The 72,089-nt window shown below is 45.6% G+C and overlaps 2 pseudogenes; both read left to right on the top strand.

The window, feature by feature from the left end:
• Window positions 1–16,642: 16,642 nt before the first annotated feature.
• On the top strand, window positions 16,643–28,565 carry LOC121837348 (annotated as a pseudogene).
• Window positions 28,566–33,288: 4,723 nt separating this feature from the next.
• LOC121837349 lies at window positions 33,289–47,076 on the top strand (annotated as a pseudogene).
• Window positions 47,077–72,089: the final 25,013 nt, after the last annotated feature.

Consider the following 72,089-nt stretch of genomic DNA (forward strand, 5'->3'; position numbering starts at 1 on the left):
AATATTTTTAGTGAAGAACTCCCGCACTCCGATTTTGGGGCTCCAAGCCCGCGAGCAGATTGGTTTGGTAAACCGAATATCAGGGGTCAGCGACAACACCAACGCAGTCGTTTCTGACTTTCCCGTGGTATTCAATGGCTTAGGCTGCATCAAGAAAACCTACCACATGGTGCTTAAGGAAGGAGCCCAGCCGGTTGCTCAAGCAGCATGGAGGGTTCCTCAAGCGTTGCGAAAACCATTGGAGGCAGAGCTGCAACGTCTGACAGCCGCCGGAATCATCCGGAAAGTTGACAAGCCCACCAACTTGGTAAGCCCTTTGGTGATTGCTCAAAAAAAGACGGGAACATTCGAGTGTGCTTAGACCGTCGTCATATTAATGAATGGGTGAAGCGTGAGCATTATCTGCTTCCGAAACGCGAGGACATTGAGGCAGAACTTTGCGGAGCACAGTGGTTTTCTACCCTAGATGCTAACTCCGGTTTTTATCAGATACCGGTAGACGACGAGACCGCAGACATTTACACGTTCGCCACTCCGTTCGGGTGGTATCAGTACACGGGACTACCTTTTGGAATTGCCTCAGCTCCTGAAGCCTTTCAAAAAACGCTGTCAGAAATACTTGAAGGTTTGCCGGGAGTTCGTGTGTATATAGAAGACGTACTTGTCTGGGGAAGAACCGAGACCGAACATGATGAACGTCTACGGACAGTGTTAAGCCGAGCAACGCGAGAAGGTCTCACACTTAATTTAGAGAAGTGCAAGTTATCCCGCAAAGAAGTCACTTTCCTAGGAGACGTGATAAATCAGAACGGAATCAAACCGAGCCCAAACCTAGTTCAGGGTGTCCACGACTTTCCGACGCCAGATAACAAAAATGATGCGCAGCGTTTGTTGGGATCTATAAACTATTTTGGCAAGTTTATACCTAATTTGTCGTCCAAACAAAACTTATAACGGGACATCATCAAAGATAGAACTGTATTTGAGTAGACTGAGGCGTATCAAACAGAATGGGAGGGCCTGAAGACACTCCTAGTGACCGCTCCATCACTTCCGCTCTTTGACCCTGCGAAACCAGTGAGAGTATCGACAGATGCGTCGCAATACGGATTAGGGGCTGCATTAATGCAACTGCACGAACCTGGGTGGCGGCCAGTGGCGTACGCCTTGCGAGCTCTGTCAGATACAGAAACCAGGTACTCCCAGATTGAAAAGGAGACCCTGGGAGTCACTTACGGGCTCGAGAGGTTTCATGACTAAGAGTACATGAGGAAGGTTTTAGTTGAAACGGATCACAAACCTCTTATCTCCATAGCAAAGAAGTTTGCGGGTGACATGCCCCCACGATTGCAAAGGTTCTTTCTATGACCAATGAAGTACAACTTTGAGTTGAAGTTTATTCCTAGAAAGGATCTAGTCGTTCCTGATGCCCTTTCCAAAGCATTTTCAAAGAGTAAGAGGGAAGAACAATCGGAATCTGACGTTGAGCTACATGCTGGAGGGGTTGAATGTAGTATGGTCAGTCCTAAAACACGGGAACAACTAATAGCTGCGACAGCTAGTGGTGAAACACTTGCCTGGAACATCAGAAACCTATTCAAGGTCTATACAGGGCCTTTGAAGGGAAGTTAACAGTAGAAGAAGGAATTCTTTTCAAGGGCACAAAAGTTGTCATTCCACACAGCATGAGAAAAATAATTCTTGACAGAATTCTCGCTGGTCATCTCGGCATCAACAAGAGTAAGGCCAGAGCAAGAGATCTGGTTTTCTGGCCTGGTATTAATGAAGACATCCAGTCTCTTGTTCAGCGATGTCGGGTTTGTCAGCAGTATGCGTATAGGCTGCCAAGTGTGCCATTCCTTTGTGGGATTTCTCTTGGTGCTACTCGTATCGGAGAATGACACAGCACACCGGTTCAACAACACGTAAACATTTAATGACCGCTATCGCCTGCGCCGCGATCCCAACAGCCCCCGCGCATCCGGTGCGACGGCCTTCTGTCAGCGGCGGAGCGCCGCTCGCGTGGGCAGTTGCCCTTGGCCCACTCGTGGTCAAGATGACCATTTATGATTGTCGGAGGGGCAGCCTGGGCCAACCGCTTGGAATCGCCAGGTTGCCCACACCTTGTGAGGTCAGTTCCTGACCTTCCTTGGAATCGAATAGGCGTTGATGTTTTTGAGCATGCTGGTTCCTCTTACTTCGTAGCCTATGACGCTTTCTCTAAATTTCCGGAAGTCGGAAAATCTTCGAGAGATCACGACAGCGGCTGTGGTGGAGAAGCTTAGCAGCTTATTCTCAAGACATGGAATACCACTGCAACTATGCTCGGATAATGGTTCACATTTTTCCTCACACGAGTTTCGGCAATTCGCTCACAAGTACGACTTCGTACACAGAACATCAAGTCCTCGCTGCCTCGCTCAAATGGGTTCGACGAAAAAGGAGGCCAAATAGTTAAACGAATTTTGAAAAAAAAAAAAAAAAAAAAAAAAAAAAAAAAAACGATTGACGCCAGCGACGATTTTTGGCTTGGACTGTTAAATTACAGATCAACCCCCCTGGACGATGGCCGGAGCCCGAGCCAGCTGCTCATGGGACGGAGATTGCGGACTCCCATTCCCGACTTTCTGCCACGGGCCCCATCACCACTACAGAAGCGCCCTCCTTGCCGCAATCGGGGACCTACACATGGTCCTCTAGCTGAGGGTCAAGTCGTGCGAATCAGGGACAATGGGGTGGAACAGAAAGGCTCAGGTACAACAAGGTGTAGCTCCACGGTCATATACAGTATGCACGGAAGATGGACAAGAAATGAGAAGAAACAGCGTGCACCTCCGTCCCAGCTACGAAGACTTTGTGCTAGATGCAGACCACCCCGAGGCCCGTGCCACAGAACGTGCTTACTCTTCCGGCCCCTCACAGAAAGTGAAGAAACTTATCTTCATGCGGCTGCGCAGAGCAAGTTCGTGGCAGACACGCCCGTGGAGACAGAGCAGCTTTCCACATATCTAGGAACTGCCGCGAAACAAACACGTGCGTGACAACCACCCGCAAGGTTGTGGTACGACGGGTGTTTTCAGCAGCACCCGTAACTTCACTGCTTTCGCCAACCCTCATAAAGAAAGGGAGGTGTAACGGTGCTGCTACTCTGACAACCTGCTGCACCGTGGGCAGCGCCACCGCTGGCCTATTTAGGGGACGCACCATTAAAATTTATCCTCTTTTCTTCAATCGCCACTCTGCGGCTCGTGTCTTTATTCGATATATTAGGGACATCAAAATGTCCCATTCAACGACATAAAATCTCGAGCACACGTCTGTGGTAACGTTATGCCAACATTGAAATAACGTCCCATTTAACGGCCATAAACGTCTAGCATACGTCGAGACTGAACGGGATGTCATTTGATAACGGTCTCGACCTGGGTTACCATGGAACAATGAAGTCTACCGGATCTGGCATCGTTGCTCGAAGGTATGTTCATGAAAGCATGTATATATTCGGACGGAATAGACCATTTGCTAAATCCCCCAAGCGCCCCGGCCCGCACTCCAGGAATCATGGGAACGGTGTTCCATCAGCTCCCTAGTGATCAGTAATTTCGGCCGCTTTCATGGTTACGCAGTTTTGGGGGTATATTGGAGTCACCCTAAACAAGCATCCTATAGTGCCCAAGGACCTGTCATATCACTTTTAAGATTTCCTGTCAATGACAGCGTTTTCGATATCGTGCATGCTATCCGCCCTTCAACCTGGCTCAACTGCAGAAATCTCTAACATTATTACCATTCTCTTGCAGCTTCAAAGACGCTGATATTAAGTTAGAAACGCTAAAAATGCTATAAGCAGCCCCGCTGACTCCCAACTAAATTCTTTTTTTGGTTGCGAATTCTCGGCTTTTTGAGCAATTCCTGCTAAAACAAAAATCACAAGAATAATATTATTGTAAGAGATTTCTGCAGCTCACCCAGGTTGAAAGGTCGATTGCATGCACAGTATCGAAAATGCAGATATTGACGAGAAATTTTAAAAGTGATACGACAGCACCTTCGGCTTTCTTAAGGATACTGAACCAAAGGATTTGGTGCCCATAATAAGTGAAGCACGTTCTTTCCACGAGCCAGCAGCCGCCGGTGTGCGCGAGCACATGCAACAAAAATGACATCAAAGACCTACATTCGCGGTTAAGATGACAGTGAAATGCATGGGCTTCGGGCCGAAGGGTAATGAAGACAGGTTTTTCATCCCTATAAGTGAAAGCTATGGGTTTGTTATACCAATTTATCGCTTACCTTTTACACCAGACACCATTGTGTAGATGAAAAACTTGTCTTCATTCTCCTTTGGCACGAAGCCCATACATTTCACTGTCATCTTAACCGCGGATGGAGGTCTTTGACGTCATTTTTGTTGCGTGTGCTCGCGCACAGCGGCGGCTGCTGGCTCGTGGAAAGAACGTGCTCCACTTATTATGGACACTAAATTCCATGGTTCAGTATCCCTTTAAAGGGGCGGTGCAACGATATTCAATTGGAATGTTTTTCACTTTACATGAGTTTACTGGCACTAGTGGGACTCAATGATACTCGCACGCAACGCCCCTGACCAAGAAACATTTTTGTTGCGCTGTAATTTCGAGGACAAAACCGAGCGTTTTCATTCAATCTCTCCTTCGCAAAACCTGATGACGTAGCTGGGCGGTAGCGGTACCGCCCAGTGACGATATTTGAATGCGACTCATAGATTGGACCCGAGCATTGCGTGGGCACTCGATTTGGGCTCGTGATAATCTATAGCTCGAGAAGCATTCGGGTAGTGTCCTGTGTCCAGTCGCTGCAATGACGAAAACAGCCGAACCATAACAATGTCTGGAACGCAGCACGTGTCCTGTGCATTGCCAATCCCAGCGCATGGCTATGATCAACAGTGGCGGCATATAATCGGCTGCAGATCACGTGGCCGCTTGTTTTTGCTGCGAGTTGAGGGGGTGAAGTTTGCTCGTTTTTCTTTATTTTTTTCTCCGACTTTGATTGCGTGTGGTGAAAAACGAACGGGTATTTTACAGGTCATCAACGCCAGGGATCCGTTCTAAGCGGTATTTGCGCAAAATACAAAAATCGTTGCATCGCTCCTTTAAGGCGCTTGTTCAGGTTATCAAGGTGTTCGCTCAGACATTGTTGGGACGTCTCGCACTCAACGTTCAAAGAACCTCCCGAAACAAAACGTAGAACTGACGTCGAATAATTGCGATGAAGTCAAGGTGTTGCTCAGGACAATGTTGGTACGTCTCGTGCTCCACGTTCAAAGAACTTCCTGGAGAAAACGTTGAACTGACGTATATTAATGCCAATGACGTCAAGGTGTTGCTCAGAGGTTGTTGGGACGTCTCGCGCTCAACGTTCAAAGAACCTCCCAGAAAAGTACGTATAACTGACGTAGAATAATGTCGTTGACGTTAAGGTGTTGCTCAGGACATTGTTGGAACATCTCGTGCTCCACGTTTAAAGAACTTCCAGGAGAAAGTGTAGAACTGACGTCTATTAATGCAAATGATGTCAAGGTGTTGCTCCGACATTGTTGTGACGTCTCGCGCTCAACGTTCGAAGAACCTTCCAAAAAAACGTAGAACTGATGTCGAATAATGCCGATGACGTCAAGTTGTTGTTCAGGACATTGTTGGGACGTCTCGTGCTCCACGTTCAAAGAACTTCTAGAAGAAAACGTAGAACTGACATCTATTAATGTCAATTACGTCAAGGTGTTGTTCAGACATTGTTGTGACGTCTCGCGCTCAACGTTCGAAGAACCTCCCGTAAAAAAAAAGTAGAACTGACATCGAATAATGTCGATGACGTCAAGGTGTCGCTCAGGACACTGTTGGGACGTCTCGTGCTCGACGTTCAAATAACTTCCCGGGGAAAACGTAGAATTGACGTCGATTAATGTTGAAGACGTCAAGGTGTTGCTCAGGACATTGTTGTGACGTCTCGTATTCGATGTTCAAAGAACTTCTTATGTAGGACGTCGAACAGACGTCGATTACTGTTGAATACGTCGAGGTGAAACTTAAGACGTTGTCACTACGTCGCGTGTTTGACGTTGTCGGAACCTCTCATGTGGACGTACCTATGCCGTCGATAAAAGTTTGTTAAGGACTTCGAAGTCGCCCGACGTGTAGGACCTTATTTCGACGTCACCTCGACGTCTTGTGCTGCGTGGGTCAGCAGGGATACACGACCGCACGCCGGTACGATGCTATTCCAGATGGAAATGGGCAGTGGTGGGGATTGAAGCTAGGATCTCTGGGTTATACAACACGAGCTTTCACTCCACAAGCTCCGAGCTGGTGTACTCTAGAGTACCTCTATATGGCAGCGTAGCAGCCAGAGTAGGGACACGTCGCAAAATTATCTGGATGCACGACGTCAAAAGCCCCGATAGTGATATCCAGTTTGGGCCTGGGAGGTTGCCATGATAACCGTGCTGCTAGCGACGCCGTGCGGCATTATGTTTCTAGTTGATATCTCCATTCGTTCATTGAAAAGTGGTAAATGGCGCTTGGCATGACTAGAGTAGCATGGCGGTACGGCACGAGCGTCTAGAGGAACGGTGGCTGTTTCTTCAGTGAAGTGAGACGATTTGCAGCCCGCGGACTGTCGGGCGGCGAGAGCACCGCCGGGATGGCGGCCGCTTCATGGGGCGTACGTACCGTCCTTGTACTTTCGGACTTCTCTCCTATGGGACAAAATCCGACTATGCCGGACATGACAGGATGATCGCCTCGAGACATGACTGTTGCTCGACTGCCCCATGGTAAGCGAATGTATGCTTAGCATCATACTTTTTCAAGACCCAATCATTCATTCAAGATGAGATTTTCTCACCGACTGGCGAGGAGCGAAATTGACGACGGTCTCATCCTCGTTTGGGGTACCCTCGACGGAGTTGAACCAAGAAGGACAGCATGGTGGTCTCCAGAGGATTTTTAACACCATCAAAAGAGACGGACGCCATATATGAGGTGTCCTTGCCGACAGGCCAAGTGGTCGTCCGGAAGTTTACCGGCATGCAAAAAGTCAATATTTTTATCTGGTGTAGCACTCATATTCGTGTTAAAGGGCCATGAATTGATTGTTTTAACTTCTTCTTCATTAGCTGTAATCCTGAACTCAAAAGCAAACTGTGGAATCACGCGGTCGTGACATGCTACGGCACCGGTGCGATGACCCCAAGCTTCCACCGTGCTTTTTAAGCACACGATAGAACTTGGCATTCGCAAGTGATGAAAAGTTCCGCCACGAACGCGAATTCAAATATTCGTCGACGAATTGGTTGTTGACGAGAGGATACGTCCGAGTGACGCAGTTTTCGAGCCCAATGCGTGAGCTGGGGTCGGCTGACGTCATTTTGGCTCTTGTAGGCATTGCAAAGAGGATATTTAGAACCATACACACATGGTGATAACATCTTAGCACACTGACATTAATGAGCACAAAACGGGCCTAGCAACCGAAAATAAATATTGCACTCGTAAAAAATAATTATGTCTAACTTGTTAACTGAGCATCTATGTTTAATAGTATACGTTAATACATTGTTATATAGCAGCTGATTTTATGTATGTCATTTGTGCAAACGCCAGCTTTTCACTTAGAAAAACTAGAGTCACTAAAGAAAGCTACGCTTCCAGGGTACCGAAACTCGCAAACTACGCGTCTGAAGCGCGTCAGGCGCCGCCATCTTGGGTCCGCGCGCAGATGAAGGAGAGACTGTAGCTGAGCCAAGCAGAGCCGTAGCCGTCACCTGCGCCAGCTGCCGCGGCCGCAGCTGTGGCAGCGAATCAAAGTCGTGTTGTTCGTATCTCGACGTAACACGGAAAACGCGCGTGCCGAGCGACGGACTTCCGCGTGCGCGCGCAGTAAACAGCAAACAGCGGCAGGCAGACGATCGCTGGACCCAAGATGGTACCGTTGAAAAAACGCGATGATGATTATCGCGATTCGCGTGACTGCCGCTGTCTAATGATGCCGCTGCAAACCAGGATATGGTTGAAGAGAGCTACGGTATTGTCGGCAAAATGCCAAAGAAAAAAAATGCGGTACTCTGAAAGCGTAGCTTATTTAGTGACTAAGAAAAACAATTTAAAAAAAAAACACTGCGATCAAATGCCAACCATTGCAACGAACGCACGTTATATCAAAGTCCACAGAACTGCCGATTCGTAGAATTGTCGATCAGTACCAAAGGTTAAACATCGCAGGCGCTTCCTCGCTAAAAAGTTGCTGTGATTATTCGGTAACCCAGGGCTGAAACAACTTGCCCTAGGTCCTACACGCGGGGTGTACCTTTCGTTTCGATTCTCAGAAATTCAGACTTTCAGAGGAGGCTAGAAAAATGTGAAAATTTTATTCTAAAATCTATATCGTAAAATTGTTAATTAGTACAAGACGTATTGATCGCAGGAGCTTTCCCTCTAAACGTTTCTGTGATTATGCGGTTACCTGGGGTTGCACCAACTTCCCCAAGGCCTAACATTCGACGCGTACATTTCGCATCAATTTTCAGACACTATAACGTTGACCCAAAGCCAAGAGTACGCAAAAATTGCATGCTAAACGTTTTTATCGATCTTCGAACTTATCCGGAAATCTGAGCACCGCTACGGCGATATGGCTAATGCTGTCGCACAGGTGCTAATATTAAGAGCGATCTTGCACAGAACGGCATAAAGTCTCATTCTTTCAGACCTTCACGTTATACCTGCGTCAGAGAGCACGAAGAAGTCAGAAATCGTCGCCAAACAGCGGCACATTACGATTACCGCGCACCAAACAAACTCTCATCCACCAGCTTTGGGCGCTGCCATTTTACCGATGACATCACGGCTTTTGCGAGGTCACGTGACGAGTAGTCAATCGGTTGCTATGGGCACAATGCCAGCTCGGCTTGTTGCTGTGTACCGCGTGTGACCAATTGCGGTGAAAGGCGACACAGGGAAAAGCGTGGCGCTGCTCTGGCAGCTACGCTGCCACATACAGTAGCTCTAATGTGCTTTAGTCAACTCGGCGACCTATCCTTTTTTTTCTTTTTTATTGCACTTGGCCACCTATTCCTCTGACAAGCAGACAGAGGGAAAGTGCCATTTCTTGCCATATCCGTTGCCACTGCTGCCAGCTGCTGTGCACATAGCGCGCGATTGTGGACGAGTAATAGAGCCGCGCCACTTGCTTGTACAGAGAACTCCTTGGTATAGTTCATGGGTGGGAAACGGTTGCTTCTTTTTGCTTTCGAGTCGCCGCGCAGAAGTGTGAACCTCGCCGACGAGGTCCACACCTCTCGACGCGCAGAAGTGTGATACTTGTCGACGAGGTCCACACCTCTGGACGTGCAGAAGTGTCGACCTCGCCGCGCAGAAATTTGGGCCTCGCCACTAAATAAGCTTTGCTTAGGGTCGGCACTCTGTTCCCCAATATTGCTGTGGGCGCGGCCATCTTGGTGCATGTACAGAGCAGACGCAACTGCCGATCGTCATGATTCAAAAGTGCGACTTCCTCGGCATTTGATTCGGTGTTAGGAAGCTCATGTAATAGTGCTTTGCTCTGTCGTGAAGCGTTTACACATGTGTGGAGGACATAAAAGCGTTTCCTGTGATTTCTGATAAATGTTCAGGTAACTGGCAGCCATGATTTTAAGCCACAATATAGACAAGTGTCGTAACTCTGAAGCGTAGGTTATCTAGTGGCACTAGGGAAGATTATGGCGGAACAGCGCAGCACTGAGCTAGATTTCAGGCACCATGTTCTTCTACAGTGTCACTAAATAAGCTACGCTTCAGAGTAACGACACTTGTTCATACTATAGCTTAAAATGATGGCGTCCAGTTATTTGAAGATTTATCTGAAATCACAGGAAACGCTTTTCCGCCCTTCACAAATGTTTAAAAAGTTCGCGACAAAGAAAGGCAATATTATATGAGCTTCCTAACACAGAATCTAATGCTGAGAATGTTGCACTTTTGAATCATGACGATCGGCAGTGGCGCCCGCAACAATGTTGGGGAATAGAGTGCCGATACTCTAAGCGCAGCTCATTTAGTGGCTCTAGTTCTTCCCAGAAGAGGGTCGCGGCATGTGTCTCGAGCATTTCCGAAAAAGGATTGGCGCCACATTTCCCAGGATAATTGGGCTTTATTCCACACATCCTGGGAGCAGGATTGCAGTATTCAGACAAAGAGCCGGCCGGTATAGGACATAGGAAGTGCAAAACTGCTACATTATTTAACGTTTGCGTGTTAAATGTGGTGGCCCAAACGGCCGCAACGCGGCACCCTGTGCTTTCGATAATTTTCAACGTGAATGAAACTTCGAATTTATTCAGAAATCAGAGATTATTCGACGTTTTGTAAGCCACAGTAATCTACGGGTGTACTGGCTCGTATATCGCGCCTACCTCTTGGCCGCTTCGGGCAGCGGCGGACGCAGAGCGAAGATGATCTAGCTCGAGATCGGCGGCGAACAGCCCGTGGGCCGAGCTCACCTTGAGCGCCCGACCTGCATGCGCAGCTGCGAACATGCAACTCGTTTGTTCTGAAAACATTCTGCGCCATCTATGAGAAAAAGGTTACAAATAAAAAGCGGTTGAATCCCTCTTAAGCCAAGCCTGGGTGAGTGGGCGAGCGCCCGACACCGAGAACGGCTTTATGAAGTAATACTGTTTCGTTTCCGCATTGGCCACACGCATCTGACTCATTTCTACCTGCTCCGTGGGGAGGATGCTTCCTTGTGTGAACAATGCCATAAAACTCTAAGTGCTCTCCATTCTCTGATTGAGTACCATTTCTACGAACGGGAACACCAATCTTATTTTGCACAGTTGTACAGAAAGCACACTCCCTTAAACCCAATGATGTTATCGGGTGATGAATTATTTGTCACTTACAAGCAGGCTTTTAAGCATTTAGAGGCTATTGGTCTTCTACATCGATTGTGAACTTCAAAGCTTCTCACTCATGCCCATTGTTGTTTGTGACATAATCCGGGTTCGTGTCTCATTCCTTTAGTTTTAACCCTGACCACAAGAGTCCTTTTTTCTCGCTTACCCTCAATGCAATAGTTTCTTTCTTTGGCGCTCTTTGGCCTCAGCAGTCCTTGAGCCATAAAAACCCAATCGAACCAAGTCCCCTGCGTCACGTGTTGCATTAAAAAACACAGCACTGCTGATTGTTGGGCTAGTTGGTACTGGGAATTTGACGTCATTATGGCGCTTAAGAAGAGGACAAAAGGGAGAGAGACAACACAGAGCGCTGCTGTTGTCTGACTTGGATTTTGTTTTGTGGTTTTGTGGTGAGAAGCGTTTCTTAATTTATACGTTTTGTGAGCGTATTCTAAACTAATCACCCATAGTGGTATTCTGTAATATTTGGATTGACTATAGCGTTCTTCTGCTGGGAACAATACTTAATTATTTAATCGTCTAAATGCTTAAAAAACAATGAAACGGCCCTCAGGTAATTTATTTCACATGACCTTTATCCGTGAGAATATAAAAAAGGGTTCCAAGAACACCCAACCATCAGCGGAAATTTTTTTTAATAAATACAATATTCTGAAACCTTTTAGGTGTAAGGAAGGCCCTATGTTTAAAGGGACAGTGCACTCTCCAAAATATTTTAAGTTTCTGGATCGGACATGCATGACACAAAATAAACTATCCGCGAACAAGTGCTTTATCATAATAATTAGGCTGTGACGCACATCTGGAGGTAGGAGAGAAACTGAACTGAACACCTATGTTCGAGAAATTAAATTCAAAATAAAAGTTAGCTTCGGTATATTTCATGATTTAAAACCTCCCTCCCGCGGTAAATATTACGATAAACTCCGTATTTGTTTTAAGAATAAAAGGGTGACCTGCGTGCATAACACCCAAGCTTTTTCGTATAAGTGGGAATAATTTGTTTCGCTCAATGAAGCCAGCACTCTAGACAGGTCTCAGCAACTGGTATACAAGCACTTATCTCCGACCCTCACTATTACCGCCATTTTAGAAAACAAATGGCGCTACCTATAGACAGTTGGATTCGCGAATAGCTACGGAGAGATGGCGCTGCAAAATGGCACCACCGGCCTTTGCGCGACTCGACAGGAACAATACGTGCCGACGTGCAGTTCTCAGAGTGGCCGCTGCGCGTAAAAGGGGGGCGTTGCTATCGCGTCTAGCTCGATTCTCGAGTGCTGGTCGGAACCACTTTTTTAATGGAAGCTCCTATGGCAGTTTCCCGACAGAGTTGCAATAACTTTGAGTTTGGTTAGAATAGCGAGGACCTTGCGGTTGCAGGCCGCGCTCCGATCACGCAAGGATTCACACCCTTGGGTCGCATGCTCGAAGTGATGCTTGTGACATCCACGTGACACTCCGCTTTAGCCTCGGAGGCGTTGTTCATCGTGCTCGTTTCAGCCTTTGTCGTCTCTGTTTTTTTGTTTCGGAATGCAGCTGCTATCCAAGGTTGCCACGACATAACTCTAAGTTGAATTTTATTTTCTAAGATCTAACAACTGCTTTCGGCTATGTTAACAATGGGCTACGTATCTAGAATTGAAATATGTCTGCTAAAAGGAACACTTAAAATTATTTAGTTAATATCAGTTAATTAGGTCAGTTAATTAGGTCAATAACTCTTTGTTTTACGCGTGCCCTTTGAGAGGCCCTCACGTGCCCTTTGTTGATCCTTTTTAGGGCATATCTTTTGTTTGGTTGTAGAGAATAAAAGATTCCCAGTTGTAGATGGCTAGGCGTCTTAGTCAATAGAAATACAGGGGCGCTAATTTCTCTCGGGAAAGGAGGGGTGATAGGGGGGGGGGGGGGGGGGCGGGGAAGAGCGTATATCCTCGGGTGCTCACCACCTGTATGATATTTGACAAAAAATAGTGAATGGCTCGGAGATTTTGAGCGTTACTATTAATTCTCTTTTTGTGCTCGTCGAGCAAATTGTTGCTCCCACACCCTGTCTTATTTTATTTGCTCGTCCAGCAAATAAAATAAGACAGGTTGTGGATCTGGACACCGATTCACCGCCATGGTCTCAACGAGAAACTCCTAAAACCGTGCTTCGGACACTAGAAGGTATTTCGTCGACTTGGAGATCTGAACTACGAGGGGATGCCCGACGGAACAAGAACGTCACCACGCCGCCCATCACGACCTGAAGTCGTCCACGTCGTGCGCCTGAAGCCGTACTACGCTCGATAGGACTGTGGACCTTACCTGTTCCGAAAGACCCTTTAGTTTAGCGTCCTTTCTATTTGCTTTGTTTTGTTTTGTGTTGCATCGGGGCGTGCACTTTTTAAAGGCGGAAGTAATTCCCCGCGTATCTCGCCAAGTAGGCAGCGCGCGCGTGGCCTAGATTCCACTTCCGGTAGCCGAGTTTTGAAAGGTGCTAAATGCGAATGCTTATATGCCAACGCAGCTGACGGGAGAGGAGCACCACGACCTGATGTTAGAACAGCGACCCATCCGCAGCAACGACCGGCCACCGTGTCGTCCCATCAAGCCGCGCTCCCTCCTGGTTTCCAACGAGCTGCAAGTTCCGCAACAGCTTCAGTTCCGGATATCAACAGTCCTTCATCTTCTGGGTTCCGACGAGCTGCAAGTTCCGGACTGGATTCAGCTCTGGATGTAAACCGTCCTTTATCTTCACCTTCATGTTCGGTTTGTGAAGAAAACACACCGAAAGCACTGGACGATTCAAGTCCGCAGCATCATCCTGAGAGTCAAGGACTTCAAAGTCCACACCATCATCCTGCGAAGGCGAGTCCATCAAGTTCTGCACATAAATGTCCAACAAGTCTTAAAAGTGCTACTGCTCCTGAATTTACAAGTCACACAAGTACAAGTTTTTCTGAGCATGCAAGTCCACAGGCATACATAGATCCAGCAAGTAATCATAGAAATACAAGCAATGCTCCTGTTACATGCAATGCATCCACTCGAGATAAGTACATCCAAGTTGCCACCAGGTTTTGAAAAATTCGAACATCTTTTCAGTCCTGGATTGGGTCTTGTAAAAAAACACATACAACGTTAAGGTGCGACATACTGTTCCACCTGCACAATCGAATCCCCGACGTCTCCCGATGAATCTAAGGGATCGTGTGTCTGAAGATATTTTCAAATTAGAACGACAGGGTGTCATTGAACGTGTTGATGCTTCTGAATGGGTGTCACCCATCGCCGTCGTACAGAAACCAGACGGTAACATCCGAATGTGTGTTGATCTTAGGGAGCCGAACAAAGCTGTCATCATAGATTCATTTCCGCTTCCTTATATTGATGAACTTTTGAATTCCTTGCGTGGTGCGGCAGTCTTCTCAAAACTGTATCTGGCGTCTGCATATCATCAAGTTCGTCTCAAACCGGTGAGTCGTGATCCCACGCCTTTCATCACGCATGAGGACTTATTTCGATTTAAGAGAGTTTGCTTCGAGTTGGCATCTGCACCCGCAGCATTTCAACAAATCATGTCTAAACTTCTCAAGGACTTTCCTAGTGTCCGGTTCTACTTGGATGATGTTATCGTCTATGGATCCTCTTTGAAGGAACAAAATGAGAACCTCCGTCGTGTGTTGTGTCGTATTTCCCAAGAGGGAATGAAATTAAATCGTAAGGGTGTCTTTCGAATTCACGAACTTTCATTTTGGGACGCCTTATTTCATGAAAGGGTTAGCACCCCTTTCATTTAAGGTAGATACAGTCCTAATGTTTCCAAATTCTTTAGATCCAGTAAAGTTGAAAGCGTTTTTCGGTCTTGTTAAATATTATAGTAAGGTCATCCCACATTGCTCCACCATCGTTAAGCCAATGCGTAGACTTCTTTGTAAGGGTGTTCATTTCAACTGGTCTCCGGAAGTCGAGCCTAGTTTCCAGAATGTAAAGGCTTCCATCTAGAAAGCTCCTATTTTGTCCATGTTTTACCCGACATTGCCTATAGTCGTGGGAACAGATGCTTCACAGTATGGTCTTGGCGCTGTTTAACAACAAGAGTATGGTAATCAACTTCGTCCTGTGGCTTTCGCATCTCGCTCACTGACTGACGCTGAGCGCAGATATTCAACTGGCGGAATGGAAGCACTCACCTGTCTCTGGGCTTGTGAAAAGTGGCATGTTTACTTGTCGGGAAGATTGTTCGTCATTCGAACTGACCATCAAGCGTTAGTTACTCTACTTTAAAACAAGGGTTCCGAAATTCGTCCTTTACGAATCACCCGCTGGTCGGCAACACTGTTGAATTACAATTTCAAGATGGAACTTCAGAAAAGAGCAGCTAATGTCGTCGCTGACGGATTTTCAAGATTACCAGTGCCCGACACTAAAGAAGGCATGAAGTTCGACGAGGAAGTGATTTCTACCGTCATGGCTCCATTGTCCAAACAAGGTTTTCAAGAGGCTACGGCCAACGACACAGTACTGCCATCAGTGATTCGTTACACTACTTCATCCTGGTGGAAAGACGGTTACTCAATGGCAAATCTATCACCTTACTATCAGGTACGAGATCAACTTCCTTTGAACGAAGGGATTCTATACAACGGAGAATTGATGGTTGTTCCTGTGAAAGTACGTGATTGTATAATCTAACTGGCACATGAAGTCCACCAAGGAGTAAAAAGACCTACAAGTGGAATCCGCGAACACTAATGGTGGCCTCAGATGAACCAACAGATCAAGGTGACGATAGAAAAGTGCACAGTGTGTCACTCAACGCACAAAACAGTCAAGGTGGCACCAGCTCCTTTACAACCGATCAAGTTTCCAAGCCAACCTTGGGAGAAGCTCAGAATTAATATTGTTGGCTCGATTGATCGTGCGCCATCGTCTCAGCGATTCTTCACTGTTCTCATAGATTACCACTCTAAGTGGCCCGAAGTCCAAGCTACGTCTTCCGTAACTTCAGCCGCAGTTACAGCGTTCCTGAAGAACTTTTTTCCCCTGGAAGAACTTCCATGTGAGATTGTTTCCGACAATGTGTCCAATTTGTATCTCCTGAGTTCCAAGATTTCTTGCGCGAACATCGTGTCCGCGCAACAACACAACAGCTCTATATCATCCTCAATATAATGGGCAGGTCGAGACTTAATCGTGTCCTGAAGTCTTGCCTACAACTCGCTGTAGTACAAGGTCGTTCGCTTCCTGATGCTTTTCGTGATCATCTAGAAGCATATCATCGAACAGTGCATCCTGCAACTGAGTTTGCATCATCACTTCTTCTCCATGGGCGGAGTCATCGCTCAAGACTTGATCTACAGGATATGCCTACGAAGGAAGTTCCGAATAACGTCTCCGACAAGCGAAATCAGCGTCCCGAAAGAGTCCAAGTGTATCAACAGAAAATTAAGTCCTACTCTGCTCATCGACGTGCGCTACGACCGCCACAGTTTCGTCCTGGGCAAACGGTTCGTGGCTTCAAGCCCAATCATCATGATAAACTGCATAGTACATACTCTGTACCTCATAGGATACATACGCAACCGGTACCTGCCACATATCAACTAGACGACGGTAGGCTCTGGAATGCTATGAAGTTAACAAAGACATTTTGTCTGCCTCCTGTTCCTGTGGACCCTCCTGATCCGTCTTGGGATAGCAATGAACATGATGATAGAAGGCATGTTCTCACTTATAGGCATATTCATGCACATCCTTAGGTTCATGCATCTACCCGTGCTCCTGAAGTTACTGAACATCATATCCAAGCATCTGTCGGTGCCTCTCCGCCACCTGAAAATTCAGGTGGGCAGCCAGCACTCCACACTCCTGGGGAACCAGATGCTGCGCTTCCTGAACCGGGCTTTCCTGGGGAGCCTGATCCGTCGTTTACAGCTGCTGGCCTGGGTTCCTTTGAAAACCTCGGGCATGCTGTGCAGCCTGAGCACTCTGCTGTGCCAGGCCGTAGTAGGCCTCCTCCTGCTGTGTCTCCTGGTCGTGCTGGTCCAGAACCTGGGTCCGCCGTGGATCCTGGCCTGTCTGCTGTGGTCCAGGGTCTATCTAATGCTTCAAAGTCTGCGGGGCACACCCTACCCAGCCGTCCGACACAGTCTTCCATCTGCCGAGGGCGAGCACACCGCTCGGATCGCGGCACAGCTCAACATCAATTGCTGAACCAGAGCACCACTCTCCGCCCACACTTTTACCGCCACCACCGGTACCAGCCCGACCGCCCCGGAAGAAGAGAGTCCCGGCAAATTTTAAAGACTAAGTCATGGCGGTGTCAGTTAGCAGTGGGCAGGCCGAGCCCAGTGCTGTGCTTTAAATAGGTCATCATGCATAGTTGTGAATATAGTCTCATTGTCATAGGAAAACCTTGGCTAAGGTACAACAGCACATGTCCATGGCAAACACTGAATACAAACTACACTGCATGCTTATCACAATACTATTCTAATAACGACACTCACAAAGCTGTCCTGGATATTTTATTTGTTGTAGCATGTATCAATATATTGAAATGTCCTAAAATAGCCATTTACCTACAAGTACAACTTTATTTTTCATGGGTGGGGGATGTCGGAGTTACTACATTTACGTGGAATATTTTGAGAAGTGGAAGTTGAACTACGTTTACGTGGAATATTTTGTGGAAGCTGTGCTCTTAAAGACGATCGTGTGAACAATTTTTCTTTTCGGTGGCGTGCCACTTTTGTGTACTGCAGGTATTAAGTCTTTCTGCCAGTGTTAAGGCTTTGTGCAGGAAGAATGTTGTAATATTTGAATTAATGAAAACGATGGCGCTACCGGTCTCATGCCGACTGGTACAGAGCATGACGTAGTAAACACGAGCGAGCAGCACGAGCCTAGGGTTTGCCGGAAAAGAAGAACAGATGCTCGCTCACCTTTGGCTTGGGTGGACTGCTTCTTTACGCCTCCGGGCGTCTGCTTCGGTCACCTGACGGTAACCACCTGTTTTTATCTTGTAGTATTGGTCCCCTTTTCAAGTTAAAATATTACATGGGCACAACCCAACGGTGTCGCTAGCGTGAGAAAGGACGAGACGACAGGTCAAAGTAAAGACCACCAAATTCTTAACGAGTGTCACCCTCCCGAACATACCCATGTCGTTTGTACGAAGATCCGTATCCAAGGGTTTAACAACACAGAACAGTTCACTGACAGCAACGCGAATTTTAGGAACGATCAAATCAGCGTCTTGCAGTGCTCCGTTGTCGCAGATCATTCACGGGATTCTCAAGATAGCGGCGCAGACGCCGCCGGCCAGTGCTGAGACGATTTCACTTTTTTCCACTTAAATCGTTGAAACAATTACGGTGGCAAAGTGACCTACGTTGTTCGGAAGAACATCTAGCATATTTGGATATTCTTCTAGCATGGATTATGAACATGAAATCGGCAAAACGTACCTAAACATGGATTGACCAGCACACTTCGAGAAACAGGATTTTGTCTCCACAGGCGGACAAGAATCCTGAAGCTGCTTGTGGCTTTGGATTTGGACGAAACAGGGGATTGAAATACGATTGAATAGTTTCGGTTTCGGCCCCACCCTATCGCAGCCAACGAGGTGGAGGGGCTTAGAGCGATAAACCGGAAGTTCGGAAGTGGCACTTCCCCCCCCCCCCCGGTTGCCGCCATGTTTTACGCAAATGTGACCACTCGTCACGTGACCTTAAAGAGCCGTGACGTCATCGGTAAGATGGCTGCGCCCAGAGCTGGCGGATGCGAGTTTGTTCAGTGCGCGGTAGCCGTGATGTGCCACTGCTTTCCGGCGATTTTGGGCTGTTCGTGCTCGATGACGCAGGTATAACGTTAAAATATAAAGGAATGAGGCATTATACCCTTTTTGCGCAAGATCGCTCTTGATTAAAACTCAAAACAGCGCAAGGACACGGACAAGAACAAGAAGGTAGACGAACAAGGCGCTGCGCCTTGTTCGTCTACCTTCTTCTTCTTGTCCGTGTCCTTGCGCTGTTTTAATTTTTAATCATGAAATACCAACTAGCCCAAACTTCCACGCTAGTCAACTCCGCTCTTGATCATCTGGATATTAACGCTTGTGAGACAACATAAGCCGTATTGCCGTACCGGTGCTCGGATTCCCGGATGTGTTCAAGAATCGATAGAACTTTGAATGCCTGTAGCATGCAATTTTCGCATTCTCTTAGCTTTATTTGAACGTTGGAATGTCTGAGAATCGACGCGAAATATATGCGTCGGACCTAGGGCCTAGGGGAATTCGTTTCATCCCTAGGTAACTGCATAATCACAGCCAACTTTTAGCGAGGAAGCTCCTGCGATCTTTACGTTTCGGGCTAATAGACGATTCTACATTCGATCGCTTTTCTTCCTTTTCTGTGAGTGCGAAGTGCACACTTATTTTCAGCTGGGAGGATGACGTTTTATTGAGTGTGGAAAATGAATAAATCGTTGCGGGCACCTGCTTCAAAGCCGTTTAACTTGCTATAAGAACAACTGTTTTGAAATACGCATAGATTAACTGCACATTTTTCTATTTCGTAGCATTTATTGCAGCATTATTTTTTTTTAATCACGAGTGCATTGTATTAGTTGGTCAATTATTTACTTGTTCTAATTACCTGGACAAGATAATTCATATTTGTGTTCACCCCTTGCCCGAAGAGCAGTCATGTTGAAAAATGTTGCCACATCCTTTCGGTCTCTTCAATAGACTTTTTTTCAAAAGTGCAAGTTGCCTATACTTTGTATCACCGTAATTCGGAAAAGGGCAACCGCCACAGCCCCCGTCGAGCCTATCAGAGAGACGGAGTGAAGGTATGTGACAAATCTGTGCTGACGAGCACTCTGAATGATATGTTGTCATGTGCCTCTCTCCAACGTGCATATTGACTCACCGAGACTGTAGCCTTTGCCGTTTGCCAAATTGTGATGGAACGAGTTACAGTCGCTACTATTCTAATTTCCCCAGGTCTTCATACTTTGGGCATTTGTTCGACAAAAATGTTATGTACCCTGTCACCATGAACTCGGCTCAGCGCCTATTGGACTCGAATGCTGCATTAGCGTTCGTCGTGAACTGGGGCCCATTCGTGTGCTCTTTGCCTAAAAGAATGGTGATAGTTCTGTTGCTTGATGGGGTTTTGAAAATGGTCTATTCTGTCATACGTATAAAAACTGTCCTGCTATAGAACAATGTATCAACACATTTAATTAAACTAGATGCTCAGAGGTGTGTTCATCTTTGTAATTAACAAGTTACAGCAATAATTGTTTCTTACCGAGCAATATTTATTTTTGGTAGCTGGGCTAGCTGGTTTTGTTCTCATTAATGTCAGTGTTCTATGATGTTATTATCATGTGTGTAGTTTTAAGTATCCTCTCTGCAATGCCTACGAAGGCCCCTGGAATGAGTAAATTATTAAAGAACATTTTCCCATCACTGGAGTTTGTTTTTGGATGCACTATATGTTCACGAGAGGCGGATCGAATGCAGCCCCATGCAACAAGTCTGCCAGTATGTTATGTCCCATTAATTAATACTGAGGGGTCGGAAATGGTGATTGTCCTCAAAAGGTCCAGCGTGTGCAGTGAACACACTTCTTGGTGTATAGACTCTGAAAGCGTAAACTCAAGCGGAAATACGTTTATTTGGTTAGTGTATCAAATGTGTTTATTTACACTTCATTACATAATTATGGATTCTTAGCAAATGGTTCCAAAATGAGTTCTTTCGGCGACAGTCTCGTGTGAGGCGTTCAGTTGTTGTACCTGTACTCCTTGTTGTCAGAGGACGCTCCTGGTACGTCTGTGTTCAGTTTGGTCTAGTGGCAACTTCGACTGACTGATGCCGTCTTGTAATCATACCTCATGTGCCGCCACTGACATCTGATGCGCTGGAGCTGCAGGGCTGGCCTCTAATCCACACATATTCCTGGTAGTTTTCTACGTCAATGCAGCAAGCTCGGGGATGTTTTGCATAGATGGCTTTGCCTTTTCCTGTACCATTGACTTGATGTCCTTCAAAGTTGCAAAATTGTTTCCTTCCTGGCGTGGACACAGATAATTAGTGTCAGAAAATTATTAGGCATTCTCCTAGGACGACAACCGACACAAAATCAACTGTCCTTGCATTGCCGCTTGCCTGCTTTGTCGGGCTTACCTCCCAGGTGAAGGGGATCAGGAGCTTCGGGGTAATGTCGGCACCAGGGACAAAGGTCGCCGAAGATAATTCTCAATGCTTCGCGGACGCTCGTCGAGACGTGGTCGGGGGTCGTTCAGCTTAAACCGTTGCAGGCCAATTCATTGGTATGGGTACCTCCAGTAGACATGGTCGACCTCATGCACTGGTAGCAGAGCGGGTTTCGGCCAACCTTTCGCAGCACCTCCATTTTCCTTGGTGTATTTTGTTCAGCGCGGACCTACACTGGTTCTTCCTGATGTTGAGAATGCTTCGGCGTTGGGGGGTCTCGTTGATTGGCATTGAATAGTAACGGGTAACTGGTGGCGGCCGTTGTGACTTTGAGGCATAAGTCGCCTTCGGTTCGTCAGATGCCGCTTCGCTCGAATAGGTCGCCAGTTGAAATGCCTATCGAACTTGTTCCGAAACAATCTCGGCAATCAAAATAAAAGCCGGGCAACTGATGGCAGGAAGTAGCTTCCTGATCTCCCCTTACAACCTTGTGGATGATGTTGGAGATGTCTGGGAGGCTGGCGTCGAAGTTGCAGCTGGACGACTCGAGTGTCGAGACGCTGGAGAGTTGATATTGACAGGCTCGGGCCTGCAGTGACATTCAATGTTGGAAGCCTTGGTGATATGAATCGTTCGACTGCTGTCGTGGGGTTGCAGACAAGGCTGCCGAAGGTGTGCCTCACACGAGGGACATGGGATTGTTAGCTTCCCATCTTCTGTAGCACCAGGGTTGGCGTGGGTGCTCGATCTGGCGCAAAACATCCTGCACGAAGGCAGCGACGCTCTTGTTGGGGCCGTGTCCTGGACAGAATCAGGAATTCAGCTCTCTCTCTCGTCAATGCTGGCTGATGAACGTGCACTTCAGCTTGATCTTGCAAACTTGCCACGACGTTAAGGAGGACTCATAATTCTCAGACCAGTGCCTGAAAGTTTCTTCCACGAAAAGTATAGGTTCTGCAGGAGCTGGTAGTCTGTCCAAAACGGTCATATTGATCAATCCAGCCCTCGACGTCTTCATATACCATGCGTGAAAGGGCGTCGGAGTGTCAGGTGCGACGGGCATACAAACAATGTTGGGAGTGGGCGCGGTTTGCTGCTACAAGTTTGTCATTGTTGGCTTAGTCAGCTTCGGTTTTTCTGGCAAAAAGATTGAATTCCGGTGGTTCCTGCTGGTAGCAGCGACCGACTCGGATTTCAGGTTCTTCATGGTGTATTTTCAAGGTTCGTCCCTGTGATACTTGCTAGTCTTGCGGTCTTTCTGCTGGGCTCGGGATAGGACTTGATTCACGGCTTGCTGGGGGTTTAAGACGCGGGATAGTCTGCCACCCGTGTCCCGTTATCGGGCCACTCGGTGCACACAGAGTGAACGGCTATGGGTAAAGTATTCAGCACCTCCACCAGAACATACGATGACAGCTGAGCATGGCCTGGAGCTTTCCAGAATAGTAAGTATTGATAAAAGATAGGACTGGAGCAAGCATCCGTGACAATATAACAAAACTGACAAAAGAGAGACTACCCTGACCACTAAAGAAACGGCATTGTTTTAGTGGCAATCCGTCCGAATAAATTCTCTCCCTCGGGGTTTGGGGACTGCCGTGGGCGAACTGAACTGAAATGGATGTGGGACCAATTTTCTGGTAATGAGCCGCTGCAGACTGTCGTCGCAAAGCGGCGTGAACGAGTGGACTGGGTAGGTAACACGCAATGAAATGTCCATACGGCTTGCAATTCACATAACGAGTGTCGAGACTTTTGTGTCGACGAGGCGTGCGAGAGACCAGCGGAATCAATACCAACTGCAACACCTGTGCTTTGTGAAAGTGCATGACTACGCCGGAACAATTTGGGAAGCAGCACAGCATCACATAAAGCATGGCACAGGAACTACGAGCCTGAAGGCAGCTCTTCGGTGCGCCGCGCACCTGTGCTCCGTGAAAGTGCACGTCTACGCTGGAACAATTTGGGAAGCAGCACTGCATCATTTAGCACGACATGGGAACTACCAACTTCAAGGCAGCTCTCCAATGCGCCGCACAACCAAAGTGAGCCTTCGGTCACTTGAACGAAGCTGCACCACGATTGCACACCGCCAAGCACGACTCACGCAATTTGCGTCGCTAAACTGTGTACCCAAATGTATTGCACACGCTTCACTGCAGACCTAGAAGATTCCGATGGTAAACGAAAGCACAGAAACGTCGCCTTAAATTTTATCCTAGCGGTATCCGAATCAATCCGAGGTCCGAGCGACGAAGGGCAGATTGTCTCTTCCGTTGCAATATCACCGTCGGTCACCAGCGAAATGCACACCTTTCCTCCGTATTTTCACGTTATACGTACGTCAGACACCACGCTGAACTCTGAAGTCGCTTTCGACCGGCCTCATATGACGGCTTCCGTGTTTGAAATCAACTCGCCGAGACGAACGACAACGAACAAAGCATCCGACGAGCTCCGGCCCAGCTGGGGCCAGCCGCTGCATGGGCGCAGCCATCTTTCCTGTGACGTCACAGATTTCGTTTGGTCATGCGACGAGTGGTCAAATTTGCGTACAATGGCAGCCGCCTTATGGAGTCACTTTCGAGTGCAGACCGGAACCCCGGTTTATCGCTCTAACCCCCCTACCTCGTTGATCACAGCTCATATTTCCGTGGCCGGTGTCACTACCGTGGACATTACTGAGGTTATCGCGCTCTGTACGAACTTTGAAGTCAATCGAATGCGAGCCGACATAATTTCCCAGCTTCTTCTGCTGCATGTTATACGTTGCTTGATAACCTTGGTTTGCTGATTGAAATCTACCTCAACTTATGTCCATGTCGTCCTTGAAACATACGGTGTTCAATATCTTAATTCAACTTGAAATTGTTTTATTCTAGAAGACATGCAATTGCTTAGTCATCCTTTGGATATGTGTTATAAGTTGATATTTTGTGCTAAAAGATGCGTTTAGCTTAATTTTTTTGGTTTGGTCTGAATTGCAGGCCGTGTTTTGCGGCTTAGTAAAACAGGTTGTTTTGAGATTTTTGAATTCACGTACAGCTGACAATATACCAGTGACGTTGGTAAAGGGGAGGCGGGAAAAGCTTTCAGTGTCGCCCCCCCCCCCCCCCCCTCCTTGGAACATATTGCTGGCTGAGTCGCTAAATGGGAACAAGAGAAGAGGCACTACACTTTTTGCCTCATAAATATACATACAAATCGAAGGAAGCGTGCATTTTGTGCTTCGAGTGGTATTTGCTGAGAATGATTTTCAATTTTGAGATGAAACGCGTTAATTATAGTCGGTGACATGAAGCTCCTTCCATCTCTTTCCGCTTTTGCAAAGTGAACGCTTTGCAAAAGCGGAAAGCCCCGTCCCCAGCGTTTACTTTTAGCCTGTCACCAAATAGCGTTTTTTTTCTTTTGTGGACCTTCCAAATCACTACAGCTCCCAGTGCATACAGCTGTGTAATCCAGTTGCTACCTTGCTGTGCGTGTTTAAACAGAAGACATGTTTCCCTCAGGAGCCATAGGGGGGATCGGCGGCCAAGTAGGCTATAGTCGGTTGCAAGCTAAGAAAAAACCGGAAATGCCTCTCAGAGGAAAATGTAATCCTACGCCGAAAAACGCCAGCCAATCGTTTTCATGACGTCACGATTGCATGGACCAGTCGCGATCATTTTGAAAAAAAAAAAAAAAGCTCAACATGGCTGCTGGCCTTAGCAATGCGACGCTAGTTTCTCGTGACAATTATTCTGCTTTTTGGCACCGTCTTTTACGTGCCCTAGGTTACGCCACGAAATCTTAATGGTATCGGCTTGCGTTTGCAGCAGTTTTTGCGCACAACGTGAGAATCCAGCGACGCTATCGCCAACGAAAATTTCGAAGCGGGCGCGAGGCTTAGCACTGCTGAGAGGTGAGAAGCTACGCCGGACGTCGTCTGCTTCGTTGGATTTCTGTCGCCTCTGCCCCACGTTGCTACTCAACATAGTACCGGCACCGCTGCTTCAATTCGCTGTGGTTTCCGCGGGGTGAGCTGAGATTGCCGTGCTTATCAGTCGCAGGTGAAATCTTCTTGAAGAACCGCTTTGGTGTCGCCGGTAAGGCTGAACCAGGCTGCTTCGTCCAAGAAGAATCAGGGGAATTGCTTCCTGATGTCACCTCAGTGGGATCCATGACGGAAGACAAAGAGAGCGGGGCGCGGTGGTGGTGTCGATGACTTGGGAGGGTGCCGATTTGTCAAAACCCGAAAAGTATAATTATTCTTGTTTTCTATTCATCCAACAAAATAAAGGCACAAATTTCGTGCGCAAAGCCCACAAAACTAAGTAAATCACTAAATATTTATTATTTGCAGGAACTATAAGTGACTTAATACAGAAAGAATAAACAGAAAGGACGGACGAACGCGCTCACGTTTAACTATAACTATAAGTGTTTCGCTTTCCCTCAATCGAAGGCGCTGGAAGACGGTATGTTAGACAGTATCTTGGACAGAAAATGAATTGGGAAGACGGTACATTGGACATGACTTTCTTTCTTTACTAAACAGCTATTTCGTTGACAAAAACGTATTCTAAATTACTTAAATATCCTGAATGAATTAAATAAATATTGTAGTAGTTTAAGACACGTTTCCTGGAGGAAGAAAAAGCAACGTTGCTAGCGAACTACTTTCTCGACGGCGGAGGCACTTGAGATGGGCGCAATGCGCTTGTGGGTGGAGCTAAAAGATTGTTCTCAGGTTGCATCCGACTATAGAAAACACCAGCTTGTAGCACGTAGAGCGCAAGCTCGCGCTACAGAACCCAGGGATTCTAGGTTCAATCCCCTACCCTGCCAGTTTCGATCTGGATGAACATCGTGCCGGCGTGCGTCGTGTATCACAACTGCGTAATACACGTTAAAGGGGCTATGACATGAATATTTTGGGAGTAAGATATGAGGTCTACGTGTGTCATGTAGTGTTCACAACAAGTTTCATGAATTTTGGAGCTCTAGTAATTGCAAAACTTAATTTTCTGATGTTGATCTTTTGTAGGAAATGATAAGGGAACCCTGAAAGAATATGACGTAGCCACCCTCCACCCTGCCTTCAATAGTCACAACGTGGAGTCCATGGGTCACGTGATACTGACTCGAGCTCACCACGCTCGGCGAATCTCTTCGCCTAGGCATTCTTGCGAGCACAGGGGCCGCCGCTTTGCTGGCCCTGCCGCATAGCGTCTGGCTGGTCTGGCACCTGATCCTGCCTGATCCTCTCCGCCGCATTGCGAGAATAGTCAAAGTATGTTTTGCGGATGGGTGCTTTAACGCGCAGAAGAAGGGGGCGGCTGTGTCATTTTTCCGCTTCCCGAAGGATCCGTCGATGCGGAACAGGTGGAAGGTAGGAGTCGCGCGAAACGGCTGGGAGCCTTCGGATTCAACGATATCTTGCGCGGCCCATTTCACGGCCGACTGCTATGAGGACATCGACGACTGTCGATCTTCTGTCGGACTACAACCTAAGACTATGCGGCTTAGGCACAGTGCAGTGCCAACGCTGTTCGTCGGTTTACCACCGAACGGGAACAACGAGGTACGTGCATACGTATGTTGCAACATGTGTGTACGAGGAGCAGCCCGAGTGCGCGCGATGATTGATTTTAATCGCGGTATCAAGTATGTTCCTTATGTTTAGGCGTATAAAAGAGGTGTGCACTGCTTCGCACTAAGATTTACCGCAGCACAGCTACAAGCACGCGCTCAATGATTAGATGTAATGCAACAGATTATATTACTCCGTCGTGCACCTCGGCCGGAAAGGGACGAAACTCGTATAAAAGGAATGCTTACAACTAACTTTCTAAGCGGGGGCATGGCGTAGTGGTATGGTGTCTGCGTCATGTGCAAGTGGCCGGGGGTTCGTTCCGCGGTGTGGGCTTACTTTTTTTTTTCTCGAAACATCTTGCTTTGTCGAGGCATATGGCGATATTTACGACATTTTTTTTACGATCAACACTGAAAAAAAGACAATGTTGTCGACGAAATGTTGCAGAACTAAAGTGCCTGCCTTGTGATTGCGTGTTGTGGGCTTCGGCTAGCAATCAAGCATCACCACAGGAATAGCATCTAGCTCTGCTACACGAACCCTCGTGCCATGAGCCACCTGTCAAAGCTTTAAAACAAAATATGTAGAAGGTCCCAACAAAGTAGTGTTACTACACTATCGGTAAAGTGACAGATCGAGTGTTAAAAAAAGGTGTCGCATGACTTGCGAATATGTTATGTAGGTGCTGCCGAATACTACGGAGACAAAAGCAAATTATTTTAAACTTACCAGATACTGCAATAATGTGAAAACAGCGTACTACGGTGCCTCCGAATACTTTTCAAACAGAAGCAAAAATTACTTGAAACTGACCGGACACTGCAATCATTTGAAAACAGCTAAGAATACAAAGAAGCTAACCATTGGGATTCTTTGTGTTTTACTTTTAACACTATAACACTGATAGTTTGCTTCTGTTCTCCCTAGATTTCATTCTCCCTACCAGTTTCACATCCCTGCACTGAAGGCATTCAATTCTGCTATTTCGTATGAACATCTGTTGGAAGCCAGGGCAAAAATCCGCCCAGAGCGAAAAAAAGGACTGAAAAAAGCGTGCATAGCACGCCAGTGCGCTGTCTGTTTCTTTGTGTCCTTAGTTGTTCACTCATAATCTCTTCTCTATATCAACAAACCCACCTCACCAACTGAAGACAGCCGTAGTTCCTCTCGCCCTCTATTCTGATCACTCTGTCTCCAGTTCAACAGTTAGTTTCCTGATCCGTTGTGTGCTTGACTCGCATATCGTCGATGAGCCACTTGCTTCACAGTTAATACTGCTGTGACAGGTAGCATCGGTTTGATGACTACCATGGAAGCGTCATCTACAGATAAGGCTAATGCTGAGCCATGCAGCACTTCACGGCCAGTTCAGATAACACCCACTATGGCAACCAAGTCTGTACAAGTGGCAATGAGGCCAAAATCTAGAAATGTGCGATGCCAGACAACACCAAAAGTTGCATGCACCGGTAATCATATCTGTATTTTTTTTTTTTTTGAGAATGCAATATCTGTGTGAAGCAATGATTAGAGTTTGCGTCACACTTATTTCACCCCGATTTGATGAAATTGGTAAGCATTGCTTTTCTTCTGTTCCATTCCGCTGCGCACTCTCCCTGCTCTCAAGCCTAACCTGGTCAGCACCTCGTCACAAACTGAGGTTGCTTGAAAGCCTCATTACTGGCAGTCCTCACCAATACGATCACCTGGCAGGTTGCCTCAGCATTACCTGGACAATTTCGATGACGAAATGCAAGAAAGTGTCGCCAACAATGAAGTTGACTTATCGTATCTTCCCTCAGTGTATGAAATAAGTGAAGATTAAGATTACTGTTAATCTAAACTAGACTCATTGTGACGCATTTCTACCTTACTTTCAGGGTGACCAATGAACTTGGCAACTTCGATCACGAAATGGAAGAAAGTGTCGCCAACAATGAAGTTGATTTATCGTATTTTCCCTCAGTGTGCGAAACAAGTGCAGAGTAAGATTACTTTTAATGTAAACTAGACTCTTTGTGACGCATTTATACCTTACTTTCAGGACGACCATTGAATCCGAGAGCGACTCCATTCTAACCACTGAGCGGAAGTTCATTGTACATAAGAGATAGTTGCTGGCGCTCTTTACATCATGCCCAAAATGCCACAAAAGTATTCTTCCTGAGGTCTGCGTTTCTCGGGCGTCAGTTAAAATCTGGACGACATGTTCTGATGACCACGTTAGATCGTGGGAGAGCCAGCCAACGGCGGAGAAAACATCAGTTGGAAACCTGATGGTGGCTGGAGGAATATTGTTCTCTGGCCTGAGCCCAAGCAGGACGTTGAGGTTCCTGACCTCCATCGGAGTGGCAACCTACTGCACGAGAACGTTCTTCCGATACCAGACGGATATTCTCTTGCCTGCTGTGCAACAAGTAAACACCACTCTACCGAAAAATCCGGTATAACTTTTCGCTATTCGGATTATGAAACCGGAAATCTATCTGGATTCTATCCGGATTCTATCTGAAATTTAGGTTTTCAGAAAATATTCCTTTGTCTGCAATCTGGATTTTGGGTTTCCAGAAACAAATTTCCGGTTCCATAATCCGGATAGTGAAAAGTTATACCGGATTTTTCGGTAGGGCAGGATCTGACTCTGTCAGCAAAATAAAAATGGTAAAGGGAAGAATTGAAATTATGCATATTACACTTTCACGTTTGGAATGAGGCACAAAAAGACCATCTGGAGAAGATTAAGCTTCCTGTTGCACTTACCGGTGATGGGCGCGCCGATTAACCACGATTTTCGACAAAATGTGAAAACTACACACTGTTGGACAAGAGAACAAACAAAATATTGCATGCGGAGTTGGTCCAAGTAAGTGGAAACATATCCTTTTCCATTTGCTGTTCCCGGCTTGAGCCTAAGTCCAGAATTTCAGTTACTTTTATGTTCCATTTTCGCCTGTAGGCCAATTGAAAAATTTTACGTCTCCTTTTAGTTTTACCATGGTCGGCGAATTTGAGCACGAAGTCATGATAACTCGACATACTTTGGAAACGTTTGAGTAATCCACACGACTGGTTAGATGTACGAGAAGACAAAAGACACGAGGACGGTCACGCTGTCTTTCCTTGAATCTAACTTCTGTTACGAGCAAGCTCCTTATTTCAGCTATATACGACTGGCTTGTAAATAAACAATGTTATTCCTGTCAAAGGCACACAGCTGCTACTCCGGAGTCATTGACGACAGTTGTGCAGTTGGTAAGCGGGACTTGGTACGGATTTGCGAACTTGTATACTCTGTTCACCTTTAAGCTTATATTGAGGGGGAGGCTATTTGTGCAGTGGACCAATCACTCGCCTAACTTTTATTGCTAGGCGTTCCTCGCAGCAAGTGCGTATGAAAAGAGAGTGTGATCACATGACACAAGGCTGACGGTTGAGTGGTCCGCCGAGCATGTAGCTTCCACTTTACTGTTGCCTTAGGGATGATCGGAGTTTTTTTTTATATAGTGCTTGTGTATAGTGTGTGTGTGTGTCGGGGGGGGGGGTGGGAGAAAGATAGAGAAAAAAGGGGGCCAGAAGTTTCGAAGTGCAGCTATTGGCCAACCTTTCCAAACGGCACTCGTTTCAGTTTCCGAGACCACACCCCCCCCCCCCCCCTCACCTCCCTTCCGAAGAAAGAAAATTCTGGCTGTGCTAATGCATGCAGCAGAACCTTAAATTCAGGTCGAATTTTGAGATAACTCACACATGTAAACAAGACCTCCATCAGCTATGAACGTCTTATTCGAATCGTAGTTGAAGCCAACACTTCGCTTCGAGACATAAATTTTTTGAGGGAGTATGCTTCTGAAGGTGCTGTCTCTTTAAAAATGGCAGATGTCACTCTAAGACTTGGTTTCTTAGGTTCGTATCAGCCTTGACTGCTCGCGTGTTCTGTTAACTCACATTTTGTTTTGTTTTACAATCAAACAAAGTTGGGGGCAGTGCCCGCATGGAGCTCGTAGGCCTTGTACTGTCCATACGGCACCTTGAAGGATGGGGAGTATCCATCTCCATACATTGGTCACTGACAGGCATTCGCAGATAAGGAAGTACCTGATGGAACAACATCCGGATATTAAGCGTCTATTTGACTGCTGGAATTTTGCAAAAGGTTAATTATTTCCTCACAAAGTATGCTATTTTATTCTTATAAAAGTGTTAACCCCAAAAAATTACTTCTATGGTGCAGTTGCAGAAAAGAAAGTTTCGTACACCTCTATATGTGCTATCCAAGGGTAGCTCCTTGTCGGTATTTTACGCCGTTAGAGGCACGTAAAGCAACGTTGCATCATACAAGCGCAAAAATCGGCAGGCAGGAGCCGTGACCCGACGATCCTTTTTCACACACTGCATGCTTTGCAAGTCTGTACGAAACAAAATTTCGACCGCCAGTGAAGGGAACGGCCGGAAACGGCACGCGACGGTTCGTGTTTCGTCAGTTTCGTAATCTCATTTCTTTCGAAACTATGATGCCTGGGGAGCGCCTTCGACTGGTGTGTTGTGTGTCCTCTGTTGCCCATACATCAAAAATGGTCCCAAAGTGTTAACAAATAACGTCCCAAAAGCCAAAGTTTCATGCTGTAAAGCCCCTGTATCTGGGAAAAGTGGTGCATTCTCTTCCGTCCTCCGAAAAACCCTCCTCACCCCACCTCTAACTTCCGGTTTGCGACGAAGCGCCCTCTGGAAGTTCCCAAGCGTATCGACGTCTCGGTCAGCTGGAGCGGCGTGATGCCGGTCGTGTGGACTTTTCTTGTCGTACAAGTGTGACAATGACCTCATTTAGAGCCGCAATCGCATCCGACCGCCCTCAAGAAGCTCTAGATCTGTTCGTCCAACCGTGGATCTTAAAAGTGCTTTGGATAATCGTCCCGATCATCCCTACCGAGTTGCGTTATTGGTCAGTGTCTCGTGTCTACCTGTCCGCCCCTTCGGCTTCACAGGAATCGCAAATCGTTTTTATTCATCCCAAAACCGCCAAATTGCAATTATATTCTCCACGATTTCAGACGAGTCACTATTTATTTTCAACGTGTGGAGAGAAAGCATACTTGTGCTTGTCGCAATTTATTCGCTCGCATTTATGTTGAACCGGTGTATAGATACTTCCACATGCTCGCGTCTGCAGCCGCGAGAGCTTTGCAAGCTTATGAACTTTGTGCAAAACAAAGCATGGTACACGAGTATGTAAAACCTGGTTCAGACAGTTGCGTTTGACTGCGTTTGACTGCGTTGCGGCATCGAGAAACCAGCACATCCCTGCTGCTTATATCGCGTGCCAAGATGATTCCTTGAATTAAATTCCACGCTTCATACGAAGTACAGACGTGCCGGTGACTCGCTTTCGGTACTCGACGCAACGCAGTCAAACGCACTCAAACGCAAGTTTCTGAGCTGCCTTAAGACACACTTGGTGAGCGAGCGTACTCCGCAAGCACCCGTAAGTGAGAGCGACGCCGATACTCCAAGCACGAGCAGGAGCGGGCCGTTTTGAACGACGCTTCCACGGCACGGGCATCTGTGCATGCCAAGTCGGCAGAGTTGTGATCGCTATTATATCGCTCGAACTTACGGTGGAAGGGAGTGCATAACTTGCTATAAACCGCTGTGTCTGCATTCTGGTGAGCTTTAAACAGAGAACTCACCTCGCATAACTTTACGGCCCCCGTCTGGTTGGAATCTTTTTGACCGATTCAGTGAAGCAAGATTTTCCTCCGAGGTTCATTTTCCGTTCCAGAGGGAACACTGAAAGGCTCTCCGGCAAACTTTTCCGCAGGCGCAACAGCCCCTTAGCTGCGGCGTAGCAACAGCTTGGGAAAGTAATGGCGACCGGAAGTCCTAAACTGAGAGCAGGGCTTTCGGTGACAACTGGCCAATAGTGACTGCTGTGGCTTGTTCAAAAAATGGCGCCACTTTTCCCATGACAGAGGGGGTTTATCATGCTGTTGCATGTCACGATCCTGGCAGTTGGTCGTAGAAATGCTAACGAAAAGCTGCGAGTAGCACAAGCGAACGCCAGTGTCGCTGTCATCGCGGCGTCCCAACTTCTAGCTGCAGAAGCTTCCGTGGACTTCCACAGTGGAGAGCGACTTGCAGCAGAACAGGCATCTGCCACATACACTACAGCTGTTGGGTTTGCCGCCAGGATCGCGACCGGCGCAGCATGACACTTCTATGACGTCTCCAGGCGGAAATAGATTTCATTTCATTTCATTTATTGTTCTCTCAGGGCCCGAAGGCATTACAGAGACTGTAATGCCTTCGGGCCCTGAGCCACTTTTTTTGGACCACTTTTTTTGGACGCGGTGAACTCCCCAGTCAGAGACGCTTTCGAGGCACCATACTGAAAACTTGCTAAACGAAACTTCGACTGCCAGAGAAGAAAACGGCCGGAAACGGCACGCAACGTTTTATGTCTCGTAAGTTTCGAATTCTCTTTTGAGCATTGCTCTCAAAACTCGACAGCTGAGCCGGTTGAGTCCATTGAGCTCAGGGTCGGCGATGCATACGGCATACTACTTGGTGCTCGAACACCTTGAATGTGAATCGCCGCTATGCTCAAAGACTCCGAGTCCCGGGTACGTCCTACGCATCTTTAGACTCTGGGATCCGGGTACGTGCGACGTATCTTTAGACTTTGGGATCCGGATACGTCCGACGTATCTTTAGACTTTGGGTTCCGGATACGTCTGAAGTAAAAAGTATGCTTATAACTGCCTAGAAAAGTAAGATGAAATACGTAATTTTCGGTACACTATAAATTTTTTCTATTTTCAGGGATAAAAACAAAAAGCTGATGACTGCATGCTGTCGCAAAAGTTTTGAGAGAATTGGCTTGTGGACAAAAAGTATCACCAAACATCTGTACCACTATGCAGCCACTAGTGGAGGAGATGGAGAATCCATGCAGGCAAAGTGGTTGTCAATGCTAAACAACATCGGTGACGTACACACTGGCCACAATGAGATCTTCCCAGCCTGCGAGCATGGCCCTCTTCACCGTAGACAATAGATCACACAAGGCAGGTGATTTCGGCATAATCAGAAGTGCAGAGATAAAGTTTTCGTGCCTGCATCACACTACTGGCCTTAGTATACTGATATTACTGTTTTAAGACATTGTTCATGCATATGCGCTGCTTTTAATGCACTTTCGAATGTAAATTATGAATTCGTGCCAGGACATTGGTCTGATACATACAGGTTGCAAAGGTCCAGAATTTGAGAAGATTATTACTCACTCTTTTTCTTCGACTTTCCCTCATCCTATTACCGCATTCTCCCACATGATGTCCAGACTTTCCTTGCTCAGAAGCAATTTCACTCTTGGAGAAGGGTTGAATAAAACTGAAGCATGTTTCTAAGAAATATGCGTTCTAGGAGCGTGTTGGTTTTGAGGTCGAAGATGTAAGAAAGAAAAAACATTTAGGATGGGGACCCGCCCTAGATCAAGGTATCACCCGATTCCTTTCATCCCATTGTCACACACGCTCAATCTTACACCGAGTGCAGCCCTTGTTTTTATGAGACACGAATCTTTTTTTTTTTTTTCTGGGGGGGGGGGGGGGGGCTCATAATAGAAGATATAGCCGGTAAATCATAGAGGTGTTTGCCATTCACAGCGTAAAAAACAATGTTTCTACCCCCTCATTGCTCCTGACGAAGCCTGAAGTCGAATTTCTCAAGCCAGAGATGACATTTCCCTTCTTTCGGTATTTGGCACCTTTAATCTGCTGCTCGCTCTTGTAATTTCATATTTGTTCGTCGCTACCTCAAAGAAGTGGTTGTTCACTTCCTTTCCTCAATGTTTATCCTTTCTTACATCTTCGATCGGTTTAAAAGAAAGCTTGTGTGTCTCCGATAAGAGGGATGCTTTTAACTCTGTTCAATAGAAATTCTGATATGCAAATGAATCTAGTCAGTGAAGCAGGAAAGAGGTTGTGTGTATTTGACAATGCGGCAGCTATGCCTATGAACAGCTCGGGTGGAAAATGTGGGTATTCTATTATTCCTTGGATTCCATGTGCATGTAGGCATCAAGTTATGTAAAGTTAACCATAGTTTTGTTTAACCCGAGACTGGGGTATTTCGGAAAAGGGACGAGAAGAAAAGAGGCCACAAGGAGGCGACGTCTCAAACGACGTCGCCTCCTTGTGGCCTCTTTTCTTCTCCTCCCTTTTCCGAAATACCCCAGTCTCGGGTTAAACAAAACTATGGTTAACTTCCACCAGCACGCCTGCACCCTTACAATTTTTTCACTATGTAAAGTTGTAGGTACTAATTCTTATAAAATTAAAAAGACGGTTATCTTTACTTATTGGATTCTAAAAGCGGGAAGAAATGGCTATATTTTGCCACGGATAGTACTTCTTGGAGTGGTGATGCTCGAGGAATTTTAGTCTTCTACGAATTTGCAAGCTTATGCAGAGACATAGTGGACCTCTGGTAAAATTTCAACAGAATCTGTAGGTAGAATAGCCAACGCATGCTTTGTCAATTGCAGATTCCCCTAGGAAAGTTGAATTTACAATATTAATTTTCTGTTTGAAGGAACTGATACCCACGACCGCCTGGCCACTATTCTGGCATCAAAGTCCTTTTTAAAAGATGTCAAACAGCTGTCATCAGAGGGTCAAACGTTTAGCGTCAAGACGTTTCATTCGACATTGATCCAGTTTGCCCCCAAGTCTGTGGCCTACTCGCACAGCATCATGGATGCAAGGTATGGATTGGATTATTGAGCTTCCTAATAATGCGGTATTCCCAAGCGGCCGACGTAGCGTAGTGGATAGCGTGCCCGGCTTCCACGCAGCAGCGCTGGGTTAAAATCCCAGCCACGGAAGCACCTTTTATTCTATTTTTTTTATTCCTCATCTAGTTTCTCGAAGATTCTAGAAAGAACTTGCATATTCCCCTTATTTTCCGCTTGTACATTGTGTTATTCTATTTCTAGTACTTCCTGGGCACTACGCGATGGCTATAAAAGAGTTCACCCGTGGCTGCAGACAGTCCGTCTATGGCTATCACTTGTCCTGGCTGTTGTGCCGAGATTCAACATCCGCGACGTACTGTTATTCTCTTCTGTTTTGGGTATTAGTTTGTCCCATTAAACATTATTTTCCTTGCCTCTCTCTGTCATTCGTGACAATATTTCAAAAATAGTTCTAAATTTCCCCTTTCAGCGACCTTCATAGCAGCACTGCATTACAATGAATATTCAAACAGAAAGCAGCGAAAAACAAAAGATGGAGAACCACAATGAAAAAGACAATATCCGAAGGCGCAAGGTGGAGAACCAGTGGTGCAAGAACTCATGGAGGATGCCACATACAGTGAATATACTTATTTTCTTTTAGAACAAGTGGAGCAAGCATGACAAACACACTATCATCTTGATTTGTGAAAGTCTTCAATAGCAGATAAACAGAGCAAACACAACAGACAGAGTTAGAGACTTACTGGAAACAAGGATGCCTCTCTGTCAGGCACGTGGCCAGAGTTTCGTTTCGGGGGGGAGGGGAGGGGGGGGGCGACCCATGACAAAATGCTGTATAAGGGGGAGAGGGGAGAGGAGGTCCCAGCAAAATGGAATATTTCGGGGGGGGGGGGGGGGTCGGGCCCCATGGGCCTTCCCCCTGGCTTCGTGCCTGCTCTCTGTCCGTTGTCTCCACACTGTTTATGTGTTGCCACTGACTAGCCAAAGCTTCAATAGTTCTGGCAACCATCGGGGTTGCCACAGCATACCATGCTCTTGCAGACTTCTATAGTCTGGTACGGGTTATGAATAGCCCAGAAGCACCTCCCATGTCCTATCATTGTCGCCGGCCACTGTTTCTGCGCAATGCTCAAATAGACCGCTATTGAGGTTGTGACAACCTCTGCAGCTGAGCAAATCTATACATTGTATTAGCAGGAAAAGAAAGTGGTGCAAATACACAGGCACAGGATATAAAAGAACACTGACTGATGTCTCTTGCTTTTGTTCACATCAGTAAACACAAGCACAAAAGATGCACCAGCATATAAACAGATGCTTCAAATTTCTAAGAGTTTGACCTGATAAAAGGTGTGATAAGTTTGTTTAACAGCGCAGATTCCATGTTTTAGGCGGCATACAGTTGTTTCCCCTGAATCTTTTTTACAGCGGAGCTATTAAGGTATAGTTTCCCCAGTTTCGTGTCCGTGGACAAATAAATCTCGACAACCGTCTGGACAGCTACCGCCATGTATAAACAACGGAGGCAACCAGACAACCGGTCTGCCGGTTTTCTGGTTGACGCTGTCGCTCAGAAATGGCGGCACATAGTACAGCTCCGCTGCTCTTGCTTCATCACCATAGGGAATGGGCTGAAAGCTTTTCTGTTCTTCAAAGTTCGTTTTTATCGGAGAACAAGAAAACAAGCTCTGTCACACTTGCATCACATATCTCGTCATGGCTACAGCCCTTCTTGGTTGGCCTGCGGAGCAACTCGTCGTCTTAGCTGGTACATGGCTGTATTTATTGTGCTCATTTTTAACTTGTATAAAAACTATAGCATTTTGCATGTTCCTGTTGAATGATGACGATGATGATGATGATTAGGAGTTTATTGGTGCAGCAGCAACGAAGGCCATAATGCGCCACACTTAACGTATTTAGAGCATACTATAACAAACGTTTACCTTGAGGCTACATATTTCCAAATGGTATAAATATCCAGTTTGTTTTAAAAAGCCTAAGACACGGCTGAAGGAAACTAAAGGTTTGTCGCCAAGCAAAAACGAGGGATGAAATGGGAGATGATCCTTAAAAAGTTCGAGAAAACATGATTGACGGAGTGGCTAATGGGACGAACAATGCCACAAAATGTGCAAAACAGTCAGGAGCTCTCCACAATGTTCACATAGTGCAACATCCTCACCACGAAGCAGATACTGATGTGTCACACGGGAGTGAATTATTCTTAGACGGCACTGAAGAACCTCCACACGACGTTCTCTGTTATAAGAGCTCTCCCGAACGCCCAGAAAGGGCTTGATAATGGGAAGTTTGTTGTTGCTCTCTGTATCCCATTCCAGGTGCCATTTGAGAAAAATAGATTTCCTCAGAAGTGGTTTCAAATCTTGGTACGGTAAGCAATTGAATGTTATAGATGAGCCTCGAGCAGACATGGTCAATTTATCCGCCTTTTTATTGCCCAAAATTCCAACGTGGCTGGGCACCCAGCAGAACGTGATGCCCCGACCGCGTCGCAGGGCGTTGTTGATCTTACCATGTAGAAGTTGTACAAGGAGGTTCTTTGTGGGCATCAGGGAGGACACAGCCAATAAGGCACTTTGTGAGTCGACAAAAATTACAGCTTTCATTATACTATTGTCGAGAATATGTTCGACCGCTAGTAAAGTAGCATAAAGCTCTGCGGTGAAAATGCTTGCCCTACAATCAACTAGCTTGGCTTTGCTGTAGGAGGCGGAATACAGAGCACACCCTACAAAAGACGACCATTTGGTCCCATCTCCATAAAACTCCAGGTAGTCTGCATATTTTCGTTGCACGGAGAGGAACTTCTGCCGGAGGATTTGTGGTGAAACGACCCTCTTACTGTATTTTGCGAGTGACCAGTCACAGAAAATTGGCAGAGCATCCCAAGGAGCAACCCTATGAGTGTTTTTAAGCAAGAGGTTTTCATGAAGGGGAATATTAAGAGATTGGCAAGTACTTTGCAAACGGAGGCTTCAAGGTCTAACAATGCTTGGCTTGTTTTCGAAAGCTGTGAACTTCTGCAAGTATAAAGGGCACTGCAGGAGGGATGTTTTGGATTTGAGAATACTTTGTAAGCATAAGAGACGCTGAGGTACTGCCTTCATTTCTCGAGGGACATTTGATGCGTATCAACATACAAACTCTTCACAGGAGATGTGCGAAATGCACCTGTAGAAAGTCGTAGTTTAAGGTGGTGTATTGGGTAAAGCATTTTAAGAGCAGATGGCCGCGCTGACCCATATACTACTGCACCATAGTCGAGACGGGATCGAACTAAGGAGTTATACTTTGCAGGAGACAGCGCCAATCAGAACCCCACGACATATGTGACAGCACCTTTAGGATGCTTGATGACCTCAAGCATTTCCATTTTAAAGTTTTCAGATGGGGCACAAAGGCACGTTTCTTATCAAAAATCACACCCTACAATATGTGTTCTTGCTGGACTGATATTTCAATGCTATTAAGATGCAAGGCAGGATCAAGAGACGATTCCCGGCGTAATGAAAAAGGAACACAGACTGTTTTTTCAGGAGAAAATTTAAAGCCATTTTCGTCTGCCCACTTACAAATTCTATTGGTTGTAAGTTGCAACTGTCGTTCACAACTGGAGAGGTTACAGGAAGACAAAGAGATTTGCACATCATCCACATATAGAGGGTAAGTTACTGATGATGGCATAACCTTAGCTAGACTGTTAATCTTTACAGCAAAGAGGGTAACGCTCAACACTCCTCCTTGAGGAACACCATTTTCTTGAGAAAAAACATCTGACAGTGTGAAGCCCAATCGGACTTGAAAGGTTCTTTCGCTGAGAAAGCTCTGTATGCACTGAAGCATGCGGCCCCGCACACCAGAGTTGTACAAGTCACGAAGTATTCCGTACCTTCATGCGGTATCATATGCTTTGTGTAAATCAAAAATACTGAGACACGATGCTGCCGGTGCACAAATGCCTCACGTATAGCCGTCTCTAGGCGAACCAAATGATCAGTGGTCGGTCGTCCCTCCCGAAAGCCGCAGTGGTTTACATCAAAAATATTCTGTCTCTAAGAAATGGACAAGACGACGATTCACAAGCCGCTCATAAGTCTTTCCTAAGCAACTTGTGAGTGAGATGCGACGATAGCTCGTAGGAATGGAAGGGTCTTTCCCAGGTTTCAAGAAAGGGATTATGTGGGCATGTTTCCAGCAAAGAGGAAAGGCAGCTGCTTGCCATAGATGATTAAAGAAAGTTAACAGACCGTTCATAGATTCAGACACAGTTTCCTCAACATTTCATAGTGGAGTCTGTCTGGCCCTGGTGCAGACTGCTTCTTTGCACCCAGAGCGACTTTGAGTTCACACATTTTGAATGGTCTATTGTAAAAAAATGAACCACCCTCTGATATCGAGATGGGCTGCTTTTCAACAGTCGACTGGAACTTCTTGAATTTTTCGCTAAAATTAGGGGAGTTACTAATAAGATGGAAATGCTCCCCAAGAACATTTGCTTGATCTTTCAACGATACAGAGGAGGAAGAAAACAGAGGAGTTCGGAAAGATTGGTAATCTCCTCGAACTTTCCGCAAGCGATCCCAAACTTCTTTAGCTGGGACAAAGCTATTTAGAGAAGATATATATTTTTCCCATGATGTCCTCTTTGCCTGTTTCCGTGTCCAACGTGCCTTGGCCCTAAATTTTTTTTAATTCAATCACGTTCAAAGCAGTGGGATAACGGCGAAATATACCCCATGCCTGGTTCTGTTTCCTGTGAGTGACTGTGCAGTCCTCATTCCACCAGGGATTGCATCTCCGGGGTAGGACGCCAGATGTTTGCGGAATAGAAGATGCAGCAGCATTAATTAGACATTCAGTGACAAACACCGTCGCCTCCTTTGGGGGACATACTGCGAAAAAGCGATGGATCCAGTACGCATTTAAACCAAAAAGAGCCCAGTCAGCCTTCTCTAACTTCCACTTTGGAAGGCGGGTCTAAAGCGAAGGAAGGGGTATTGAGCTTTCTAAAATTATGGGGAAATGATCGCTGCAAAATGGATTATCTAAAACCTTCCATGAAAAGCACGGAAGTAAAGCTGGTGATGATATGGAAAGGTCTATTGATATAAAGGTGTTATGAGCAGCACTAAAAAACGTTGGCTCCTTTTTATTCAGAAGACAGAGCCCGGAGGATAATAAAAGTCGTTCTATAACTCCACCACGGGAATCCTGACGAACACTACTCCACAAAGGGTGGTGGGCATTAAAATCACCTAGAATTAAAAAAGGCTTAGGCAGCTGATCTATGAGTCCTTGTAGTTCGTGGAGCTGCAGTGGAACGTTGGGTGGCAGGTAGAGAGAGACGAGGGTGATGAATGGGTCAAGGAGAACCCCAACTGCTACTGCCTCGAGTGGTGTTTGTAGAGGAACCTGAGCACACACAACACCGCTCTGCACTACTACTGCGACCCCACCAGTGCCGGTTTTCTCAAAGCGATGGTAAAACCATTTCGGTAAACCACGGTGCCTAGAAAGGAAAAAGTACCTAGGTACTGTAACAAACGACTGGATAAAGAACAACAATAAATATTTTTGATTGAGCAATAAGATGCGCCATCTATCGGTGAAACAAGCCAGTCATTTTGTTTATCCTCTTTTTCCGCTGGTTGTTATCGATCTAGTATGGTATTTTAAGTCAAAATATAGTAATGCTGTACTTGAAGACCAATTTATTTGCTTCCAATGGTACGAAAAAAGTTTAGCTACTATGCCATAGTTTGTCGACGAATATTCGAAAATCTAAAAAACATTTCCTTTAACATGTTTCGCCATAAACAACGCATAACTTTCCCGTGTTCCTTCCAGTCTGGCAACGCCGGTGCTGTAGTCTCGTTTTTGTTCCTTGCAACGCACGTTTCTGCGATTCCTGCTGATCTCAACTGTTTGCCCTCTTTTCCATTTGCCCAACCGATCCACCGGTGACGAGAAGCTAATCTTCTCGTCACCGTTGAATCGCTGGCCACCGGGGATATGTAGAAACCTCGATGCTGTCGGCATACTCTCGGCGCACTGCGAACAAAAAAAAAACAGTACAATGTCCCAGCTGTTCACCAGGAATGAAGACTTTATTGTGGATAACCCCCTTTCTCCGCAAAGTGATCGCTGCTCACGAGTTGGCATGCATAGTGTAACAAATTAAACGTGTTAGAATAAATATATACCAACACTCGTTCGCAAAACATTTTTTTTACTCACCATAAAAACACTTGCAAAGCTTATGTACCGTCATATGTCTTGGATCCCGGACTGCTGAAGAGTGATGCGTTCGCGGAATGCTGCCGTCGGTTAGTTTAGTAGTCCCTCTGAACTACCGCTTTGCTTGACGTGCTAATAGGTTGATGGTGCGTCATTAATATAACAGCCGGATCGAAATGAATGTTCAGCAGAACCAAGCAGAATTATTAGCCCTCGTTGAGCGACGCCACGGCCATTTTGCTTCTAGGTACTGCTCCTCCCTCGGCTCCCCTGCTCTCCAAGTCACGTGACCTAGAATTCCCCCTTCTAGGGACAATAATTAACTTTAAACCACGGTTCGCGTTCGAGAAAACGGGCAATGAAGGGTCAGGAGAAAGGCGGTCCTTCCTAAAAAATTGGTGTCGGCGTAACACCTGTGTGTGTTTGTCATTCAGATAGGTTTCCAGCAAACAGAGTGCCACAGGACGACGCTCATCAAGAAAAAAATTAATGTCATCAATATTACGAAGAAGGCCGCGACAGCTCCGCTGCATGATACCTAATTGTTTAGTCATAGCAGTGCTAAAATTAAAATAAACTTTAACTTATAAACTGCAAAAATGGCTAGAAACAGGTTACTATGGTTTAAAATCAATTTTTATGCGCGGAGCGTTTTTCTTTTTCGTGCAATCATTCCGCTTCCCACTAGAGGTAGTCGGAGCAGCGAGGGAGGACTCCGATCCCGAGAGGATAGCCTCGTCGTCGGATCTGAGCCCACACTCTTCCATGGGCTCTTCCGGTGGTGTCGTCAGTTGACCCCTAGGGGCCAACTGCTTCGACGTCTCACCAGGCTCCCTCGGGGCAGTGGTTCGGGGTGGCTCACCCCGGCCCCGGGAGAACACAGAACCAGGGGGGGCCATCCCCTGCTGGAGGGTGGATGCTGGCGGGCCAGCACCCTCCCCGGGCTTCGAAGATGGTGCCGCTGGCACCATTCCTCCGGGTTTGGGTGGGGACTTCGACGGGACCCGCAGATCGTCCGGAGTCGTCTGTGTTCCCGCCGATGCCATTACTGGCCGTGCAGGTCCAGTACGCACGACCTCGGCATATCCACCTTCTGCCAGGAAAGAAAAACGTTTTCTGGCCTTATGATAGGGAATATTTTCCTTTGCCTTTACAGTGAGAACTTCGTTCTCTTGCTTCAACAAAGGACAGGAGCGAGAGTATGCCAGGTGAGGACCGTCACAGTTGGCACATTTCGGATTATTGTCGCAGGTGTCAGCAGCATGCTCTCTTCTGGAGCACTTGGCGCAAGTGTCGGCTCGCCGACAGCTCCGTGACCCATGGCCGAACCGTTGGCACTTGAAGCACCTCTGAGGGTTCGGCACATAGGGCCGTACACGGAACTGCAGATAGCCTGCCTTCAGAGTTTCAGGTAGTGTGGTCGAGTCAAAGGTCAGGATGATGTGTTTGGTTTTTCTTTCAACACCATCTCGGCGGATGGTGATGCGGCGCGCAGCTACAACCCCTTGACCAGAAAGGCCCTCAACAATTTCTGCCTCGGATGTTTCAAGCAAGTCATCCTCAGAGATGACTGCCTGTATGGTGTTTAGCTTGCGATGGGGTGTTACGCTAACTTTGTAGTCTGCGACGGCGTTCAAAGCTAGGAGAGTTTCACTTTGTTGTTTTGTATTAATTTCAACAAGGTCACCCGATGCCATCTTTTTTTGGCATTAAAATTCACTCCAACAATACCTTCAAGAACTTTTGATACGAGGAAAGGGGATAACTTTCCAAGTGGCTTTTTGTCTTCCGAGTGTAATACAAGAAACTTTGGGAATTTTAGGAATTCAATACGTTTTGAGGGATGGACTTTTGCTTCGGTGCGTACCCTTTTCAGGGCCCGATCAGTAGTTTTTTGCCTGGAACCCACGAAGATCGGAGGAAAGTTCAGTGCCCGGGTGCACCGCCCACCTCGGAGCCCAACGAGAAGGTAGGTAATGTGCCATTACAAGAAAGGCTTGGCTGACACAATTACTCTACCAGTGCTGCCCGGGCACTATAACCGAGTGTGGATGTAGGGACAGGACCTGTTTCCACTCAAGGTTAGCCCTTGCCGCCTGAGAAGGTGAAAAAGGAAGGAAGAGAGTGCAGAAGAAAAAAGAAAGAGGTGGAAAGAAAAGTGAAAGAAGGTAGAAGAGGGTAGAAAAGGCGACTGACTGAATCATCCTGGTCGGGCCAAGCCAGGACACCCCTCTACGAGAAGCAGGGGTCGAAGCGGTGTATTGCCTCCCCCGGGGAGCCCCCAAGGGTTCAAACATACCCCGGGCTCAGCTCAACCACCAGGGTCCCCCTTTCCCCGGACACGGGTACGCCACGCACAGCCAGAGGTGGGTGGGCGAACCCACATGGCTCGGGGTTGGTAGTTACGCCACTCACCAAGCACCTACAAAAGTACGTGCCCTCTGCGTGCTGGTATGGTGGCCCACGTGGCTGGGGTCCGTGGTGACGCTACTCACCAAGCAAGCTAGCACCCGAGGTGCAGGCGCCCCCTGCGGGTCTCGGGGTCCGTGGGGACGCCACTCTCCAAATACCTGCTTTCACAGGTGCCCCCCGCGGGGATGTTCCTGTAGAAACACTTGAAACTAATAATCTTAATGACATTGGCACGGGAATACACTATTTTCTTTTTGTCAATTTCCGTGCGCCTCTGTACAACTGGAGCACTTGCTAGTTAGGTCTTTCTGACTCGTATCTGTAAACATTGTGCTGAATACATTCAGTGAGGCACAGTTTTTGCTCTGGGATACGGGGCAGCATAACCAAACCTCCTGCAGCTGCCCTATCTGACCTGTATATTTCCCGCTTTTAGTTCTCAGGTAGGAGAATGCAAATGTGCCTTCTACTACAGTATACAGCAGACAACACTTGTCCAAAATATGGTTCAAAATCTCGCATGCTCAATCATTTCATGTGCACCCCAAGCATTTGGAGCATCTTCTTCTAATAGGTGACCGGCGTTTGAGCCGGAAGTTTCGTCATCCGAAGCGAGGCACCACGTGACTTCACGGTTCCGGTTCTTCCGATGCCGGTCGTGGTGCGTCCAGCTGCATCGAGAGCCCTTCTAGGCGTGGTAGCCGTGCTGTATTCGCGATAAAAATGGTTCACAGTTCCGCGGTACGTTGTTCTAACGCAAGCCATAGAGGCATAAGATGTTCCAGTTCCCGTGAAACAAAGCATGGAAGCAACGATGGGCCGTCGCTGTTAAACGAGTGATGGAGGGAAGTGACCTGTGACAGACAAACGTCGGTGACCGTTTATGCGCGGCCAATATTGTTACAGGCCAGTAGAACGTGTTCTGTCTTTAGGTAGGGGCTGCGGGAAATAACGACCTCTAACAGTCTTTTGGCATCCACCATAAAGGTGTCGATTAATCCGCGAAGGGGTGAGCACTGCTTCTCGTACAAGTCATTCGCGAGAACGCGAGATGCGATCTCGCAGGCAATCAGTTCATGGCATGACGTTTCGTCGACATACAGTGCCATCGCTAGGCCGTTTAATTCTTATATCGACAGCTCGGATTAACTTTTTCTGTAATGAGCCGCCGCAGACTGTTTCCGCGAAGCGGCGGTGAATGGGTGGCTTACTGTAATATAAATAAACGAATGAACAGGTCAGCTTGCTGTAATATAACGAAGTAAAAGCAAATGGGCAGCACCTTCATATTGACTGATAATGAAGCGGTAGTACGACCCTGCGTAGCTCATATCAAAATCGGTGCGCGTTCATGCATGCTTTCTTGCTCGACATCATTTAAAATAAAACGTGAGAGGGAGGGGGTTATGGGTAGTTCACGGGGGACAACCTAGTTTAAGTACCAAAAACGCGTGAGTGTTAAAAAGCAGGGGAGGAAGTGGCCGAGTGGGCTAACGCGTCTCAGCTCGGAGCGTGGAGCGAAAGCTTGCGATGAGAACCTCCTGGGTTCGGTTCCCCACCGCCCCCGCCCGTTTCGATCTGGATGAGTTTCGTACCGGCACGGGTCCGTGTGATCGCTACTGCGTGATGCACGTTAGAAAACCCAGGTTAGTGGTTGTACTGCACTGGCTAAATTTCTCATCTACGGCTAAGAGACCGATAACCCGTTGAGGCGTATCTCCATCAAGGCTGTACAAATATAGAGAGCAAACCACTTTTAGTGTTAAAAAGCAAGGATTGTCACTGTAGTCAGATGTCATCGAAACTAACTTGTGTACGTAAGTGGCGTTTCAATCGCGCGAGAAAACATATTAGTTGAGTTTGAGACGCCGTCTGACCGACTTCTTTCCCTGTCCTCAACTTTTGATTGCTTCAAGATTTTCTTACCCAGTCTCAGGTGTTCTAACAAAATGAGAAAAGTACACCAGACCTCCGATCGGGCATTTCAGCTGGCCGCGTCCTACGGTTTACATTCGCACCTATTTCAGTCGTGATGTGATCTAACGTAACCACCAAAAATAAACAGAACCCAAATGAAAAACGCTGGCTCAAAAGGAAAACGAAACATCTAACCTGAGTTTTCATGCGAAGACCCGGAAAGCGCGGTGCGAGTGCAGCTTGCCACCGGCCGCACCCGCTCTGCGCTTCCGTGGCTGTTCTCGATGCTTCTGCGTACCGACTACTACTTAACATATCCGTAGAAGTAACTTGAGACGTTCAGAAGTGCGTAAGTCACCCAGCAGCAGAGGAAGGTGGCCCAGATTGATCGGGTTTCAACACCCCCACACGCTTCCATAGCCGTCCTGGGGCTGCGTCGGCTGCTAGCTACGAACCGGAAGTGAAGAATACCTAGAGTTCTTTGCGGCTGCTGTCAAACGCCGGTCACCTATTCTGTTGTCAACACAAGGCCATATAGTGACGTCATGTTTGACCTTTCAGACTACATTGACCGGTTGTTGCAGACAATTCTGCAGTTAGAGCGCCAGCCGACTGCACGCTGCTCAACATCACGTCCTGTGCCCCCCCCCCCCCCCCTCAGTCAGAGCCAACCAATGTCATTATTGACGACACCCAGCTCGAGTCTCAATGCAGAAACCCTGCAGGAACTGCTGCCGCACGTTTATTTATCAGGGGCGCGACGGCGCCCCCTGCCGGGTCAACGGTTACAACACTTCTTCCCCTCTCATAAAGAGTCGTCCAATATACAAAACTAGCAGCAAAAACAAATAACATCCTGAAACAACGCAAGGTAACTGTTCATTACACTCTTCAAGGCGATAACCGATCCACCGGTTTACTTATTCGTGTGCCCCGACGAACTGGAGTCTGCGAATGTATCACTGGCTCTGGACGAACAGTGAGCCCAGTCCTTGTACTGGAATGGGCATCTTGGTGCCTGTTGTCTCCAGAAACAGTAGTCAACTTGCTGCCCACCCCCGGAAAACACGCAGCTGGAGCAGCAGTGGCGTCAGCAGCAGGTTCACTAGTGTCCGCAGCAGATGATTCGACACTGGCCGTGCTTGGGCAAGAGGTGAGTGAGGGTCCCGGGCCACCAGACAAGCTGTGAGGTTGTGGTGCTCCACGGATGTGATTATGGTGCCTTGTCCACACTCGGACATCCGATAGCCGCAGCGACGACGCAAACCCCTGGTCGGACTCCACGGTAGCCGGCACCCAACTCGGGCCTGGTCGGAAATTACGGGTGTACACTGGCATCCCGGGCTGGATATCCACGAGTATCGGTGTTTCGTTGTTCCGTTCGTTTCAGATTCGCTTCAGATTCACTGCAGTTCGAAGATCTGGTCGCAGTAAGTTCAGTGCGGTCTTGAGCTTCCGCCCCATCAAAAGTTCAGCAGGACTACAACCAGTCACTTCATGCGGCGCCGTCCTGTATGAGAGCAGCAGCTATCTGTGTATGAAGGTCTCCCCCATGTAATGTCCTCCGAGTCGCACGACGCACTGAAGACTCCACCAACGTGGCAGTGAGCTCCTTCTTTCTAAAAACCTGTTGATTCAAAAATATTACCGGGTATAGAAGACATGATGTGACAAAGGGATGCTTCATTTCTCATTTCACTGCAGACCACGTGGTCCAAAAGTTCTCCGGGGAAACGACCGGCACTGTCCGAGCATACTTACGTCGCAAATGCAACATGGGCTATACGTCTAAAAAAATCTCAAATAAAAAAAATTAGCTCCATTGTACCCCTTGGAAAGTAGCCTTATCTAACTTGTCAATAATTATTTTAGCTAGTCATTTCCACTATATTTATCAATTGAAAAGCCTACTTTTTATTGCAAAAATAGCTTTTATTTTCCATTAATTGTATTTGTTACCTTTATTGAAGAATAAAAGTTTTCTGTAAAACACTGTTAACACAATTCGGAAGCTAGACGATCGAGGGCAGTTGCATCAAGTGTTTGATGCTGCTGATGCAAAAGCATGCACATGTCTCGGTTTTCAAAGTGCACCGCCAGTTGCGTGCAGCCTCATAGGCTACTAGACAAATTACGTTTGCAGGATTATCCAGTGTTGTTGTAATGCAGGTCTCAGCGCACTATACGCTGTCACAGATATCTGCATCCACAGCAAGCAAAAGGACACGCGGCAAAGGAAACCACGGCTAATAATTGGGAAATAAGATTCTCCACCTTGCATAGTCACATGCAGCGCAAATCAACTTCTGAACCGCATAAGCGTAGTAATGTTATGAATGGAAGCTCGCTCTGAAATTGACTGGAGAAATCGGCGCCTTCATGTAACAACCTCAAGCTCTCACTGAAAGTGTGTTATGATGTAGATTTATCTTGCAAAACTCTAAGATATCTCCATTCATGTGGAAAGAGCTTGGCAATTGCAACAACGAACACTCCAACACAGTCGATCGAGAGTTCCACACTGTAAAAAATCGACGTAAATTTTACGTGTCTTTCTCTCGCCAAAAAATACGGGCACTATCATTGTTTCAAAATACGAGGTTACCCTCATTATTTGCCGCGAGAGTCTAGCCTTCCAGAAAAGCCGAAATCTAAGGAGTGCAGGCATGCGCAGATGAATCAGAGTAACTTTTGCGACGAAGGAGAAATTGCTTGAGATACTTTCGGTTTTACGCTAAAAAAGAAAAACTAAAGTTTAGACAAAACCTATGATTAACTAAGCTTGTGTTAATTGTTTACAAAATTAATATAGTGACATTATTTTTATAAATATATATTGATTTGCTTTGTTTTGTCTAAAAAAAAAAGCAAAGAACAAAAAAGAGACTTTTGAAAACTGCGCAAGACCATCGCTATTGCAATCAGCTTCCGTTTGGCCGCCGCTAGAGTTCGGGGCCTTCCGGAAGCTTCGAGCATCGCTTCTTTTTTACGTTGTAGCCCTTTTATCTGATATTTTGGATATCTTACTTACAAATACCGCGTTTGAAAATAGCAAGCGATTACTGAGAGCTGGGAGACGCTGCGTCTTACCAACGCAAGTGGCGGAGAGTCATGGCCGACTGGTGCAAGCGCCGGTAAGGAAGTTTCTTTTGTTTCATGCAAAGTGCGCCGCTGTTTCAAACTTTGTCGTGTACCGTGTGCTTGCTAAGCTATGCTTGATTCTACCTATGCTCTACCCCGTGTTATTTCCAATTTGAAAAGAGCGTATCTTCAAAATGCATGGTTCTTTCCGCAAAGTGAGAAAGATTCGCGTGCGGTGGAACCGAGGGCCAGCCGAGGGCTTGTTCTGGGCGCCGTCCTACGACGCCCGCCCGAAGACGCTTTTGCGGAGCGTTCAAGTGCAGTCTGAGGGCAGTTCAAGCAATCACAGGTCATGATAGTTCTGCCGTGTGGTCCCAACAGCCTCCCCCCAACGATTTGTTTCGTAAAGTGGAAGCGAGAGAAACGTTACAAAAGCAAGCAGCATGATTTCTTGCCTGTGTTCACGCGTGTGCCTCAGAGACGCGCTGTCTCTTTGCGTATGCCGAAGCGGTACGCCTTCCAAGTTTACGATTGTGTGATTTAAATAAAGCAAGTTTGGATGTCACGTGTTTAGTGGAGGCGAAAGCCACTACAAAAAGCAGAGCAGTTAGAAAAAGCAACAGCGTGAAAAAATGCGAAAGGACCTGAATATTCGATGGAGTTGAAAGACTACCAACGTACCAACCCGCCCAGTTATTCTTTGTCAAAGAATAATACCGAATAGTAATAATTTAGATAAATGCCAACTTTTAATTAGATACAACTTTGTCATAGATGCAGTACAGTCATACCCTGCTCTAGTGCTTTTATGATATATAACGTGTGAATGTATAGGATAGCTCAAAGAAAACATCTGTGTCCGACCCATTATATTGAATCATTTCTCTAAAAGCTCGAAATTATAAAAATAAAGTGCTCACCATAGATTAAGCCGCACCACTGAATGTACAATGGCGTGTGACTTGTATTTATGTTCTCAGCAAAAGAAAAAGTTGCATTCAAAAAGGGCCAATCATTTTGTTTCCTCTGTGCTAGAACTTCTTTCAGTCACACCCAAAATGTGGTTGTCTTCGTCTAAAAGAGTGGAATTAACATTTCCCGCAGGGCTGCAGGCTTGACTCAGTTTGACTAGCAGTTTGCGACCTGTGGGAACCTGCAGGGGAACTGCATCACAGGAGTAAAAGTGACGTCTGCCCACTGATCTATATTATGGTTGGCTAGATGGTGCATGGAACAAACAGGTATGAAGCCATCGTAAGTAAGCGGCCTGTCCCGATAGCGAGCGCTTGACAGGCTTTTCAACTCTCCCGAGTGCTGGTTCGAACAGCGATAAGGGCACTGGGTTTTTTCTTGTCATCTTTAGAGAACCTGCTTGTTGCGGAGTAACAGTGCTTGCGGACCCGAGAAGTCTTCTGGGAAGCCATTCGATCTGAAACTTTTGAGGTTCTATTTTATCAAAAACTGCGTATGTCCCACGTTCAAATGTCTTATTCTTGGGGTTTTATCCAGAACTAATCTCTGCAGCGCACTGGCACATGCGGAGAAGCGCACTGAACAAAGCAAATCCATCGCAATGGTGACTTTGCGAGCACTTTGAAAGGTTTGAATGGCATAAAAGACTTCATTTTTGCGAGCTCAGTATTTCATACATTTTATGAAGTGTTAGTGTTGGGAATACTTTGCAGGTACAAAATTTCGCAATCAGGAGAAATGTTCAATACATTCGTATCCATGGGGTTACTTTTTTGCATGACCAATCTTAAGCAATTAAGATAAACTTGCAAAAACTAAGCTTTCGCAAAAATTATGTTGTTTACATTAGTACAATTAATCTTGAAACCAATACCGAATAGCGTATATACTTAACTTCTAAAATAAAATTTTATTATCAGCACAGCTCTGAAAATGGCCATTCTCGGATGTTTTCGTTGCGGTTTTCATCAATCCATATGTGCTTGAAATGTAGCAGCTGCAACCTTGAATCTGGAACAATGTATGTCATATCAGGCTTTCAGAAGTGCTATTGTCCGATTTTCCTCAGTCTCGTTTCAGGATGAAATTGTTACTATCTTGCCTGCATCACATAGTGGTCCTTTGAGCGAGTTATGTGAAGTTATATCAGAGGGTGGCATAGGGTAATTTCCTCTTTTCTTTTTACCTAGGATGTAATGCCACACCATCATCACAAAGGAGAGTGTACAGTGAGGCAGGCTCGGAAACTTGAATAAAGTGATAAGTGGGATTTCGATTTCTGTCGTATCAATTACGTGAAGAACACTGATCGTAATGTTTGTATGTTACACGTACATACTTGCAGTTGAAGAATGCAATGCACCTTTTCTTTATGGCTTTTTTCACACAGTTTCAGAAGATACTAGTACGTCATTTTCACGAGGAATGTTTGGAAATGGAGATGCCAAAGGTTTCCTCGTAATTTTCACGTACATTGCCGCAAATCAAAATGACGACTCTCCCAGCCAATATTGGAAAACGGCAGTACATTATTTTCACTAAGGAAGATTTGGAAATGATTCAATTGTAATTTTCACGTCTATGCTGGGAACTTAAAAATGCCGTGCCTCGTTTTTTTTCGCAACTTTTCCCACATGATTTTATAACATGATTGTATGTTATTTTGACGAGAAATGTTTGGAAATGGTGCTGCCAAGGCTTTCCTCGTAAATGTCCTGACTCATTTTTAAAAGTGCATCTCCCGATGAAGGCGCCTCTGCATTATCATCAATTAAATTGTCAACGGCGTTTCTTAACATTTCACGAGAATGGAGCTATATGTCATGAAATTTCATAAGTTGGAATTCAGACGTTCAAAGAAATATCTTCGAAAAGTCAGCTATTTTAAAGCAGGCGCCGATTTTTCTGGCCAATTTGAGACCGTTCTTTCCATTCAGAACGCCCGACATACACGGCGTCCCCGATGACGTTCACCATACTTAAAAAACACCGGAGCGCTCTGCAGGAGTGAAATGAACTGTTGTTAGCAAGTGTCTTGCGAAAGTGCACATATTTTTTAATGCGGCTTGTTATCTAAATAACTACGATTAATCAACTAACCTTTTAAATGTTACATTAAGGGCCAAGATGCCAATTGTAAAGTTGCACGGCGCATTGAGAAACACCAAATTAAATTGTTGGCAACATAATACGCTTTCGTGCTTTTTTCCGGCCTTCAAAGCACACACATTCGCGGCACGCCCGCGCGCCATGGGGAAACAATTTTTAACGCGGTATTTTTTTGTATTTCGCGGCCGTTTTTTGAAGGCTAGGAAAAAGGAACACGCAAAGTGCACCTTGTTGAAAATAGTTTAATTGGACGTTTCTTAATGTGCTCTACAACTTTGCAATTCACACCTAGGCTTTTAAACGAAGATTTCAAAAGTTAGCTTGTTAGTCTTAATTAAATATCTAGACGCACTAAAAAATTTCTTGCACTTTCGCAAGAGACTTGCTAACGGCATACAGTTGGTTTCACTCCCGCAGAACGCCCCGGTTTTTATAAAGTTTGGTGCAAATTATCTGGGACACCCCGTATGTATGTACCGGTAGTGTGCATTTAGTACACTAAAACCATATATGTAGTGTACTAAATCTACACTTATATTATGCTAGATGCACACTCGAGGTGCAGTTATGGTATACTACATATGTACATGGTGTGTACTAAACCTATACTATTTTGTTTCATAAAAGTGTGAAACTAGCACGATTTCAGTACATGCCCTAAGTTCACTATTAGTAGACATTCAGTATACTGATTTTGAACGACTTTTCACCAAGTTCAGCTTTGACAAAGTTCGAGCCCCAGAAAAGTTACGCAAACCTTGATAACGTAAAAAAAATTAGTTCTCAACACGTCGACGCGTGCACCGCCGAAATGTGCCCAACCTGTCCTACCCTTTGTTTCACAATCAGTGTGAGCGAAATGGATGTGATGTCGATGTTGAGACTTCACGAGCTCTCCTTCCCGCGCATTTATGGTGAAAAAGAGAATAAAGAGTCATGGAACGAAGGAATTCTGCCACATATTTTATGTTGTGTAATAGATGGCCGGTTAAATCTATGTTTTGGCCGCCTACGCTAGGCCCATTTCGCACTTATAGACTCTGACAACCATGAGTCCACGTGGAACCTATCCAAACGCGGATTAAAATCCGGCTTGCTTAATTTTGACATCAAAATAAAAATAGAAATAAATATTTATATTCGCGGTACTCCTTATTTTCTTTAGATTCCTTACGTTGTACGCATCAGTGGCATTAATGCGATCACTGATCAGTGAATGCGATTTTCCGTGGAATAAACTTCTTTTTTATGTACCTCAACTCTAGCTCCACCTCCACAGAAAACGTTTTTGCTTTACGCGACGGGTGGCCAAGGCTTTCGTAACTCTATCGTGCGGACCGCATTCCACGTATGACGGCGGTGTCAGGTAAGTCAGGTGGATCATTTCTACTTTAAATAAATGCTCATAATCAGTTTATCATACTGCGACACTAAGTCTTGACATAGGTGCAGCTAGAGCAGTCTTGCCTCTTCTTGAACTCAGAAATAAAAATGATACATTTTACGGTCAGCCAGCAAGTCAGCCTTTCTCGTGTCGAAGTTTCGCGTGTCGCGTTTCATTTGACGAACCAAAGGCTTAGCACATGTTGGTTTTTTAAGCATTTTTTGCTTGAAGCTTCTGAAGGAAGTTCGCTTTCGCGAATAAAACGCACCACCAGGCTGCAATTACTTTCTATTTGTGAAACTGATTTTCGTTCTTTATTTAAAGTTTAGACGATCAAATTCACTCGAGCCCCCGGTCATTATTTTAAGCCTGGGAAGAACGTGGGGTCTGAGCGAACGGAAAATTGAACACGCGTGTTCAACGCCGCTGGAAGGTCTGCAGACTTAGTTGAGCAGCAATTTTTCACTTTATTTTTCTTGAAGCGCCGACTGATGGGGATTGGTTAATTTGTTCTGAAATAAACACCGGCCTCTGGAATCTGATGTAATGTGTTCTATTATCTTTTCTAATTTACGCAAATAGTGCAACAGATCCTTGTTTCTGGCGTTTTTGTGAAATCAGACATGGTGCTGTTTTAAGGACCCTGCTTGCGGTCGCAATGTACTGTCGGCCCGGGCGTGTCCATAAAGCCCGACGATTGCGACACGCCGACAAGCGCAATATTCTTAAAAGAGCTGTGCAACGAGTTTAACGTTGAATGAGCTGGCATCTTCTATTTTGACATTGTTTGCCTTGTCACACAAAACAAAAAGCACACCTCCTTCCTTAGAAATGTTGCAATTCCGCCACGTAATCGCGAGGCAAGAGTTAGAATATTTCCCGACCGTCAGCCGCCAGCGCTGGCCATGAGAATCACGCGGGATGACGTCAATGGAATCTTGTAGAAAGATAGAACGTTTTGCGAATACTTGCTTCATAAAAGGTAACTTTTCAATAAATCCTCTCGTTCAAAGATAAATAAATGTGTCAAAAACCTGGTATCATGGACCAAGCTTTTATTATACGGAGTTTTAGTAGCGCCATATATCCTAAGTTCACAAAACCGTCAGCTCTATCTGCTACTGCGAACAGCCGCTAGAAAAGCCTGAGCGGGACGGGGATGGCCGGACCCGGATGAGACTTTCCTCCGCTGCCATATTTTTTGCGCTGCGCCAGCACGTGGTCAAGCGGTCGCGAGCGGATGAGTACTCGCTGCTCACTGATGGCTCTAGAGAGAGAGCCTCACCGGAACTCAGCACGACCCCCATTGACGTCACTGCGCACGTGACTCGGAAGACGGTGAAGGGGTTGAGAGGTGCCGAAAATCTCAATCTATCTCCATTTGTTTAAAATAAAAACTAGGACATGCAGTCAAAAGCAGTATTTTATTCTTCACTTCAGAAAGGCCGAGACACGCACTCCCAGATTATTTCAATAAAGCACTGCAATCGTTGCACAGCTCCTTTAAAAATAAAAGGAGGAAACGTGTCCTATTCAAAGGTCCAAGCGCAGATACTCGTGGACGAAGCTATGTCACGGGCTATGTTATAATAGCCGAAAAGTCAAATTTAAGTGGAACGTAAAAACGTATTTTAAGTTGATGTAAGTAAAAGTGGCCGTACCGAGTACGTCATGGTCCGATGAAAAGCAAGCTCCAGCCAAAAACAATGAAGGGCGGTAATTGCCCGCCGCTCCTTGGCGCGCTGAATCTCGCAAGAATAAATGACACCCGAATCTACTCCCCGGCAGTTCCATGGAATCCTGGGGACAGTGCATACAGGGATGCTCCACAAAAATCTTAAATGTTGGTAGCCGCCAGTCTACCCTGGTCGGCTCGGACCAAGACAATACTAGGAACGCTAAGGAAATCACTTCCCCGGTAGTTCCGTGGAATTCCGGTGCCCGGGAAATACAGTGAGGCGCCAGGGCTGGCTTTTGACCGAATTCCCTGGGCGGTACTGGTCCAGTCTACTACGGCCAAGGACCAATCATCGTCGCAGCTAGCCGAAGCAAATATGCTGCCTGGATACATACGTTGTTGACTATTGAATCTGGATTGTATTAAGACCTACGAACACCATCTTGAATGTTTGTCATTTTTCATAAGTTCCATGCACGACGTAAGTTTATAACGCTGTATATATAAATGAAAGGAACTAAGCCTATTCTATTGTTCCAAATGCATTATCTGCAACGCTGGGTTACATATCTTTATCTTGGGGTCTCCAGAATCACATTTCCGTCTACATTTAAAGTTAGCATAAACTATTGTAAAACATAGTATTCGTGTATTATTCGAGATAAAACTTTTTATCAATGTTACATATATTACTTCTTATGTGTTTATTTTACTGTGTATACCAAAATAGTCAGTATTTGACTCATTGGGTTCCAGGCGATATTTGTTTGTAAAACTATCGTCTAATGCGGACTGTCTCTTTGTTAGTAGTTTTGTACCGCTGGGGAAATCAATAAATATTGTTTTTTTACACTATACTTGTGTTATGCCCGGAGGTTTCGAGAAATAAACATTGATCATTTTATATTAATACCCGTACATTGTATGACAATATTAGTGGACAAGAAATTAGCTGCATTCCTTTTCAAACACAAGTTTGACGTAGTTCATATTTGTTTATAAAGAAAAGTTAAGAAGGGCTGTAAATCAAAATTTTTGCCGTATGTATTCTATTGCTAGATTGTAATAGTCCGAAAATATAGAAAACTTAGCTCTCACAAAAAGATTGAAAATGATTTACAGAATGAGGACAATTCCTCCATCGTGTCTACGGTTATGAAGAAGACACAAGCGGACCATCTTGCTCAAACCCGACGAAGCACAAATACCAATTTACCTAAGAGTAACTTTGATAGCTCGTTGACTTCTTAAGAAAGTGTACTAATGCGAATAATGATTTATTGTGCTGCAATTTATTACTGAGGCGACAAATGGTAACGATTAAACCTCACCTGTATTGGTGCCCAGAGACGACGTTAGCTGGAATAATTTACAATGTAACATTCTATCAAAACTTAATCAAAATACCGAATAATATAAGCTTTACAAATGCCAGTGCATTGTATTTTCCCATAACTACGCATAACGCATTCTCTTTTTGTTGAACAAGGTGCATGTAAAGATTAAGCTTTGACGTAAGTGACTGGTTTGATCTCGGTGTTACTGAAAACAAATTTTGCGAAAAGCCAATTAAGGTCAGGTTGAATGAAAAGGTTTTCACTTAATATTAAATAGAGTGGCAACAAAAACGGCCAAATGCATAAAGGAAATCACGTTAAACGCCATCGTAAATCCTTTGACAGTAGCTTGAATAAATATAGGATGATATGTGCTGATTTCATACCCGCAGGATAGAGAAGCCGGATGTAAGAGCGCTCCAAAACAGCCTCAGTTTTACGTCAGAATTGCATTCTGAACAGTAAACAGAAACACCTGCAGGTCTTGGGGGTCCCTTTGGCATGAACTGCCCGTGCAAAGTACATTTCCCCCTTTTGTATTCTGCACTGAAGGGAGTTTTGAGCCTGGACGTTGGGGCAATAAAATGTCAGACAAAGAATGCGTTAAATGAATTATCCGACTGTAAAAGTCCCTTCTAAAAAAGAGTAACGACCACGTTCGGACTATGAAGGCAAAATCAGCTATATTTCTATGCTGCTACACAAATTAATATACACTGTTAGAAAATTCCATCAATCTACGTGGAAAAACCGAATAGAACATGTCCCGTTTTCTGGAAATGCACATAATGTGCTGTTTGCTTTCAAGAACGGGAACTGTACCATATGCATTGAAATGTGCTATTTAAGCAATAAGTATGAGCTTATCCGTATCAATAAAAAAAGCCTTACAAGATTATAGTTTATAGTCTGTTCAACTGGTATAAGCGAATTGAACGCGCCCAAAAGTGCCGGATATCCAGGAATTTTTATGGAACTCAATCAGACCGCGGAAGTACAGCGCCCGTGAGCCGAGTTACGCCGCGCGAAGGAAGACATCTCTCTCCCGCGCATGCGCAAGCCGCTGCCGGCTATTAGCGCCGAGATGTTTCGGTGGCGCCCTCTCATGGTTTCCCTCCGTGACGTCACGACTGGGATTTGCCTCGCCGTGACGTCACCAGTTCTTATTCTGGCTATTTACCATCGGGTGCGACGACGAGTTCGATGGTGTATTTAAAAAGCTGAGTAGAAGCTAGGAGACATCGCAATCCGAAACTAACACCGTCAAAGTTGACAATCTGACAGTGCTCATATGCCCATGGTTTGGCCAATCGTGGAAAGCTGACCACAGCGACGCTTTTGGCGGCGCACATCGCTAATATAGCTCCTTCGGAGCAGAGTAGCGCAATCTAGAACGCCGTCTCACGGCGACTAGCGGCGAACGCCCGGAGGTTCCAACTGCGGTCAGAAATGCATGGAGAACGTGAGAAAATCGTTGTTTCTTCAGTTTTGTGGGGATGTGCGGAATGGAAATCGTTTTTGACATAATAATGAAACATTTTAGAATAATATGCGATAAGTTTTGTGCCATACAAGGACGTAACTTTTTTTAAAAAATTGCCTGAGCGGCATCATGTAGCAAACGGCACGGCGACGTCACACCATTCACGTGACCCGCTCCGGCCAACCCGAAAAGCCCATCTCCGCTGTGAGCAAAAATCGTCTGCTTCAAACGCTATTGCCTTGGAAATTGCCTTCTCAAAATTTGCCACGCATCCGATATTATTAACACTTTGATAAAGTGTTTAGCGCTTTACTAACTTCACGACAGGTTAGTTTTGAAAAATGTGAACTCGCCCTTAGTTTTTTAATCAGCCGTGTTATGTCGATCTCCATGTATTCTCCCATAGGGAGGGCCGCCTCCTGGAACCCTGAGTACCACGTGACTCGCGCCGAGCCGCTCTGTCGGCCATGTTGTCGGCAAAACACGGGGTTCAAAGGATTGCGCCAGAGCCGTATATGGATTGCGCTACTCTGCTCCGTAGGAGCTATATAGTGCTCTAGGCCCGGGGGCTGCGGAGTGCTGCTACCCGTTTGGAAGGCGAGTTTGCCGTTGTTCTCGCGTCTCAGCGGCGTTCTACGGTGCGTAGACGGCTTCGTTTTCCAAGGTACGTATACGTTAAGTTGTTCCTAACGCCAGTGTTAGTTTACTATCTCTTAAGGTGTCGTATATTCCAAGTTCGGGATGTCCATCGTGCAGCGTCTCGTCTTCCCAGCCCCATAAAACTAGACCTTTTATAGTTCCTGATTCGGGGCGAAATACTGCCCGACCCTATTTAGTAGTTGGGCACTAGGAGAGCACGGTTTCCGCAATATTCCCGCATTATTATGCCAAGCCGCTGTCAGCATGCCTGACTTAAGCGCGTCGAATTAAACTAGATTCGCCGCTAACTTCAACCTCACATGGTTCAAAGTTCAGCGCTTGATCGGGGAGGGGATGGGGCAAATGGAGAATGAGGGAAGATCGGATTAGAAGACGTGAACATTGGTCATTTATGTTTTAAGGAACGAAGTATATTCCTAAGGTCGAAAGCGTAATATATTCTCAATACAGCGTTCGATAAAGGGGGCTTGTTTTTAACTTTTTTTTTTTTTATGCGTCTGAAGGGCATAGTGGAGCACTGCGTTTCTCAGCTTCTCGATCGTGTGAGCGTTCTTGGCAGCTTTTCGAATATGCGGTCAAATAAAGGTTGCACCTGCTTGATGCAGAGAAATAATGCAGGCTTTTGCATCTTAGGAATAGCTACGGATTATCGTGCGATATCTTGAGTCGCCCAGTAAACTTAACCGCGCTGTGCCAGTAATCAATCATCGTCTTGCTAATGCTCGTGTGCGCGCCGCGGATGCTCCGTCACTCCAGGTGTTTTGTGGACTAAATTTATGGCATTTTTTCGGGAGTGATATTTCCGAAATAACTCGGGCTACTGATAGACGAATATACTTCGAAATTACCCCGGTCGAGTCGAAACCTCTAATGTAATAGGTGGTATTCACTCGACGCCACATTGGAGCTCTCTGAGCGCTGCGCATGCTCAGAGTGAACTCCCGCGTATGGCCTGAGAAGGACACCCTTTTTATGTAGAGTATTGCTACACGCACGACATCGTGCAGCTCTACTGGAAGTTGCTGTACGCACGACGCGCGTTAACGTTCTTTCATTGGACGTCCCGAATCCTGGCCATAGTGGCAGAGCTCTGCTCTGCCAATACAAATTACTGCAGAGCCCTCAAACAAATATTTTCGCCATCATGACCTAACCAACCTCGCAATTCACGAGCTTGCTCGTGAATATGCGACCAGACTCGCGCATTGTGCATGCAGCCTCGCACATTCATGAGCATGCTCGTGAATTGTAATTGGGTTTTGTGTGTCAAGTTCCCTTTTTTTAGAGGATGGGATTTGACTTGTTTTCATCGCGTGTCAAGTTCATTCACCGCAACAGAGTGCGGTTTTGCGTTGTCAATTAAAGGAAGATACTATACATATCACCAGAATAAAGCGATAAAACTCATGGGTATACATGCTAACCGGAAGAAACTGAAAATCTCCACAGATAAAAACTGAAAAGGTGTGCCATGTTTGAAAATAGTATAACTCCCAAAAGTCCTAGGTATTAATGCTCTCAAACACAATTGCAATCATAAACGTATGGTTCAGCGTTCCTTTATGATTAAAAATATCTACTTTTTTTCAGGCGGAAGCATCTTCAACTGCCACTGGATGGCACCAGGTGCTTCGAAGGCGTCAGCTTCCTCTCTGCTATGGAGCTGATGTACGCCACATACTGTTGTCTCAACCTAAAGTACCCTGCTGAGCTGCCAGCAGCGTTGAAGTTCGTTTAGAGGTAACTATGAATGTGCCTTTCAGTTATGAAAATGTGCACTTTGAATTTGCTTTGGAAAAATGTATCGTATGGACAGTTCTAATTCCTTCAAGTGGTTGAATTGTCAAGTCGATATTGCATTTCGTGAAGAAATAAATAGGCGATTTATTTTTGTCTGGGAAGCAGCAATAACTGATAAGTAATTTCTGACAGCGTTAATGACATAAAAGGCCGTTAGCAATAAATTATGTACCTAATCTGTTATCGTGTCCTTGCCAACATCCTAAGCAGTTTGGCATACCTTTGAATGGTGGTGTGCTCCTCAACGTATTTCCGGCAAAGCCAGTTGGGCTCAGAATTGGAGATTTCGAAGACTGTAGGCGACTTATTTTTCGAAAGATACTAATTTTCCCGAATCGCCTACAATTAAAAAAAAAAATAGGTCCCGCGAACGATTCTGGTAAAATGTAAACACATTGGAATCTATATTGGGATCCCGCCGCATCGCGAAAATTAGAACCCGCGAATTATTCCAAATCTTCAACTTTTACCTCAATCGCGAAATATTGAGCCCGCGAAAAATAAGTCGTTTACGGTATAGGGTACAAGTCAAAAAGTTCAAACACTGTTTTCCTTTGGCAACGTGCAATGTTTCCGAAACTTGTAGGAACACACAAACTGTTATTACCTCATAAACGTGCTAACTTGTCGGTGGCCGAACGCTTAATGCTTAATGCAACAATTTTGTGCGCTACGTCATAGATTGATGTAATCTTAAGAGGTAATACAGTCGCGTGTTCCTTTGCTGAGTACTGTACATATACAGGATTTTTTTTATTCTTACAGATTTGTTTAAAGAATGCCATGAAAGCTACACTTATGCGGTTTGTGCGAGTGAGTTATACGCCCAGGAGACATTGTGTGGGTGGCTAATCTTTGCAATAAGTCGGCTAATTAATTAAAATTGGTTAACTTTTTAATTAGTCAAAATAGACAAATGGTTCCAATTAAAAACTTGCTAAGTGTTATCGAAAGCCATCAAATGAGTCATTTTCAGAAACACTTTAAGCGCGTGAGAAGTGTAGTAGTACAATAAAGTTACCACTTGTGGAGCACGAGGCTAGCGGTTGCGGTAAGGCGCCCGCGCGATTTTTTCGTATCTTAGCTAGCCCCAGCCTTGTACCTGCTCCACGAGTAGTAATTTCAGCACACTGTCGCGCTTTTCACGCGCTCAAAGTCCTTCAAAAATTACTGATCTAGGGGATTTGAACGACGCTCAGCAAATATCTAATTGCAAACATACGACTACTTCCACTAATTAAAATATAATTAACGAATTTCAATTAATTAGCCGACTTATCGCGAAGATTAGCCACCCCGTTAATGTCCCCCTGGGCGTATAACTCACTCGCACAAACCGTATAAGTGTAGCTTTCATGGCTTTTCTTTAAACAAATCTGTAAAGAAAAAAAAAGAAAAAAAACAGCTTAGCAGACGCATAACGATTCCTCGAACGTATTGAAGTATTCCCATGTAAATATTAAGGGTTTCATTCAGCTTGGTCACACTGTCGCTGAGGCATTGCCAATTACATCAAGCAAAGCGTCTAACGTTCGACAGCAATTTGGAAAAAAATATGTTTTGTAGAGCAGAATATTAGCCTTAGGGTTTGTGTTTGTTGGGCACCTTCAACAGCAACCTGGAACATGTTGAACCATGTTTTTGTTGAAACTTTACACTAATAAAGGCAAAGGTCTAATGTTAATGTGCTGCTTTCTAGACACCCTTATTTACAATTCGCTTTACAATTCGTTACTCACATTAATTGGATGTGCTGCGGGGAGGACCGCTTCTTTTTAAATCCTATTATTATGTTGCAATATAATGAAAGAATCAAAATGAATCTGGTACTTAGATATATTGTCATATAGAACCAATACTAGAACTTATGCATCCTACGGTACGTGCAACTTATATTTTAACCCGCCTTAGTATCACTCGGCTGCAAATGCATGGGCCCTTGTTCTGCAGGGGCACATAAATATACCTGTGACCGGGCTATGCTTATCAGTTAGAATAAGTAATATGAACCAAAAGACATGAATGTTCAGTGTTCTAATATTAACCACAATATTCTGCTTAAGCACTTCAGGCAAGCTTTTTTGTAATATTGCATTGACTGGTACTCTGAATTCCTTTTTTAACCGAAGTATTGTTGTGTACAACGTTACTAGGCAGGCGAGCTGGTTAATATGACATTCTACGACCCGGGATGGAGGCTACGAAGATATACGTCTCAATTGAGATGGATGTGTGTGTCCTCCTTTGTAGCCTCCGTCTCGGGTTGTAGAATGTCTTAGCGTTGTGTGCTCACGCAAGTTCCGAAACGTGCGCAGTTATTACTGAGAACCAATGCCAGTGGGGTGAAAAAACATTTTTTTTGCACAATCAAAATTTGTTTTGATGCAAGGATCAGACTTGGAGGCTCATGGTGTGTGCACGGACTGTCCAGATTAGGGGCGTTTGTCTCGGCTTGAAAGTATACTATAGTCAAGATTTAGAATTCGTTCAGATTGGATTACTAACCGATAGAGAAGTTAAAGAAGGAGTCAGGAACTCCTTAGCTTCTGTTAGACATCTTCCTCTAAATAATCCCGCCCATTATTCAAGTGCTCTTTCTTTCAGGCAACTCGTGGCAATGAACCCACAGGAGGGGCCCCGGCAGTCTTGAAGAAAATTTGCTCTGGTGCGTTTGAAGGCGCAGGGAGCCCTCCAAGAGTTCTCGAAGTTCCAAAAGAAGTGGAACGAAAATTCGGTGCTTGTTTAGATTCATTTTTTTTTCTATTGTTAATATTACTATTTGTTGTCATAGGCCAAGATGGTTATTATCGAGGTGTAGCTTGTCAGCATAATTGTTTGTGACATTTTTCTTTAATAGACTGCTCACTTTGATTTTTTTTTTTGATGGCTGAGCTGCCCCAAATATATTTGCGGCATGAAATGTTTTCTTATTGTGTATGTGCTCTAGTCATTTAAAAGAAAAATAAATGTAAATATTTTTGAAGCAGCAAACTGTTCAGTCTTCTTCGCAATGGGTCCGTTGCTATGGTTCGGAATCAAAACGACCAAGCGTGAAATTAGTTTCATAAGGATGTTTACAAATGTTTATATGCCTTTATCCCCGTCCCTACATGTACAATGATCTCTAAACTTGACGTAGCATGCGAGCACTTTCTCATAGTATTCCTGGCTGTTCTATTAAGTATATATGTCACAGATTCATTGTTCTGTTTTTCAGGTTAGTGCTCTCATTAGATACGACAGTTCAAATTTTCCATACAAGTTTGGGGAACATTTCCGCATTGCAGGTAATTTTGTGTTGCAAAGACTTGCATCAAGTTGCGCCTGCAAACTTTCAGGACATCCCTGTTTTGCATGTCACATATCAACTTCTTTATGGAGACGCTTGGCATGTGACACAGAAAGCCCGGATGTACTCGTGAATAGCGGTAGTAACATAAAATGGGGCGAGTACTATCACAAACAAGACTGAACTTTTTCCGTAAGTAAAAGAAATGTAACCTGTGTCATTTTGGACGCATTGGAACATGTGATGTACTTCGTAAAAATGGTACATGTTCTAGCATGGCTTGCAACCGAACATGTGCTGCTGTATGCCATGATGGTACATTTCCTGTAGCATACACTACTTGTTCCGTGATGATGGTGTATGGAACTTATTCTGGCTGCCCATACAACAGCAACATGTCCCGTACTAAAGAAGTATGGAACATGTTCTGTAGTCCGGTAATACAGTACATGCTGTGGCAATAAAATTAGCATGTATGTGTCCCATACTTTGAGAGGAGTTTTTCTAACAGTGTAGAGAAGTTGGCTGTAGCGTCCAAAAGCAGCCTTTCAAGTTGAGGATTAAAAATAATATTAGGAAAAATTATATGTCAATAAATAAACTAGACAATCTATAGATGCTGAATTCAATTCGTTTATAGGGGTTATAATTCAGTTTATTATTGAGGGTGTGTAACACTTGCTTTTAACCTTCGTACCATTCAATCAACTGCATCAACCGGGATTAGCTTCCATAAAGTTTTTGTCGGCTCCAAAAAGAAAGAAACCCAAATATTAAAATTTAATGAGTTCTGATAACTTCCATGATCATGTCTGAACACAATTACGGCGGGTTCAGGCCTGGTGCAGGCTTTGCATAAAGGCTGCCAACATCACTGGCGCGTATTACCCCATCCCCCGCGCTGCGATTACGCCGCTGCGCGGCGTAACCGCCGCGCCGACCGCTGCATTAGTTGCTTGCCTGTGCATCAGTTGTTTGTACGATCCACTCGATTCCGGGATTTACGAATATTTTTATTCACCTTTCACGTATGCTGGTTGTACGAGCCACGAGGAAACAAACCGCTCCTTAAAGGGATACTAAATCGGAACTTGAAATACACCTATTATGGTCAGAAATAGGTTCAATATGATCAATGATATCCGTAAATCATAATCGCGCGTTTGTATTTTGAACGGATGGCTGTATCTTTCACCCTGAGGTGCCCGATAGGGCGCGCGCTCAAAAATCAGCCATCGGAGAGCGCGATGCACCTTGGGATATTGGGCGCATTCGTGGCGTCACTTGTGCCAGACGGGAAAGGCTACGGCGTGGATGTTGTGGTTACGAGCTTTGCCGCTTGGTGGCGCGTCGACGATTTACGACCTGTGACAACGCGGCCGTTTGAGATGCGCAAGGGCTGCACCCACGTTGCACCACGGCAAGTCGGCAACCACGGCACTACTGAGAAAATCAGCTTTGAGACCGGATTCTCAAAGCGAACTTACGACGACAAAAGTGCGTACGACAAATTTGACAGAAAACCTATATTCTCTTAATGAAATTGTCGTAACTTTTGCGCAGGTTACGACAGAATCCTACGACAGCTGTCTTACGCACTTTTTACGATCAAATAAAACATGGCCGACAGCGTCGCTCAGTTACTGGTAGCGACGACCAACGGACATTTATTTTTCTACGTGCTCTTCTCGTGCGTCCCGACTTCAACCAGCAAAAAAAAAGAAAAAGGAATGAGTACTTGAAACAGACCACGACGATCAAGAACGCAGGATCCACAAACACCCGAGAAGTGCTACAACGGCTACGATTCTACCGACCAAGCGAGCTCGGCAGAATATAGTAGGCCTAGCAGCAACACCGACTCGGCGCACCGTTGCTCCGGCGGTCCTCGGCCAAGACCTTCTGCCCATGACCGGCTGGCCTGCTGAATGGAATATGCCCGCGTGACCCTTGTGGACCGTTTCGGATGAATAGTTTGATCCCTGAACTAAATTTCAGAGGTTAATCTTTTGCCCTTATCATCTCGATCTCCTTGTTTTCCGAGACAGCGATGACGAACGCTGTCGTCGAAAAGGGACTCTCATTGATTCTATCTCCTTGTTTTCCGAGACACCGGTGACGAACGCTGTCGTCGAAAAGAGACTCTCATTGATTCCATCTCCTTGTTTTGTGTGATATTGAGCTCAAATAAACGCCATATGGATTACCTTCGCAACACGGTATGTACACTTCGTTATTAGTATGCCATTTTTATTCTGACACGACGCAACGTCACTGTCGAGCTATAGCAGCTCGTGGGAGCTACGCGATGTCAGTCCAACCTTTCTTTGCCGAGTGTCATGTCAGTATCGAGTTGCAATCGTAAAAGATCGGTCCAGAAGTGCTTAGCGAAACGCGGTCTAACAGAGTGAATCCAGCACTTCGATCAAACGCGCGTGTCTGCTCCGAGTGTGAACAGGTTTTTGCGTGGCTCTTGCTGACACTCTCGTAGTTCAAACATATCTTTTTTAACGTCGGCCCGCAGCTCGCAGCAACTAATACCGGCCGTGCAGAAGCATGCTCGGGTCGTGTCGTGCAAAGAGCCGCAACGAGAACGAGCTCACTGTGGCCACCTACGCTTTGGCTTTCTCCGCCAAGGCTTTGCAAACGCGTTCAGGCCTTGGCTAATTCTGCCGGCACGCCGTATTGCCGCAGAACCAGAACAGCGCAGCTCCTATGCCACAAGTGATGTCACGAGAACTTTCCCACCATCCACCAGATGTGGATTTGAAATCGTTTAATTAGGTTTAAAATAAGTTCTCCTGTGTTTTACAGCACGATATTGATATTTCCGAAGTGGTGCCTGTCCCTAGCCCATATTTATGCAGAAAGATCGGCGCTAAAATTTCGTTTCCTTACCCCTTTAGCTTAATTCTGCACCGTCAAACTTTGCCTTAAAAACTCGCATATAAAATCGTGCAAACCTCTACTAAAAACAAACTTCTGTGCACACATTTGTCGCCCGTCATCAGCAGAGTATCCCGCTTCCTTATTAACATCAATGGCGGAGAACGTTCTCAGAGAACAGAAAAAAGATGTCATCAGACGAAAACCAAGAGACACGTCAACTAAACTCATCGTTGTGTCTTGCATCCACAACGTCTCCCATGGTCTCAAGAAGGTGTCAAATAGGGTCAACACTGATGTCATCTGCTTGGCTCCAAACAAGCTTTCCATGAAAGAAAGTTAACAATCCTCCACAATATTCAGCTAGCTGCACAGAAAGCACCAGACCAGTTTTGGTCCTTGCACAGAAGGGGTAGTATACACCTTTCCCGTCCACGGTGGGAAACGATCGGCCAGACTGGGAAATGTTTAAACGATCAACTACGTGAACACAACAACAACATTACGAGGGCGAACTAGGGACATTTAGCTATTCATTGACGTGATTGCATATGTGCGTTGCATCTAGATAGGTGAGGTATGTGGTGCATCTAGATAGGGCAGCGGTAGCCAACTCAATAAAGAGATCGTGGAAGCGGAACATATTGCCAGGTATGATGATAAATTTGTTAGTGCTCAATCGTTAACTTTATCAGAAAAAGAATGAGGTTATGCTTTCACTATAGGATAAACGCGCATGGTAGTCATTTGATGGGACGTAGCAGAAAAATGAGCCGATAATAACGAATGTATCGAATAAGCGCAGAAGAAAGAGAATTGGAAACGAAGATTAAGTTGTGAGTCAGCGCGGTGTGAGCGTTTTATCTGCTTTGATAATGCCACTAAGTGTGATTGTTTTTGTGGCCGGTGGTGACTTGTGTTTTTATGTAACCCCATCCTTGCGCTGTTATTTTGAGACATGGATAACCAACTCCACCAAGCCGCCGTTTTGTGCTTGATCAGTTTAGGTAAACATCGCGCAAGAGCAGAAAGATGACTGACGCCTTGACATATTTATTTTGGCACTCCTCGATTCGCCTTATCGGTTTGCAACCTGGGCTGCGCACACTACAAGGGGAAGAAAAAAAAAACAATTGCCTCTTTGAACGGCGTGCCTGTCAGTGCCAAACACGAGCGTTCAGTGACGGCGTCGGTCTACAGCGTCAAATAAGGACGACATGAACTTCTAGAGGTAGATGTCACGTAACTTTAGCCAAGTTTGGCTATACTTAGATCATATCCGAAAGACCAAGAGAAATATAGAAGATAAAGAATGACACGGACGTTTCTCAGTAAATTCTGCTTTCCCGGCAGAAACTGGAACCATATTGGACTATCAACTTTGATGTGTTGATATTAGTTTGCAATTAACACTGGCATGTGTTGTTGTGTTGATTCTAGAATGCAATTAACACAAGTTACACCTTGGCTTCATGGCTTACAGAAGAACTGATCTAAAAAATTGCTGTTTTATTCAGGGTTCCATAAAATAAAAACATTAAGCTGGTAATATTTCATTTTAAATACTGCAAATATTCATGGAGAAAATTTTTGATATTGCAGTGGGAACAATTACATCGAGCACGTGAATATTTATAGCCGTTAACGATTTGATGCGATTGCATTAAGAGGATATCTCAGTAGAATTTCATCTCCGATAGGAACTTTTCCGGAATCCAGATGGCGCTGGAAAGGAAGCCTTTCCACTCACCTGCTTACGCAATATAGTGCTATTTCCAAAAAAAAACACTTGTATTTTTGTTCCGGTCATCAGCGGATGGCTTGACCCTGAAAGCCCCCCACTTAACCCTGCAATCCCGTCACCCCGTCCTGCAAGCTGCGAGAATGGCTTTTCTTATTTTTCCGGCAGTTTCGAAAGAGCATAGCAGTAAGGGCTGTGGGCCTCCAAGCCCATCGCGATGGAGGCCTTTGTTCCACTCTTACCGGCTGAGAAAAAAAAAAACAACGCGGTTAGAGAATGCCTTATTTCGCTGCCCGGTTTTACTTCGGAAAAATGTCTGGCTCAGTTTTTCGGGTATTCCGTGTTCCGAGATTTTTCGCACGATACGATTTCCAAATAGCATGTAGATTGTTGATATCGTCAGTACAAAAGCTAAATATGCCATTCATTTCCTTCGTGGTGTTTTGTCATAAATTAAAATGTTGCGAAAAAATCTTCCGCAAATCAGAATTGCGTTGCGTCCTATATAGCGGCCCATCAGAGCCTACTTTTCATTCCAGCGGAGCCGTGCTTTGACAAATAAAGCTACTCACTCTAAAAGTGTCTGATCTCCTTTGGGGAAAAAAAGAAACGAAATTAACCCTTTCGCGATGCAATCAACAGCCATTAGAATCACAGGGTAACCGGACAAAAGCTCAACAGACAAAAGCTCACCGGACAGAAGCTCACCCGACATAACCTCAGCGAACAAAAGCTCAACCGTTTTTTCACAGACCCGGACAAAAGCTCACCTAATTTGTTTTCGTTCCCAGAGCGAAACACGGGCTGGGGTAAAGTGCGGACGCGATGGATATTGCACCAAGTTTAGGAGAACTGGTACCTGATCTCATGCAAAGGTTTCGAAAGATAAGTCATAACAGGCAACGATTTAGGAAAAAAATTTAGGTAAGCGAAATTGAGTGGAGCTGATAATATCGAGAATGATTGACTCACGTTATCGCGGAGAACTCTTTTGCCACGCCGAAGAAACTTAGTGAATCCAAGTTTTTATCCCGAAGAGGGACCGAAGAAGCGAAGTCACTCTCGGTGACCTCACTTTTTTATTATGCTTACGTAACGCGAAACGCGCATATGAAGGTTAGGAAGAATGTCTCTTAATTACAAATGCATGGGTATTCTCGGGATTCAGGTTAGTATTTGAAGTGAGTGGCTAAGAAAGTTGTATTGTTTCCTTCATTGTGCGTCGTAAATGTATTTGAAATCAAGGATTACCTCAGGGTGATGTGAAACAGAAACTGAAGCAAAACTGTATTATAACATTTATTGGGTTGCTAAATTTAAAAAAAAAAATATTTTGAAGGAACGGGAGTTGGGCCTTTTGGACAAGTGCAAGACAGATGACGACTTCAGAAAGCAGTGCGGGATTTCGGATAGGCTGGCGTTCCTTCCACCACAGCTTGTGTTTGAAGGACTAACCTACATCACGGAAACGTGTACCGGTGACATCGGCGAGCTGCTGGACTACTTGATTGCACCTATGTCAACGGCCCCTTCCGTGCTTCTACTGCGGCGGCACCCAGAGCGAGTTCTTCCCTTTGCCTGACTGTGCGCCGACGACGACCGGAGTTTCCCCCAGAACGGTTGAATATGTACGACGCGCTCTTTAGGATAAAGAGTGGACAATCAACACCTTAGAAGGATGGAACTTCGGGTTTCAGAAGCTCGTTGGCCATGCTCCTCCAAGCGTCTGGAGTCTGATTGAATTCCTACAGCAAGATCAGGCACTTGTTACCCCTGCATTGACACAAGGCAGGAGAGGTGAGCCCCCAGTGAAGCGGGTGCGAAAAACCACTCTGCGCCAGCAGAATCGTCTGAAAAATATTTGCGAGGGGCTCCGGGTACACCCTAATCTACCAAGACAGCTGGAGGTAGCAGGGAACTGCATTCGCACCTTACCAATCAATAAATAAACTTGTTTCCACTCTAGTCAACAAACCATGCGCTTGTCAGATTTAATTTACTCATAGCATTTTCCTGTCGCACACAGGCACCTAAGTTGACAACACTCGTGTTAAAACCAATATGCAATCTTGCCCTGGTGAGCTTCTGTCCGGGTCGGTAAAAAAATGGGTGAGCTTTTGTCCGGTGAGCTTCAGTTCGGTGAGCTTTTGTCCGGTGAGGTTTTGTCCGGAATTCATGTCCCAGCTTCATTTTTTTCCCTAGAGCAGCGAATTCTGTTTTAGTTCAAAGGTCACCCTGATTTCCAAATAGGTGTGCGATTTCAGAATTGCACGGAAGCAGACCTAAATGTTGTACTGCCTAACTGGCAAAAAATCAATTACCACAAGTTTAGATAGTGTTGCGTCTTATATACGCACTGATCAAAGCGTAATTCTATTGTCAGAAAGCTATGTTTAAAAAAAAAAGGTTGTAACTAACTTTCATAATTACGTGTCCCGGTTAATCACTTCACAAAACTGAATTGCCACCAAGGCCCTAGCATTTTTTACCGAGCACCGCATTTGTTCTTGTTTGTTTTATTTACCCGGACGAGACACCGCAGCGTCAAGGGGTGCTGGGCGCTTTTTGGGTCATGGGATTGTCTTTTTTACGAGATCATAAGTAAAGAACTTTTTTTTTTTCAAAGTGAGCCAATTCTGTGTCAAGCGAAACCGAGATAAAGTGGAATGTTTGAGTATCAGTAAAGCTGTGAGCCAGGCACCGTGGTCAACGCCGCACTGTTTTTATCGCGTCATATGACCAATTCCAGTTTGAAACATGAGATCGATGCACCGACAGATATAGTCCGAATTTCAGCAAAAATTAGCTGAATTTCGGTTTCTGGCTTGTTTCGGGCCGGCTGCCTTTTTGCGCTGGTGAGAACGCTAATTAATCTTCAGGAACAAAACGGGAAAGGGACGGTTGTCCGTCCTTACTCGTTTTCGTCCATCCTATGCCAACCCGCTCGTTCTCTCCTTACGGATAACGCTACTCTCAAAGTTAATTAGAGGAAGTCTACTGGCTGGTGACTGGGGTAGACGTCGTTCTATTGCATTCCGAGGAGTCTGGACCGTCTTTGTGTTCTGCCGGTTTGTCCCGAGGGAGAAAAAAAAAAAAAGGAAAGGGGGAGGGAGGGAAGGGGGGCTCCAGATTTGTGCCGGAGTTCTCGTCAAGCAACCCAATAATAAAAAATAAAAAATAATAAAAAAAAACATTAAAAAGAAGGAGAAACGCGTAGGGTCCTATAACATTTCTTAGAATGCAGTTTCATCGAAAAAGTAGTCGTCTCATACCGAAACTTTCAATTGCAACAATTGACCGGTATTTTTAAACAAAAAATCATAAGAGCGGGTAAAAAAAACACGAAACGTTGCCAACCAAAAAAAAAATATTCAGGGCTGGTGGAGGGGGGCCGGGGTGGGGGGGGGGGGGGGGGGGGTGGAAACCCCGAATCCATCCGCTTGGTTACAACACCAGGCGCGTCCTCCGTGGTGCCATCTAAGCGTCTGTCGTACGAGCGGACAATGAGAACTGACTTCATAGCTTGCAACATTCGTTGATTTCGAAAAAAGTAAGTGAAACGGCGTTCGGTGAAAT

Source organism: Ixodes scapularis, unplaced genomic scaffold, assembly GCF_016920785.2.
Source record: "Ixodes scapularis isolate PalLabHiFi unplaced genomic scaffold, ASM1692078v2 PGA_scaffold3__209_contigs__length_174095766, whole genome shotgun sequence".
Taxonomy (NCBI): domain Eukaryota; kingdom Metazoa; phylum Arthropoda; class Arachnida; order Ixodida; family Ixodidae; genus Ixodes; species Ixodes scapularis.